Genomic DNA, 72,089 nt, shown 5'->3' with positions numbered 1-72,089 from the left:
GACTGGGCCTCAGGCTTGGGAACCTTGGTGAGTTATGGTATCTGATCAGATATTTAGTCTATTACTTTGGTTTTTTTTTTGAGACGGAGTCTCACTCTGTTGCCCAGGCTGGAGTGCAGTGGCACAATCTTGGCTCATTGCAACCTCCACCTCCCGGGTTCAAACAATTCTTCTGCCTTAGCCTCCCAAATAGCTGGGATTATAGGAGCCAACTACCACGCCTGGCTAATTTTTGATTTTTTTATTAGAAACGAGGGTTTGCCATGTTGGCCAGGCTGGTCTTGAACACCTGACCTCAAGTGCTCTGCCCACCTTGGCCTCTCAAGGTACTGGGATTGCAAGTGTGAGCCACTGCACCTGGCCACATTGTTTTGTTTTTGTTGTATTTGTTTTGTTGGGGTTACCTTCTATTCTTGCAAGTGATGGCAGTTTGCTATTAATGATGCCAACAGAGCATTTGCTTTTGAATACATTTATTTGAGCAAAAAAAGTATGCCTTATGTGTGTCAAATCACATTTATGTGTGTATTTGGATAAAGACATGTAGGAAAGGAGGACACCAAAATGTTGCTGGTGGCTTTCCCGGGGTGATGAGATTTCAGGTGGTTTTTGTCTTCCTTATGCTTTTTTGCATTGTTTGCATTTTTTATAATGAGTATACATTGAGTTACATAATCAGAAAAAAACTATTTTTATTTATTATTATTTTGAGACAGAGTCTCGCTCTTTTGCCCAGGCTAGAGTGCAGTGGTGTGCTCTGGGCTCACTGCAACCTCTGCCTCTCGAGTTCAAGCAATTCTTGTGCCTTAACCTCCTGAGGAGCTGGGATTACAGGTGTGCATCACCATGCCCAGTTAATTTTTGTATTTTCAGTAGAGACAGGGTTTCGCCATGTTGGCCAGGCTGGTCTTGAACTCCTGAGCACGAGTAATCCGCCTGCCTCAGCCTTCAAAAGTGCTAAGATTACAGATGTGAGCCACCATGCCCAGCAGAAAACAAGTATTTTTATTATGGAAAGAGGTATATGTACTTAAAGGAACATATTAAGTAAATAATAATACAAAGAATGTATTTGTCAACATGTTGGCCAAAGTTAGGAAACCCGACTCACAGAACAGCAGCTTAGCGAGAATGTGGGGCTCGCTCTGGGAGGCTGTGTGGGGGTGGAGGGGACAACTGAATGCAAGCACGGAAGGAGTCAGGACGGGCTTCCTGTCCTGGGACATTCTGGCTGCCGCCAACCAGCAGCTGGGCTCTGTCCTTTCAGTGTTGTTCACAGGATTCCATTTCAGAGTCTCTGTCACAAATTTTTAATCAGGGATGTATTGATTATTTGGTGATGTCAGGGCTGAGTTTTTGTGGTGTGTTTTTACCTTGCCAGGTGGGGTGGACGAGAGGGTATTTCATCAGGGGTCTTGCCATGTTGCTGTATTAGTCCATCTTCATGCTGCTATAAAGAAATACCTTAGGCCGGGTGTGGTGGCTCATGCCTGTAACCCCAGCACTTTGGGAAGCTGAGGTAGGTGGATCGCGAGGTCAGGAGTTTGAGACCAGCCTGACCAACATGGAGAAACAAAATACAAAAATTAGCCAGGTGTGGTGGTGGGCACCTGTAATCCCAGCTACTCAGGAGGCCGAGGCAGAAGAATCACTTGAATCAGGGAGACCGAGGTTATGGTGAGCCAAGATTGCACCACTGTACTTCGGCAACAAGAGCAAAACAACATCTCAAAAAAAAGAAAAGAAAAGAAAAGAAAAGAAAAAAAATACCTGAGACTGGGTAATTTATAAAGAAAAGAGTTTTAATAGGCTTGTAGTTCCTCAGGAAACTTTCAATGAGGGGGACACTTTTATTTCAAATCTTTTTTGAAACTTTTATTTCAAAAATAAAAGATGAAGGGGAAGCAGGCATGCCTTCCATGGCCAGAGCAGGAGGAAAAGAGAGAGGAGGAAGTGCTAACACTCTTTAAACAACGGATCTCATGAGGACTCACTCACTCTCGGGACAACAGCAAGGGGGAAATCCACCCCATGATGCCACTATCTCCCACCAGGCCCCTCCTAGAGACTGGGAAGAATTGGGATTACAACCTGACATGAGATTTGGGCAGGGACACAAATCCAAACCATAGGAGTTGCCCAGGCTGGTCTTGAACTCCTGACCTCAAGCGATATCTCTAGGTTGAGAGCACTGGCTTCTCCCCACTGGACTGTCCTTGTCTGCAGGGTGACCACTGTGTGGCTCCTGTCCCAGACATTTGGTGGCTGGTGCCAGGCCCATGGTACTGGCCCCTCCCAGGGAAGGCATAATTTAACGGGAACCCTGGGGCAAAGGATTCCTGATGTGTAGCTCTAGGAACCCTAGGCCCACTGCCTTCACGTGGAGCCTTTTTAAGATCACAGCCCAAGTTACTGTTTAACCTTTAATGGGGCCAGCACACAGTCCAGACACAACAAGAAGCAGACGAGTAATCTCAGATCTTCTTCCTTGGGGACTTACTTGGCGTCACATCTGATTCTGGTTCTGAGCATCTAATGTGGGACAGATGTTGGGTAGGAGACAGTATAGGCTCCTTATTATCATGAGATAATAAGGACCAAGTAGCTGCTACTCACTAGCACTGTGGGAGGACCAGATAGTCACTGTCCCTGTCATAGAGGCAGCGGAAGCTGCGTGTGGCAGAGAAGTGGGGCTGCCACAGGATACAGTGTAGGGCTCTGGAGGTCAGATAGGGCAGGGGCCTGAGCAGGAAACCTTTACATTGAGACACAGGAGTTTGCCAGGTGAAAAGAGGTAGGGAGGGGCAGCCCAGGAAGAGGACTGTATGCAGAAGTACTGAGGCAGGAAAGACCGTGGTGTCCAGTTGAGAGATGTCCTTTAGGTGGCTAAAGAAGAAAGCACAGGCTGGGGACCCCTGCGGAGCAGATGAGCCTGGGAAGATGGACAGGGCCGGATCCTGTGAGACCACCTAGGGCAGAGGTTCCCAATGGAGGGTAGTTTTGTCCTCCAGGGACATTTGGCAAGGTTGTCACAAGTGTGTTAGGGGGTGCTCCAGGGATGCCGCTAAACATCCTACAATGCAGCAGACAGCCCCTGACGATAAAGAATTTCCCAGCCCCAAATGTTAGTAGTGCTGAGGTTGAGAAACCCTCTTCTAGGACCACTTGAAGGACTTTGTTCCTTATTCTAAAGCCAAGGGGAAGCCATAAAGGGGTTTTACACAGGAGGGACTGATCTGATTTCTGTGTTAGAGTGATCCGTCTGGCTGCTCTGAGGAATTTTGAGACCTAACTGTTCTCATTCGGAACCACTCTTGGTAGTGTGGATCCATTCTCCAGCTTGGGAATTTCCAGCCTCTGTGATTTCCTCTCCCCCATCCCCCAAACCGCACCTCTAGGGCTAAGCTTTTGGCTGCTTCGTGGCCATCTGGGTTTCTGGGGAAACCAAAGCAGATATTTTCTAAGAGCTAAGTAGGGCAGGGGTTTTTCCACTCCACACAATAGGCACAGCACTAGGGTCTACAAAAGTGTTTAAGGCCTATGTGCCAGGCAGAAAAATGCCCCTGCAAAAATGTGCATGTCCTAATCCCCCAAACCTGTGAACATGTTACCTTACGTGGCAAAGGGATTTGATAGAAGTGATTAAGTTAAGGATCTTGAGAAGTGGGAAGATTATCCTGGATTATCTGCGTGAGCCCAATGTAATCAAAAGGGTCCTTTTAAGCGGAAGACAAGAGGCTCAGATTCAGAGTTATCGGGATGACGGAAGCAGAGGACACAGAGAGATTTCCAGATGCTGCTGCTGGTTCTAAAGATAGAGGAAGGGACCAGAATTCCAAGATAACAAATTTGTGTGCCACCACATTTTTGGTAATTTGTTACACAGCAACAGGAAACTAATACAGCCTGGAAAAAGTTTTTATTAACTGAAATAAAAGAGGAAAACTACAAACTACACGTTAATAAATGTCATTTATTTAAAAATTTGTTTTATAATATTTAATAAATACAAAAACGTATAAAGATTAATACAACAGGCCAGGCACAGTGGCTCACTTCTGTTGGCCCAGAATTTTGGGAGGCTGAGGCAGGTAGATTGCTTGAGGCCAGAAGTTCCAGATCAGTCTGGACAACATAGGGAGACCTTGTCTGTACAAAAAATTAAAAAATTAGCCAGGTATGGTGGTATGTGCCTCTAGTCCCAGCTACCTGGGAGTCTGATGCAAAAGGATTACATGAGCCCAGGAGTTCAAGCCTGCAGTGAGCTATGATCAGGCTACTGTACTCCAGCCTGGGTGATAAAGTTAGACTCTGCCAAAAACAAAACAAAACAAAACAAAAACCACTAATACAACACACAACCAGATAGTATTACCCACCCAACTCAAGAAATAAAGCATCTCTTTTTTATTTATTTTTTAAAAAAGAATAGAGATGGGGTCTTGCGATGTTGCCCAGGCTGGTCTCAAACTCCTGAGCTCAAGCAATCCTCCCACCTCGGCCTCCCAAACTGCTGGGATTCCAGGTGTCAGCCACTGTGCCTGGCCGAAATAAAGCATTTATAATACAGCCAAAGAACCTTGCAGACCCACATTGATTTCATTCCTCTTTCTTCCTTACAGAGGAACCCAAGCAACTCAGTAACAACAACAACAAAAAAACCAAATAATCTGATAAAAATAGGCAAAAGATCTGAACAGACATTTCTCAAAAAAAGATATAAAAATGGCTAATAGGTATATGAAAAAATGCTCCACATCACTAATCATTAGAGAAATGCAAATCAAAACCACAATGAGATATCCCAGTTAAAACGGTTATTGTTAAAAAAAAAAAAAAGGCAAAAGCTGTCAAGGATGCAGAAAAAAAAGACTGCTCATACACTGTTGGTGGGAATATAAATTAGTATATCTGCTATGGAAAACCGTATGGATGGTTGTTCAAAAAATGAAAAATAGAACTACTATATGATCTAGCAATCGTCCTTCTGGGTATATATTCAAAAGAAAGGGCTCGGCATGGTGGCTCATGCCTGTAATTCTAGCACTTTGGGAGGCCAAGGCAGGAGAATCACTTGAGTCCAAGAGTCCAAGACCAGCCTGGGCAATATGGCAAGACCCTGTCTCTACAAAAATGTTTTAAATAAATTAGCCTGGTGTGGTGGTATGCACCTGTAGTCCCAGCTACTTGGGAGGCTGAGGTGGGAGGATCACTTGAGCCTGGGGGCTTAAGGCTGTAGTGAGCCATGATCATGCCACTGCACTCCTGCCTGGGTGACAAAGCAAGACCCTGTGTCAAAAAAGAGAAAGAAAGAAAGGAAATCAGTATATCAAAGAGATCTCTGCACCCCCACATTTATTGCAGCACTATTTACAACAGCCAAGATATGGAATCAACCTGTGTCTATCAACAGATGAATGAATAAAGAAAAGGTGGTATATACACACAACGGTATATTATTCTACCATGAAACAGAATGAAATACTGTTACTTGCAACAACGTGGATGGAACTGGAAGACATTATGTTAAGTGAAACAGGCCCGGCATAGAAAGACAAATGTCTTATGTTCTAACTCATATATAGAGCTAAAATAATCGACCTCATGGAAGTAGAGAGTAGAATGGAAGTTACTAGAGGTAATGGAGAGGGGAAGATAAAAAGGGGATTAGATAGAAGAAATAAGGTCTGGTGTTTGGTAGCACAATGGGGCAACTATAGTTATCAATAATCTAGTGTATATTTCAAAATAGCTAGAAGAGTAGATTTAGAATGTTCCCAACACAATGATAAATGCTTGTGGAGTTGGATATCCCAGTTACCCAGGTTTGGTCATTACACATTGTTTGCTTCTATCAAAATATCACATGTACCCCCAGTATGGTTTGGCTCTGTGTCCCCACCCAAATCTTACATCAAATTGTCATCCCCATGTGATTACATAGGGAGGGAGGTGATTAGATTATGGCAAGGTGGTTTTCCCCATGCTGTTCTCATGATATCAAGTTAGTTTTCATGAGATCTGATGGTTTTATAAGAGGCTCTTCCTGCCTTTGCTTACTTCTTTCTCTCCTGCCACCTTGTGAAGAAGGTGCCTTCTTCCCCTTCTGTCATGATTGTAAGTTTCCTGAGGCCTCCCTACCATGCAGAACTGTGAGTCAATTAAGCCTCTTTCCTTTATAAATTACCCAGTCTTGGGTATTTCCTTATAGCAGTGTGAGAATAGACTAATACAACACCATAATATGTACAACTATTTTTTTGAGACAATGTCTCACTCTGTCACCCACCCTGGCTGGAGTGAAGTGGCGTGATCATAGCTCACTACAGCCCTGACCCCCCAACTCATGTCAGCCTCCCATGTCAAGTGATCTTCCCATGTCAGCCTCCCAAGCAGCTGGGCCCACAGGTGCATGCCACCACACCTGGCTAATGTTTTATATATTTTTTGTAGAGACGAGGTTTCAGTATGCTGCGCAAGCTGGTCTCAAACTCCTGGCCTCAAGTAATCCTCCTGCCTTGGCCTACCAAAGTGCTGGGATTACAGGTGTGAGCCACCATGCCTAGCCTGTACAACTGTTATGTGTCCATAAAAATCTTAAAAAAGTTTTTTTTTTGAAAGAAAATGGAGGAGCCAGCCTCAAAGATGAGAACTGGTTCCTGAAGGCCCCAGGAATACCTGACTAACCCTGCTTCTGTAGGGGAGTGATAAATGGCTTTCCTACAGCCTTCTGGGTTCCTTGGCTGGGCTATGAATTAAATTAATGTAAGACTGATGAACAGGAGAAAAGCCATATTTAATTACCTATGCATGCATGGGGATCTTACAAAATATGAGACTTGAAGAAGGGGCAGATGACTGAAGCTTATATAGCATCCTGAGATACAGAAAGGAATGGGGGCTTGGGGCTTCTGGGAGGTGGTGGCCACAAATTATGGAAGGGTGAGGGGAGAAAATGTGTGGTGAATAAAGGTCCTCTTGTTATGCAGATAAAAGTCTCCCAGGTAATAAAATTTGTCTGGAGCAGCCCTCAGGAGAATAGGTGGTTTCTGTCTAGGCGTGGTGTCTACCTCCAGGCTCTCTCATGTGATTCCAGTTAATCTTCCCTGGTGGATGAGATTCCTGCAAAGCGGATTCAGAACGATTGAGTTCCATTTGGAGGATGGTCTTTAGGCAGCTAAAGGGAGCTCAGAAAAAGCTTCTGTCTGCATCCGCTGTCCCCACGTGCCCTCAGTTCAATGCAATCAGCACACCAAAGCGTCATATTTTGGGGTGGCATTTCTTGAACTCCTTCAACGTCACCCTCCAAGCCAGACTTTTCAACCGGAAAGGCACCTGGTGTCTACATGCTGGTTGTCATTGTATTCACATTTTATTGTTTCTCTTCTATCTAGTTGTCCGCAATGGTTGGCGAGGAATTTATTTGTTATTACTTCTCTTCCTGTATTTTAATTGGAAACAGTGATGTTTTCTGACAATACAGCACACAGACGGCTAGGTTTTGTGACACTGAGCACAGAACAAAAGGGACATGGGCTTTTGGCTTTGCTCCCTGAAAGTTGGTGCTAGTGCTCACATTTGATCTTTGTAGCTTACGAAACACATCAGGTATCCCAAGAGGAGATGCCAGCTCAGCTGCTGTGGGTACAGAGACAAGCATGGGGCAGTGGCAGGAAAGTCTGGAGCAAGAATAGGATTGTGGCTTCCGCAAGCCCTTCCTTTGGGGTTTGAACCCAAGGAGAGTTATCTAAACCTGAATGCAGGCCTACAGGAGCATAGCCCATAGGAGACCTGCACACAGGGCTCTGCAAATCAAATGGGGATCAAGGTTGCCCGTGTCTCCAAAGCACAGATGCACTAAACAGGCTGCCATCATAACGTAGTAGTAGAGGCAGATGGTGGGCCTTCAGTGAAGCCACAGGGAAACACAGCAGGAGCCCATCAGTGCAGCCCCTGCCATCAGCCTGGGGGAACTTCTTGGAAAATATTTATTTTATTTTTTACCAGGAAGATTAATATAAAACACAAAGAAAATTATTCATGTAAATGTACAGGAAATCAATTATTTCAAATATAATACTACTACAAGCCATAGATTCTGCATGTTTGGAATCTAAGTCCTGGAATTGTCTGTTGCTGTTCACCAGTCCCGTTTTTGCTCTCCAGGTACAATTAAGACTGGTGCAATTTAATTATTCAGGGAGGGTGGGTGTCTAAGAGGTTCTGTCCATTTGGAAAAGGCAGCAGAGACTATCCTATCACCCACCACCCTAACCTGCGGATTATGTTATGAAGGTAGGATCTTGTGCCTGCCCTCATAACACTTTTAGTTCTTTGATTCATGGTCTACTTCTTGTGTTTCACTGTGCCTGACAAGGCCCTTTCTTCTCTGCCAGTTCTAATTTCGGCATATGGCTGTTGCTTTCTTATACATGCTAACTTTTCCATACCAAAGTTTATATCTCGAGGGAGCTACTTCTGTTTATTAACAATGGGATTTATTCATTCAGCGAAAATAGATTATGAACAAACAGCAAAATGAATATGTATTTCACCAATCTCTTCCAGCTGCCACTTAGCTCACCAGAGGGGCTGACAGAAGCCTCTGCCTTATTCAGTCTTGAATCTTGGGTGACTGTGTGTGGCCATTTTTATGTGAGTCACTTCTGCTGACTCTGTCCTCAGCCTGCCCAGTCAGGCTTCTGCCCCTTCCGCTGCACTGATAATGCTCTTTCCACAACTGCCCATGAAGCCCTGTCATGCGAAAAAGAATTGACATGGTCCACCTGTTATTTACCTAATGCTTCTGCTTATACTTGCTTGTGAAATTAACACTCCCTTTTTAGTTATATTTGTAAAATACAAATAAGAGAAATCCATGAACAAGGGAAAATAAAAATTGAATCCCTTGTCCATGAATTTCTCTCACATCTTTCCCAGCTCATCTCACAACCTTTCCTATCATTTTCCTTCATTCCTTAAGGGGCTTCTCTTCCTCCCCTATTCATAAGTTTGCAAAGGTCCATCTTCAGCAAACAAGCACTTTTATCCTCATGTTTTAACTCCCAAAATGTCTCTGATGCAGACCTCTTCCTGAGTTCATGTACCATTTACCTAAGCCCTAGGGGATGTCTTAAAAATTCTTCCAACTAAATTTTCTTAAAAGTTCTCTAAACTAAATTTCCCCCCAATTGAGTACACCATTATGCCCCCAAGTTCTGCTTCTCTTCCTAGATTGTATTTCCTGATACATCTTCTGCAGGGAACAGTGCTCAGGAACAGAGATCCATTCTGGGGTTCCCACGGGGGATGTTGACTCTGAGAGCTGCAATTATACTTTCCTTGGCTTGATCAGAAAATATGGCCTGAGGATTTAGCAGATACTGACCTCAAAAGGAAGCTTGATGGCGCTCTCTCCTATGTCTGTGTCCCCTTAGAGGTCTTTATCTCCACTGTTAAAAAATGGAGAGGAATCACTTTGCTGCTTCTTTGCACAAAATGTCAGCCTGGAGATCCATATATGTAAAGACAAAGCTGGAAGGGGCTCTGGTGGATGAAGAATGAGCTCAGTAGGATTCTCACAAATGCCCTAATGTGTCTGCAGAAAACAAACAAAGCCAGCTCTTTTAGCTCTAAACGTTGGAGCTTTAATCTTTCAAGAACACACACATTTCCTTCCTGTATTTCTAGTAAATACTGTTTCTGACTTTTCTGGAAATTCCACCAGTCTCCCTGACTCTCTTTTCCATAAGAATTGAGTCACAAAAATAGAACCATGAGAAAAGTTAGTTTGACCCCTTTGCCCTCTGAAATGTGCTGGTGGAAAGAGCCTGGGGGAATTGGGGGTGGGGGTTCTGTCTCTTTAATCAAACTGGTTCTTCCATCTCAAGGAAAAACAAACTGAAGCAAAGAATAAAAATTGCTTTAAAGTAGTCCTACACAGGAAAGGGATTTTTTAAGGAAAGAATTTACACGTGGGCTCTTCTAGTGTTTGGAGGATGAATTTTTAACCTGAGATCTGTGAATGGGCTTTACTGGGATATATGATTCTCCAGAAACTGTGAGCTACATGTTTTTATATCTGTGTATTTTTCTCATGGGACGATCTATAGTTTTTTATCAGATTATCAAAGAAGTCCCTGTCCCCCCAAAATGTAAGAACTGCTCATTTAGAGGACAATCTAGTTGTATTAGTTATTTATTGCTGTGTAACCAATTACCTCAAAATTTAGCAATGTAACACAACTAACACTTGCTATCTCACAGTTTGTATGGGTCAGGCATTTAAGAGTGGCTTAGTTGGAAGACTGCTCAGGGTGTCTTCTGCTGTTGCAGTAAAAAGTTAGCTAGGGTTGCCGTCATCTGAAGAGTAGGGCTAAAGAATCTGTTTTCAAGATGGTTCACTCACATGGTGTTGACATAAGGTTTCGGTTTCCTGTTGGCCACTGGCAGGTAGCTTCAGTTCCTTGCCACATGACTGGCAGTTCCTCTCCATTGAGCTGTTCTCAAAACACATTCAAAACTTTGTTTCATGCTCAAAATCATTAAAAATATTGAATAAACTTACCTTCAGGCTGTGTGTATAAGGTGTCTATGTAACATAAATGAATTTTGCGTTTATACTGGAGTCCTAGCCCCAAGATCTCTCATTATATATATGCAAATATTTCAGAATCAGAAAAGATCCCCAATCTGAAACATTTCTGGTCCCAAGCATTTTGGATGATATTTAATCTATATAAGACTTCAATCATCTGGCCCTTCTTTGAGTCTTATATTTTGAAGGATTCTTGTGGCTATAGCTCAATCATCTGGCCCTCCTTTGAGTCTTATATTTTGAAGGATTCTTGTGGCTATGGCTTTTCTCCTGTTAATCTGTGTTATGTCAATTTAATTTGTAGCCCAGGCAAGGAACCTAGAAGGGCAGAGAGAAGCCATTTTTCTCTCACTTTCAATGTGGAGGACTTGGTCACACAGCTGAGCTCAGGACAGTCAAATAGCACAGCTCTCTTGACTGGATTGAGAAGAACACAGCCGGACTTCTGGCTGGTTTCCAGGAGCATGGGCTTCTTCGATGTCACAATAAGGCAAATGTTAGACTTTGTCAAAAGTTAGAAGGCAGGTCTGATTCATTTTGCCTACCTTGGAGGCCATCTGGTCTCTATGGGATTTGGGTCTGACTGTGGAAAATTCTTAATACTTGTAGTTGCATCTGAGATTGAAGGACTTTTTTTTGGTCACAGCAGCTACGAAACAGCCACCTCCCACCCCACCCCCACCCTGGAGTTTGGGAAGGGCCTTCTATGATAACAGCCCAGACACCTTGTGTTGGCTGTCACAGCACCCTCAGATCCTATCTCTGCCTCATGGACAGATCTCCCGCTAGTACCTAATGTTGAAGCAACCTATTGGCTCCTGGCACTCTCTCTCATTGATTTTTTCCTTGAGACAGGGTCTCACTCTGTCACCGAGGCTGGAGTGCAGTGGCGCAATCATGGCTCACTGCAACCTCCACCTCCAGGCTCAAGGAATCCTCCCACCTCAGCCTCAGCCTCCTGAGTAGCTGGGACTACAGGTGTGGGCCACCACGTCTTGCTAAGCTTTGTATTTTTTGTAGAGATAGCATCTCACTGTGTTGCCTAGGCTGGTCTCAAACTCCTGGGATCAGGTTATCTGCCCTCCTTGGCCTCCCAAAGTGCTGGGATTACAAGTGTGAACTGCTGTGCCCAGCAGGCTCCCAGCACTCTCAATGCCTCTAGAAAAGTCTTTTAGGAAAAAAATAGAAAAGGAAACAATTTTATTGTTTTTGTTCAAGATAGCACATACTTATAGAAATTTAATATAGAAAAGCATAACAAAGAAAGTTAAAGGCTGGGTGCGATGGCTCACACCTGTAATCCCAACACTTTGGGAGGCCAAGGTGGGTGGATCGCCTGAGGTCAGGAGTTCAAGACCAGCCTGGCCAACATGGTGAAACTCAGCCTCTAAAAAAATTAAAAAACAAATAAAAATAAAGTTTAAAAACAGGAAGTTAAGAAAAGTATACACACACTATAAATCCCATTTCCCTGAGATAACCATTCCCCAACATTTGTAAAAAATATGATTCAGGAATGTACAGGTAGGTAAGTAGACAGATAAAATCACAGAAAGAATTTTATAAAAACAAGGTCATTCTTTGCATACTATTTTAGATGTAAAAAGTTTAATATCATTTAACATAAATTTAGCAGTATAAAAACTGAAGCAAAACTTTTTTTTTTTTTTGAGATGAGGTTGCTCTGTCACCCAGGCTGGAGTACCGTGGTGTGATCACAGCTCACTGTAGCCGCCACCTCCGGGCCTCTGGAGTACCTGGGACTCTAGGTGCTCGCCATCATGCCTGGCTAATTTTGTTTCAATATTTGTAGAAATGAGCCCTGGCTACGTTGCCCAGTCTGGTCTAGAATGCCAGGGCTCACACAGTCCTCCTGCCTGAAATTACAGGCATGAGCCACCTGTGGCCAGCCAGCCAAACTTAAAAATTACTAAACTGGCTGCTTCTTCATCACAAGATGTAATAACTAGGAAAAAGAATGCAAAACCTTAGTAGATTAAATTTGCTTGTTTTATAAAAAGTCAAGTTTCAATTTTAAGTGTCATCTATTGACTTCCTGCTACAAAAGATAAGGAATTACCCACAATTACACTTTAGCCCAATGCCTGACACTATCGCTTGATTTTTACTACAGCTGACCCTTGAACAACACAAGTAGAACTTTATGGGCCCATTTATACATGGGTATTCTTGCAGCACGTCTGCCACTCCTGAGATACAAGTCCAACGCTTTCTCTTTCTTTTCCTCCTCAGACTGCTCACGGGGAAGATAATGAAGACCTTTATGATTTACTTCCACTTAATGAATAGTAAGTATATTTTCTCTTCCTGATGATTTTCTTTTCTTTTTTCTTTTTTTTTTTTTTTTTTTTTGAGATGGAGTTTGCTCTTGTTGTCCAGGCTGGAGTGCAGTGGTGTGATCTCTGCTCACCACAACCTCCACCTCCCAGGTTCAAGCAATTCTCCTGCCTCAGCCTCCCTAGTGGCTGGGATTACGGGCATGTGCCACCACACCCAGCTAATTTTTTATATTTTTGGTAGAGACAGGGTTTTGCCATGTTGGCCAGGCTGGTCTCAAACTCCTGACCTCAAGTGATCCACTCACCTCAGTGTCCCAAAATGCTGGGATTACAGACGTGAGGCACTGTGCCCAGGTAATAATTTTCTTAATAATATTTTCTTTTTCTAGCTTACTTTACTGTAAGAACACAGAATATAATACATATACAAAATATGTGTTAATCAACTCTTTATGTTATCAGTAAGGCTTCTGGTCAACAGTAGGCTATTAGTAGTTAACTTTTGGGGGAATCAAAAGCTATATGTAGATTTTCAATTGTGCAGGGAGGTCAGCAGCCCTAATCCCCCCATTGTGCAAAGGTCAAGCGTATATTCCATTGTCAATGTTTCCCTCATTTCATTTTTTTCCTAATTTTTATTTAAAAATTTTTTTACAATATGGTATTCGTTACATATTTTATTTTTATTTTTTAAATATGTTTAAATTATTTTAAAAATTTCTTGTAGGGACATAGTAGTTGTATACATTTATGGGGTACATGAAGTGTTTTGATACAGGCATGCAATGTGAAATAAGCACATCAAGGATTATGGGGTATGTATCCCCTCAAGCATTTATCCTTTGAGTTACAAATAATCCAATTACATTATTTAAGTTATTTAAAAATAAACAATTACATTATTATTATATAGTTACCCTATTGTGCTATCAAGTTATAGGTCTTATTCATTCTTTCTAATGTTTTTCTTTATCCATTAACCATGCCCAGCTGCCCCTCAACCCCTCACAACCCTTCCCAGCCTCTGGGAACCATCCTTCTACTCTCTATGTCCATGAGTTCAATTGTTTTGGTTTTTAGATCCCACAAATAAGTGAGAACATATGATGTTTGTCTTTCTGTGCCTGGCTTATTTCACTTCACATAATGATCTCCAGTTCCATCCATGTTGTTGCAAATGACTGAATCTGATTCTTTTAATGACTGAATACTACTCCATTGTGTATATGTACTGTACTTTCTTTATCCAGTCATCTGTTGATGGACACTTAGGTTGCTTAGCTATTGCAAACAGTGCTGCAACAAACATGGGAGTGCAGATATCCTATGATTTCCCCTCTTTGGTGTATATACCTAGCAGTGGGATTGATGGATCACAGAGTAGCTCAAATTTTTAGTTTTTTGAGAAACCTCCAAGCTGTTCTCCATTGTGGTTGTACTAATTTACATTCCCACCAACAGTGTACGGGGGTTCCCTTTTCTCTACATCCTGGTCAGCATTTGCTATTACCTGTCTTTTGGCTATAAGCCATTTTAACTGGGGTGATGATATCTCACTGTAATTTTGATTTGCATTTATCTAATGATCAGTGATGTTGAGCACCTTTTCCTATGCCTGTTTGCCATTTGTGTGTCTTCTTTTGAGAAACATTTGTTCAAATCTTTTGCCCATTTTGGATCAGATTATTATTTTTTTTCTTATGCAGTTGTTTGAGCTCCTATATTTTCTGGTAATTAATCCCTTGTCTGATGGGTAGTTTGCCAATATTTTCTCCCGTCCTGTGGGTGGTCTCTTCACTTTGTTGATTGTTTTCTTTGCTGCGCAGAAACTTCCTAACTTGATGTGATCCCATTTGTCCGGTTTTGCTTAGGTTGCCTGTGCTTGTGAGGTACTGCTCAGGAAATCTTTGCCTAGACCAATGTCCTGGAGATGTTCCCCAATGTTTTCTTGTAGTAGTTTCATAGTTTGAGGTCTTGGGTTTAAGTTTTTAATCCATTTTGATTTGATTTTTGTATACGATGAGAGACATGGGTCTAGTTTCTTTCTTCTGCATATGAATATACAGTTTTCCCAGCACCATTTATTGAAGAGACTGTCTTTTCCCCAGTGTATGTTCTTAGCGCCTTTGTCAAAAATGAGTTCACTGTAGATGTGTGGATTTGTTTCTCTCATCTCATTTTGTTCCCTACCCTCACTCCTCACTGTTGTTTAGTTTTGGCTACACACACACACACACACACACACACACACACACACACACACACATATATATTTTTTGAGATGAGTTTTTGCTCTGTTGGCCAGGCTGGAGTGCAGTGGCACAATCTTGGCTCACTGCAACCTCCGCCTCCTGAGTTCAAGGGATTCTCCTGTCTCAGTCTCCTGAGTAGTTGGGATTACAGGTGTCTGCCACCATACCTGGCTAATTTTTTGTATTTTTAGTAAAGATGTGTTTTCACCATGTTGAACTCCTGACCTCAGGTGATCCACCCGCCTCGGCCTCCCAAAGTGCTAGGATTACAGGTATGAGCCACAGTGCCTGGCTTGGCCCTATATTTAATGGATCAGGGCTCAGCACCCCTATGTTACCCAATGGTATGGATTAAATTGTGTATCCCATCCCCACAATTGAGAAAAAGGTATGTTGAAGTCTTTATCCTCAGTACCTCAGAATAGAAATTTATTTTGGAAACAGGGTTTTTACGGAGGTGATCAGATTAAAATGAGGTTAGTCAGGTGGGCCCTAATAGAATATGACTAGAAATTCAGACACAGGCATGCATGGAGGAAAGACTCTGAGAAGAGACATGGGGAGGACACTGTGTGAAGAGTGCAGTTATGCTGCTGTAAGCTGAGGCACATCTTGGGCTGCTGAACCTGGAAGAGACAAGAAAGGATCCTCCTTCGTGATCCTCAGAGAGAGCACATCCCTGCTAACATCTTGATTTCATACTTCTAGCTTTTATAACTGCAAGACAATGACTCTCTGTTGTTCTAAGTCATCCAGTTTGTGGTCCTTTGTTATAGCAGTCCTAGGAAACAAATATGCCCGGGTCCTGTATTGTAGAATCCATTTTGACTCATCCCTGGGTTGGATAGATTTAACGTATAAGTTGTTTTTCAAGAAAAGTTCCTGGGTTCTTTATTCCCTGAGGTTTAGCATGTCTGTTTATTGCCTTTATACTTGAAAGATAATTTGGTGTGTAGAAAATCCTTGTGTCAATCATAAATGACAAAGGAGATGTTGCCACTGACCCCACAGAAATAAAAATAACCATCAGAGACTAGTACAAAGACCGCTATGCACACAAACTAGAAAATCTGGAAGAGATGGATACATTCCTGGGCACATACACTTTCCCAAGACTGAACCAGGAAGAAACTGATTCTCTGAACAGACCAATAATGAGCTCCAAAATGGAATCAGTAATAAATAGCCTACCAACCAAAAAAAGCCCAGGATCAGACAGATTCACAGCCAAATTCTACCAGATGTACAAAGAACTGGTACCATTCCTACTAAAACTATTCCAAAAAACTGAGAAGGGACTCCTCCTCCACTCATTCTATGAGGCCAGCATTATCCTGATACCAACACCTGGCAGAGATACAACAACAAAAGAAAACTTCAGGCCAATATCCTTGATGAATATTGATGCAAAGATCCTCAATAAAATACTTGCAAACCGAATCCAGCAGCACATCAAAAAGCTAATCCGCCATGATCAAGCAGAAATAAAGCCGACTTGATCATGAATACCCCTACTTGCATGTCCCTGGGATACAAGGTTAGTTCAACATATGCAAGTCAATAAATGTGACTCATCACATAAACAGGACTAAAGACAAAAATCACACAATAATCTCAATAGATGCAGAAAAGTCTTTCAATAAAATTCAACATTGCTTCATGTTAAAAACTCCCAATAAACTAGGTAATGAAGGAACGTACCTCAAAATAATAAGAGTCATCTATGACAGACCCACAGCCAACATCATACTGAATGGGCAAAAACTGGAAATTCCCCTGAAAACCAGCACAAGACAAGGATACCCTCTCTCCCCATTCCTATTCAGCATAGTATTGGAAGTCCTGGTCAGGGCAATGAGGCAAGAAAAATAAATAAAGGGCATCTAAATGGGAAGAGAGGAAGTCAAACTATCCTGTTTGCAGATGACATGATTCTGTATCTAGAAACCCCGTAGTTTCAGCCCCAAAACTTCAGCTGATAACTTCAGCAAAGTTTTAGGACACCAGATTGATGTACAAAAATTACTAGCATTGCTGTACAGCAACAACAGCCAAACTGAGAGCCAAATCAGGAATGAAATCCTATTCACAATGGCCACAAAAATAGTAAAATACCTAAAAATACAGCTAACCAGGGATCTTTCTGTTGAAAAATCTCAACAATGAGAGCTACAAAACACTGCTCAAAGAAATCAGAGATGACACAAACAAATGGAAAAACAACATTCCAGTGCTCATAGATAGGAAGAATCAACATATGCAAGTCAATAAATGTGTTTATTAAAAAGGCCATACTGCCCAAAACAATTTACAGATTCATGCTATTTCTTTCTAACTACCAATGATGTTTTTCACAAAACTAGGAAAAAAAAATGTTTTAAAATTCATATGGAACCAAAAAAGAGCCCAAATAGCTAAGGCAATCCTAAACAAAAAGAACAAAGCTGGAGGTATCACATTACCCAACTTCAAACTATGCTACAGGGCTACAGTAACAAGAAAAACATGGTACTGCATGTTCTCACTTATAAGTGGGAGCTAAATGATGAGAACAACATAGACGAGAACAGACACTGGGGTCTACTTGAGGGTGGAGGGTGGAAGAGGGAGAGGATCAGAAAAAATAACTATTGGGTACTAGGCTTAGTACCTGGGTGACAAAATAATCTGTACAACAAACTCCCATGATATGTGTTTGCCTATATGACAAACCTGCATATGTACCCCTGAACCTAAAATAAAAATTTTTTTAAAAAGAGAAAATTCTTGTGTCATGTTTTCTTTCCTTCCAAACTTTAAAAATGTTGGTCCTCTGTCTTTTGGCATTGTGAAAAAGCCTGAGGAAATTTGGTCTGGTTTTTCCTTCTGTAAATGCTTTTCTACATGGTTAACCACATGAGATTGTTTTTGTCTTTGGTGTTTCATTACTTCAGTAGGATATATCTTGATGTTGAGCAGTCTATGTCAGTTTTTCTTGGAATATCTATGCCCTTTTGATCAGCAGATTGAAATCATCCTATTATTTCAATAGATGAAAGTCTATTGAAATAGAAGAAAGTCCTATTATTTTTTGAAGTAATTTATACTTAATTGCTTTTATTCTCTTTTTTTCAGAAGTGTTTATTATTCTCCTGAAATGTTGGAGATATCTTTTATTGGTCTCCTATAAGAATAGTAATTTTCTCTAGAATCATTAACAAGTCTTGAGATTTTGTTGCTGTTGTTTTGGGGGTTTTTTGTTTGTTTGTTTTGTTTTTTTTTGAGACAGGGTCTTGCTTTGCCACCCAGGCTGGAATGCAATTGGGTTGACTCCCAAGTAGCTGGGACTACAGGCGTGTGCCACCATACCCAGCTATTCATTTTGTTTTGTGTGATTTCCTGGTTTCTAGTTTAATACTAGAGTCCGTTTTTAAATTTTTTTCCTGTTGCTTCTAATGTAGCTTCCATCTCTATCATGTATTCTTCAATTTTTTTTTTTTTTTTTTTTTTGAGATGGAGTCTCCCTTTGTCACCGGGCTGGAGTGCAGTGGCCCAATCTCGGCTCACTGCAACCTTGGCCTCCTGAGTTCAAGGGATTCTCCTGCCTCAGCCTCCCAAGTAGCTGGGACTACAGGTGTAGGCCACCATGCCTGGCTAATTTTTGTATTTTTAGTAGAGACAGGGTTTCACCATGTTGCCAGGATGGTCTTGATCTCTTGACATTGTGATCTGCCTGCCTCTGCCGCCCAAAGTGCTGGGATTGCATGCGTGAGCCACCTCGCCTGGCCCTATTCTTCAATTTTTATCCTGAATTTACTAGCTTGCTTTTTATCTTCTGTCATTTTAGAATCTCTTTGAATTTTTCTTTTTTTTTTTGAGACGAAGTTTTGCTCTTGTTGCACAGGCTGGAATGCAATGGCATGATCTTGGCTCACCACAACTTCTGCCTCCTGGGTTCAAGCGATTCTCCTGCCTCAGGCTCCTGAGTAGCTAGGATTACAGGCATGTGCCGCCACACCTGGCTAATTTTGTATTTTTGGTAGAGACAGGGTTTCACCATGTTTTCCAGGCTGGTCTTGAACTCCTGACCTCAGGTGATCCACCCACCTCAGCCTCCCAAGTGCTGGGATTACAAGTGTGAGCCACTGTACCTGTCCCCTCTTTGAATTCTTGTCTTTTCCTTTTAGCCTTTTTCTACAAATAGTGTTGTCTGAAATTTCTTTGAGAATATGGAGAATTTATCTGAACACATTTTCTGTTTCCTTGGGTAGTTACTCTTGCGGTATTTTTATTTTATTTTATTTTATTTATTTATTTTTTTTAGACGGAGTCTCGCTCTGTTACCCAGGCTAGAGTGCAGGGGTGCCACCTCAGCTCACTGCAATCTCCGTCTCCCATGTTCAAGCGATTTTCGTGCCATAACCTCCTGAGTAGCTGGGATTACAGGCTCCCATCACTATACCTGGCTAATTTTTTGAATTTTTAGTAGAGATGGGGTTTTACCATGTTGGCCAGGCTGGTCTTGAACTGGAGACCTCAGGTGATCTGCCCACCTTGGCCTCCGAAAGTGCTGGGATTACAGGCATGAGCCACCATGCCCTGCTGTGGTGTTTTTTGTTTTTTTTTAAAATCAGCCTTTTGTGTATATTTCCTTCCTCTGCAATATATATGTGTAAGTCCATTATAGTTCCCTGTTGATTATTGTTTATCTTTGAATGGCGTCCACTACTGGCTAAATAACAGTATGAAGAGTGGAGAAGGAGCTAGGAATGTTGGAGAGAATCTAGGATCTTTTAGCTTCAATGGGTTTTGTTATTTCAAACACTCTTTCAGTTATTTCCTTTTTCTTGGGCATCATCTCCCCACAGCTTTTGGTGTTTGGGAAGTCCATGTGGCCTAGACTTACAGATCCCTGAGTGCAACCTGGCGGTTCCACCTCCACATCCTCCTTCCTCACTCATCCTTCCCACATGTCTGCCTTTCTGGAGGTAGTTAGCAAGGTAGTTCCTGCAGGCCCACCTCCCCTGCCATTCTGCAGTGCCTATCAGCTCTCTACAGGACTTCCCCAGTCTCTGGGGATCAGCCCGTGCTACCACACTGCTGTGATATTAACAGATTCCAAGCGTTATCAGCCAAGCTTCTACCACAGACTTTTGCAGTGATCTGTGTCCTATCCTGGGTCCAAGGAGGCACCTGGCATCTCTTTCCTGTTACAGTTACTGTCCTACAGCAACAGCAGTTTTGCTTCATGGGTTCTGGTTTGATGCTGTAGTTATTTCTTTGTCTCATTGAAATTGGAGGCCTCTTCCCCTATTTTTCATTTGTTTTGCTGTGATCAGTAGGCTTCGTAATAGGACAGTGGAGTAAATATTTTAACAGAAGTCTTCTGTTTTGAAAGGCTAATTGATATTAATCTGTTCATAGCCTGGGAATATTTACCTTTGTTATATTTTTATGTAAATATACTATAAATTATAAATAGCAACATAATCTGTTTGTATGCTTGTTTATATTCTATTTCTTCTACCTTAGTTTTAAAAGTATACTTTTTCATGAACTGCACTCCTTAGTTTCTGTTTGTTTCTTTTCAAAATAAGGATGTCTTCATAACTTTTTATTTATTTATTTATTTTTTGACACAGGGTCTCACTCTGTCATCCAGGCTGGATGTACAGTGGCACAATCTTGGCTTACTGCAACCTCTGCCTCCTGGTTTCAAGCAATCCTCCCACCTCAGTCTCCTAGGTAGCTGGGATTACAGGTGCATCCCACCATACCTGGCTAATTTTTATTTTTTTTTGGTAGAGACAGGTTTCACCGTGTTGGCCAGGCTGGTCTTGAACTCCTGACCTGAGGTGATCCACCTGCCTTGGCCCCCTAGAGTGGTGAGATTACAGGCATGAGGCACCACCCCTGGCCATAACTTTTTTTTATTATAAAAGTAACACACGCTCATTATAAAACACTGAACAACTCTAAAAAGAAAAATCACAGTGAAAGCCATCAGAATGCCACCATCTGTACATAATTGCCATTAAGTTTGTGTGATCATCTTTTGAGACATTTTCTATGTGTATATCAAGGTAACAATAATTTGAGAAAATGAAATCACATATGCTTCTTTGTAAAGGTTTTCTTTTTATTATATAAGTACTACATTAACATATAGCATTGGGAAAAATTCAAAGGAGGCAGACAAGCTCTCCCTTACGTTCCCTTCATCCTCTTTCCCTTCTCTGGGAAAAGCACTTGTCTCAGATTTCCAGGCTTTTTTTTTTTTTTTTTTTTTTTTATTTTCATACATATTTGTAAACATATAGAAACATATACGTTTTAAAAAAAATTTTTGAGACACAGGCTTGCTTTGTCACTCAGGCTGGAGTGCAATCATGGTGCAATCATGGCTCACTGCTGCTTCAACCTCCCAGGCTTAAGTGATCCTCCCACTTCAGCCTCCTAAGTAACTGGGATCACAGGCACACACCACCATCCTCAGCTAACTTTTAAATTTTTTGTAGAAACAGGGGTGTCACTATGTTACCCAGGCTGGTCTTGAACTCCTGGGTTCAAGTGATCCTCCTGCCTAGGCCTCCAAAAGAGCTGGGATTATAGGCATGAGCCACTGTGCCTAGCCACATATACAATGTTTTTACAAACATTAGGTCACTGAATATGATTGAATTACTTATTCAGTATATTTTTGGTTACTATTGAGAAAGGGATCTTATTTTTAATTAAAATTTCTAATCAGTTTAAAGGAATTGTGCTGTGTTTTGAGTATACACTATCTTATATTCATCTACTTTGCTCAACTGTTTTATTAATTCATATGAATTATAATCCCTGCCTTAGATTTTTAAAGTTTCCAGTTATGCTTGTAATACTAATATTGCCTGCATATTTTGTCCTAATATTTACTTTTCTAGCACCATATTTAAGTAACAGGAGTGCTATAGACATGTGATTCTCAACTTTAAGATGTGAGTGCATCAAACTCACCTGGAGGGCTGGTTTGGGATAAACTTGACCAAAGATGGGCAAGACCTGTACACTGAAAACTACAAAACATTGCTGAGACAAATTAAAGAACTAAGTAAGTGGAAAGACACTATGAACTCATGGATCAAATGACTCAGTATTGTCATGATGTCAATTATCTCCATATTCATCTGTTGCTTCAGGGCAATCCCAATAAAAATCTCCGAAGGGTCTTTGTAGAAATTGAAAAGCTGATGCTAAAATTTGTCTGTAAATTCAAAGAAACTGGAATAACTGAAACAACTTTGGGAAAAAAAGTTGGAGGACTAACACTACCTGATTTCAGACTAAAAATCAAGCTACAGAAATCAAGACAATGTTGTATTGCTGTAAAAATTGATAAATAGATATCACAATGGAACAGAACAGAGTCCAAAAATAGACTCGCAGATATATGGTCAATGGATTTTCAACAAAGTTGTCAAGGCAGTTCAATGCCCAGCATGGCAAAAACCCTGTCTCAACTAAAAATACAAAAATTAGCCGGGCATGGTGATGTGCACCTATAATCCCAGCTACTCAGAAGGCTGAGGCAGGAGAATTGTTTGAATCTCGGAGGTGGAAATTGCAGTCAGCTGAGATCATGCCCTTGCACTCCAGCCTGGGCAACAAGAGCAAAACTCCGTCTGAAAAAAAAAAATTCTTATTTTGGGGTTGATAAAAAGAGAACATTTTAGGAAGAATTCAACATAAGATATTTAAAAAGGAATGAGGAGACAACCCAGAGTAGAGAAGAAAATTATGGCAATAAAAGCAAAAGGAGATAATTTAGAAAATAAAACAAAATTTTAGTGGGCTCAGTAAATAAAACCAAAAGCTGAGTATCTGAAAAGTAAAACCATAATTCAATAAAATTTAAATTAAGGAGGTACCAACCAATATATAAAAAATTTAATTAATAAACTAATTAATTTTTGAGACAGGGTCTCATTCTGTTACCCAGGCTAGAGTGCAGTGGTGTGATTACAGCTCATTACAGCCTCACCTTCTCTGGGCACCGGTGATCTTGCCTCAGCCCCCGGAGTAGCTGGGATTACAGGCACCTGCCCTTGTGCCCTGCTAATTTTTTTTTTTTTTTTTTTGTAGAGACAGGGTTTTGCCATGTTGCTCAAGTTGCTCTCAAACTCTTAGGCTCAAGGAATCCACCCTCTTTGGCTTCCTAAAGTGGTGGGATTACAGATGTGAGCCTCCATGCCCAGCCCTAAAAATTTTAAATCCAGAAAATTAAACACAAAAGTATATACTAATAACATTTGAACACATGAATGAAATAACTTTTTTTTAGCATTATAAAAGTCCTGACTTAGCCTAACATATTAAATTAATGACTTAGGGAATGGGGGAGAAATCTGGAAAGTTAGTCAGCTCAAGTGTCCAGAGGAAAGAAGCAGGACCCAAGTGGCCCGGATGAACTTCAGACCACCTGAATAGAATGAAAACCTCTAATAGAAGTAAACGTGCATTAAGGAAAACAGCGAAGCTTATAGGTTTTTCTTATTTGAGTTTGTGGGCTGAGATGGGACGTCCCAGGATGCCTAAGAATCTTCTTGCAGCCAGCCTAAGAGCTGAGGCATTTACAAGCATTTGTCCCTTCCCTGTGAGAGTAATGGATTGAGGAGATAAGGGTGACCCTCTGAGGTCACTAATGATTCAGGAAATCCTCTTTTCTTTCCTTTTGTTTGATTTTGATCAAAATGTTTGCTAATTTTCTGAGTTTTGTCCTTGTTTCAAAAAAATTGAGTATACCTCTTAGAGTTAATTTATTAAAAATTTTTTTTTTTTTTTTTTAGACAGTCTTGCTCTGTTGCCCAGGCTGGGGTGCAGTGGCACAATCTTGGCTCACTGCAACCTCGGTCTCCTGGTTCAAGCAATTCTCCCACCTCAGCCTCCCGAGTAGCTGGGATTACAGGCGTCTGCCACCATGCTCAGCTAAGTTTTTGTCTTTTAGTAGAGATGGGGTTTCACTGTGTTGCCCAGGCTGGTCTCGAACTCCTGACCTCGTGATCTGCTCGCCTCAGCCTCCCAAAGTGCTGGGACTACAGGCATGAGCCACCGCGCCTGGCCAAATTTTTATTTTTCAATAGCAGCAAGGCAGGTGAACAAGTAACAACAAGCAGTAAACAAGCAGAGAAGTTCAAGAGGTGATAAAGAGAAAGGTGTGATCTCACTGAAAATCCCAACATTAGGCAGGATACCGGTAGGCAGCACACGGCAGAAAACCCTAAATAACCATAGCTTTAGTATCTAAGGATTTAGTGTCTCATGTAAAAGACAGGCTCCTGACTTCTTCTGTTAGGCCCAGAACCCACTGTTGGAGCTCAATCAACCCATCTACACTTCTGGAACAGGAAGGAAAAAGGGAAAGGATGAAAAAGCTCACCTTCCAGTCCAGTTGAATCAATTCCCTGTAGAAGTTTTCCTGGAAGTTCCATGTTGCTGGTTTTATCTCATTGGCCATAGGTCGCATGACCAGTTCTAGTTGCAAGGAAAGCTGGGAAATGTCACCTTTTTGCTGAGTGTATTATTAGCCTAAACAAAATCAGGGTTCTGTTACAAAGGAAGAAGGGGAAACTAGATGGTGGGCAACCAGCAGTCTCTGCCCCATTCCCAAGGTAGAATCCATGCCTCGTCTACCAGGATATTCCTAATTCTAGGGATACACTGGGCCTTTTGTAAATATTTATCAAGGTAGACAGTAGCAATTTAGAAAGTTCAATCTGAATTCATTTTAAGCAGAGCAGGCACAGCTCCTGAATCCTAGATTAGCCTGAGTAGACATACATAACCAACGACTATTAGCTGAGCTCAAACTTCGTTATCAGCCGTGCGCAGTGGATCACGTCTATAATCCCAGCACTTCAGGAAGCCGAGGTGGGCAGATCACAAGGTCAGGAGTTTGAGACCAGCCTGGCCAATATGGAGAAAACCCATCTCTACTAAAAACACAAAAATTAGCCAGGCGTGGTGGTAGGCACCTATAGTCCCAGCCACTCAGGAGGCTGAGGCAGGAGATTCGCTTGAACCCAGGAGGTAGAGGTTGCAATGAGCCGAGATTGCATCACTGCACTCCAGCCTGGGTGGCAGAGCAAGATTCTGTTCTCAAAAAAAACCCAGAAAACAAAAAACGTTATATCAAACAGTAGCCTGGGGCAAGTAACAGAACTTTTCCAACCACCCTATGAGGAAGGCATCGCCATGTTCCCCTTACATACTCTGGATAGGTAAGGCTTGGAGTGTGGATAGACTTTCCCAGACTCATACAGTGAGCAAGTGGTGGAGCTGGGACTAGACTCTAGATTTTTCTGCTTCCATAGTGTTAATATCTCTACTATATTTGTCTACTTGCCTTTCCCTACTTTATTTTATTTCATGCCTGGTTGTCTTAGCTCATGCTACTATAACAAAATACCACAGACTGAGTAGCTTCAACAACAGACATTTATTTCTTACGGTTCGGGAGGCTGGAAAGTCCAAGATCAAAGTGCTAGCAGATTCAGGGTTTGGTGGGAACCCACCTCCTGGCTTGTAGACAGACCCTTGCTACGGGTTCACTTGATGTGCTCATGGAGAGATCTCTCTCCCTCTCTCTTTCCCCAATCCCATTGTGAGAGTCCCACCCTCAACACCTAATTACCTTCCCAAGGCCCTGCCTCCAAATACCATCATATTGGAGTTGGGGCCTAGGGCTTCAACTAACGAATTTGGAGTGGGGGAGACATGACCATTTAGCCCATAACACTGGTGTATTGATTTGTGTGGAGCAGATGCTGCTTCTTAATATCTCATCTAATATATATTCTCTTCATTTACCTTACCAAAATAATTCTGATTTTATTCAGGATGGCAACACACCCAGGCAAAAAATGCTCACCTCACCTGGAATGTTAAGTGGCTGTGAAACCTAGCTGAGAGGCTGTTGGGTTGGGTTTCCAGAAAAGCTGTTGTTTTCCTAATTAAGAGACTTGCTCAGCTGGTACATGACTTCTTCTTTCAGCCTTTCTCTTCTTCCTGCGAGGAAATGCAGAGTCAATGGTTGGAGGCCAGCAGCCGTCTGGTGATTATATTTGGGTTTCCATTATTATGCAGTTGAATTCAAGCCTAACTCAGGATAGGATATTAAAATTTCTTATTATAGTTGTTTTTCTAAAATGAAATTTCTTGTGTTTATACCAATTTTTGTTTTATGTGTCTTGTGGCATATATAGTCAATTCTTTAAAATATATATGGGGGGTCATATATATTCAATGTTCTTACAATTTTATTATTATTTTGAGACAGAGTCTCACTTTGTTGCCCAGGCTGGAGTGAAGTGGTGCAGTCTCGGCTCACTGCAACCTTCATGTCTCAGGTTCAAGCAATTCTCCTGTCTCAGCCTCCTGAGTCACTGGGACTACAGGCGCACACCACCACAGCTGGCGAATTTTTGTATTTTTGTAGAGATGGGGTTTTATCATGTCAGTCAGGCTGATCTCAAACTCCTGACCTCTGGTGATTCACCTGACTCAGCCTCCCAAAGTGCTGGGATTACAGGCATGAGCCACTACACCTGGCCCAATTTTTATTATTAAACATGTCTTTTCCATTATAGCATGATCTGTTTCATTCTTTTAAGTACCCTTTGTCTTTATTTGGTAGGCAGTAAAAGCAAAACTCTATTATTTTTCTCATAGAAGAGGGTTAAAAGTTCTGATTGTTATTAGCTAGAGCTGAATGTAGAAAAGAAAATATTTATTGTTTGTTTTAAGTTAATTACTGCTGCAAGAATATGACTTGCCACACATACTTAACAGGATACAAACAAGCAAAAGACAATGGAAAAAAAGACAAGGAAATATAAAAATCAAAACAAAATATGAAACCAGGAAATGACTAAACAATCATACATAAATGTAATCAAAATTCTTCTGCTATAGACAAATGGCCTCAATTCAGATTGAAAAAGAAAATCCATTAGTAAACCAATTTTTTAAAAAGATAAAACCCAGGAAATTAGGTGAATATTTTGATCAAAGTCAATGGAAGGAAAGGGAAGAAGAATTTCCTGAATGATTAGTATCCTCTGAATCATTGACCTCTGAGGGTTGTCCCCTTTATCTCCTCAATCCAGTTCTCCCACAGGGAGGGAACCAATGCCCCAAAATGCTCTGAGGCTTGCTGCAAGGAGATTCTGAGGGATCCCAGGATGCTGTAATGGGTATGAATCTCAGTCCACAAATTCACATGAGGAAAATATATGAGCTTCCGTTTTCCTTAATGCATCTTAACTTCTATTTCAGGCTCCCATTCCAGCAAGGTGCCCTGAACTTCACGCTGGCCACTGGGGTCCTACTTCCTCTTCTCTAGGTTGTCTGAGTTCTAGAGGGCTTACCTGGGGTGAGGGTGCGGCAGGGCAGATGCTCCTTTGTTGCTATGGAGATGTAAGGATCCTCAGGACTGGGCATCCTGTTGCTCTTGAGTGCCTGTGAATCAATCTGTGAGGCCATATGAAGCTCTGTCTGCCTCAAATAGGCTGCATACCCATCTCCCTTCTCTGGGGTCTTGCCACGTCTCTGCGTGGAATTCTATCTGGTAAGTGAGGCACAGTGCTCATGTCCCAGGCAGACTCAGATCCTACACCTTCATTTGGGATTTCGCTGTCTCCCTAGGGCTCAGCCTAGAATAGCGGACCTATAATCCTCTCTGTGATCTACTAACATCTAAGCCAAAGGTAGCACATCAGCAGCATGCACGCCAAATCCAGTTCGTGTATTTTGTTTGGCTTAGACAGTATTTAAAGATTATTTTGAAAAGATTATGAGCTTCTTTAAAAAATAATAAGTGCTTTAGCTTTTTATTTTATTTCTGTCACCCAACCTAGAGTGCTCACTGTAATCTCTGCCCCCAGGGCTCAAGCAAGCCTCCCACCTCAGCCTCACAAGTAGCTGGGATTACAGGTACATGCCACCATGCTCGCCTAATTTTTGTACTTTTTATAGAGACTGAGCTTTGCCATGTAGCCCAGGCTGGTCTCAAACTCCTGGACTTAAGGGATTACAGATTACAAATGTACAGATTACAGGCGTGAGCCACCACACCCGGCCTCTTTATTTATTTTTTTGAGACACGGTCTTGCTCTGTTGTCCCACCTGGAGTGTACCGGTACAATCATGGCTCACTGTGGCCTCCACCTCCTAGGCTGAAATGGTCCTCCCACCTCAGCCTCCCACACATGCCACTCACCCAGCTAATTTTTTTTATTTTTATTTTGTAGACACAGAGTCTCATTATGTTGCCAAGGCCGGCTTTAACTTTTTAGATCCAAATATAAATGTACAGGAAATACAGAAGACAGGGGAGTATGTTAAATGACACCAGCAAAATCCGGACTGTGGGAAACCATTTAGGACAAAAGGCCTAGCTTTTTTAACGAATACACTGCAAGGAAAAAAGATGGGGGCACAAACTACAGATTAAAGAAGACTTAAAAATATATCAATCAGCCAGGCACGGTGGCTCACGCCTGTAATCCCAGCACTTTGGGAGGCCGAGGTGGGTGGATCACAAGGTCAGGAGTTTAAGACCAGCCTGGCCAACATGGTGAAATCCTGTTTCTACTAAAAATACAAAAATTAGCTGGGTGTGGTGGTGCATACCTGTAGTCTTAGCTACTCGGGAGGCTGAGGCAGAAGAACTGCTTGAACCTGGGGGGCAGAGGTTGCAGTGAGCCGAGATTGTGCCACTGCACTCTAGCCTGGGGTGACAGAGCAAGACTCCGTGAAAAAAAAAAAAAAAAAAATATATATATATATATATATATATATATATAATATGTGGGTGGGGTTTAGATATCATTTTATATATACATAAATACATCTTGAGAGTGGGCTGGGTTTGGATCCCGTTTCAAACACACTATAAAAAGTAAAATATTAAATAAATATTTCATGAGAAAATTATAAATTTTAACACTACAGGCTGTTTGATGGTAAGAAATTATTGGGATTGTATTTAGTTTTTATGTGTCATGGTTAGAAAGAAGAGTTTTTGTTTTTGTTTTTGTTTTTTTTGAGATGGAGTTTCGCTCTTGTTACCCAGGCTGGAGTGCAATGGCGCGATCTCGGCTCACCGCAACCTCCGCCTCCTGGGTTCAGGCAATTCTCCTGCCTCAGCCTCCTGAGTAGCTGGGGTTACAGGCACGCGCCACCATGCCCAGCTGATTTTTTGTATTTTTAGTAGAGACGGGGTTTCACCGTGTTGACCAGGATGGTCTTGATCTCTTGACCTCGTGATCCACCCGCCTCGGCCTCCCAAAGTGCTGGGATTACAGGCGTGAGCCACCGCGCCCGGCCTAAGAAGAGTTTTATCTTTACAAGAAAATGATGAATTGGATTTTCTTCAAATAATTCTGAATGAAGGGAAGTAGGTGCGGTTAGAGATGAAACAAAATTGGCCATAGTTGACAAGCGCTGAAACTTGGTGGCGGGTACGTGGGGATTCATTATACTCTTTTGCTTATTTTTAAATATGTTTGAAGTTTTCAATAACTTTGTTTTTTGTAAGCCTTTAGCAGCTAAAAATAACTTATTTTTTAAGGGGAACTGCCTCAAAAAAATTCGGATTTTAGATTCTCTTGAAAAAAATGGAAAGATGTGGTAACACGAGGCCAGGCTTCCACACTGCAACAACCAGCCGGAGTTGCAAAGTGTCATGAGGAAGGCCTGATCCTACCACAGTCCAGGACATGGGGGCACTTCAACCTGGCCCGTGCTTGTGCTTACACTACCTGCCTCAGTCCGTAAGTGTCAGGGTCACAGGCCTGATGGGGACTGCCTCAGTTTCCTCCTAGCACTCTCATAAACCCAGCCCAGCCCAGCCCCTGTGGTTCAAGGGGGGCCAGCACAAGGAGGGTTGCTTGCTCTCCCTCAGTTTTTCATGTTTTTTTCCCAGATCTTTTTTTTGTATGCCATGGATCCATTTTGGTCCCCAAGAATCTAGGGTTTTAAAACTCAAAAGCCAGAAAGAAACCCTTCTCCCTCCTGCTTCCTGCTTTCTGCCATCATGTCCCTTCCCAGGGGGAGCGAGAACAGAGCACACTGACACTTTGAATGGGGAAACAGAGCGAGATGGGAAGGAAAAACTGGAAGAATGTGGTTAAATGTCGCTGTAGGTCTTTACCTATCAGACTGGCAAATATTAAAAACTTGGATAATATCAAGTACTGCCAAAGGTGAAGGAAAACAGAAGCCCTCTGGGAATGTCAACCAATATAACCTTTCCGGGAAGAAGTTTAGAAATAGTGAGAGAAACTAAATACAGACAGATCTTCCCACCCAGCAATTCCATCCACTCCTGTACACTGAACCCAGAGAAACTCTTGCCCAGGCCCCCAATGAAAGATGTCCACTGCAGAATTGTTTATAATAAGGACGATTTGAAAATACCTAGAAATTTAGGTATTTTTCTAATAGGAAAATAGATAAAATGTGTTATATGCAAATGATGATAATAATTCAGCAGATAAAAGGAAAGTTGTGGCCCACATCCACTTATATCAACTTGGATCAATCTCAAAAATATAACTTTGACCAGAAAAGGGTGAGAAGCAGAATGAGATATATACCAAAGACCAATTACACATATTTTTAAAATATGCACAAAGTAACACCGATCTTAGGCCTGTGTGCAAATCAAACTACAGATAGGTAGGGAAGACACACAAACGTTACAGGAATGGTTCCTGTGGTAAGAGGAGAAAAATGAGATTGGGGATGGGCTGAAGGGGACCAAAAAATAAGCTTAAGTAAAATACACGTGAGCCCTGGATATGCCGACAAAGATGACATGCCTCGAACCAAGAAGTTTGGTTAGTTCATTTTGGGCACGTGAAGGCTCCACAAACAGAAAAAACTAAACCAAAACAAAACACCAGTTAATATTTAACACAAGTGGAAACAGAACTCGAGTAAGTGACTGTGGATACCCAGAGGTCTGATAGGCACCCAGACATGGCAGAGGTTGGGCGCTCTGGGGTTTGGATAGTGAGGGCAGAGGGTGGCCTCACGCAGCTCTAGGGCAAGTCAGGTGTCTTGAAACCTTTAGTGCTCGGTGATTACCTCTAAAAGGCTGGTCTCATTCTGGGATGACCCCATGTCATGGCCTTGAGTCGCTTTACTCACAGAAATTCAGTCTCCCTGAGGCACTGCTGACTGCTTTCAGGGAACCTGATGGTCACAAGGTTTTTCCACAAAGATTGTCATCATGGGGTGCTTTCCATCTGTTATTAACCTCAGGCTTCTCCAGCAAAGTCAGCGTATCCTGGGAACATAGACTCCTCCCCGCAACTTTTGTTGCCTGCCTTCAGTACCAAAAGCTGTTTCTCAAATAGCCTGTTATAGAACTGAGAGTATGTGGCAGGGACGGTGGGGAGTGGTTCTGGCTAACAGCTCTGATAATGCTTGAAGCCCCACTCTTGGGGAAGGAAGGGGAGAAAGATAGATGATGAGTTATTTGCTGTCTCCTGAATCCATCCTTCTTCTTATCCTTCTTCTTCTCCCTCCTTTCCTTCTCAAACATATATTCAGTGCTGGGTACACACCAGGCACTGTGCTAGGCACCATATGATTTGAGTCTGGCATTGTCACCTATCCTCAAGGAGGTTAAAGTCTACTGGGGAGGAAGCAATGATATCAATCGTGATGGAGATTTGTGAGGGGTGGGAGGTGCTTTGAGACACAGGCAGGTGGATGCGTCCGATGGGAAGGTATCAGAGACAGCTTGGAGGTGGAGCACCTTGAGCTGAGTCTGGAGGAACATAATGGAGTCATGGGAAGAACCGGGGGATGTATTCCTGCTGGAGAGGACAGCGTGGGCACTGGGAGGCTGGCTGTCATTCATCATGTCTGGATTTGGTGCTCAGGACTTAACTCACGTCCTGTCTTCTCCCTGAAGCCTGCAGCAGGTGCCCCAAGCCCATCAAGTTGCAGCTACCCCTGCACCCAGCTCCACCTATTTCCAGTCGCACATTTCCCTTCTGTTCTCTCTCTCTTATTAATTTTTTTAGTGTGAAGCCTTCCTTTCCCAATCTTAACCTGGAGAGGGCTCCAAGAGGCCAATGCTTCCCCCACCCAGTGCTCAGAGCTCTTATTCCACCACGGGGATGCCTTGCCCGATTCTGAGTGGGTGCAGCGTTCACTGGGGCAGCAGGCTGAGGCAGTTGGTAGCAGCACTGAATCCCACTGCAGCCCATTGGGTTTTCTGTCTGAGGGGCTTCTCAAGGGCGTGCCCGAGTCTGGCTGACGCCTGGGCCAGTCTGCAGGTGAACATTCTTCCCGGAGGGGAACTGAAAGCCTGTGGCAGCCAGGTTCTCAATGGTCCTGACCTCCTGGTTTTCCTGCCCTTGAATAGTCTCTGGCCACATTGTATCAGGGTCGGTCTGCATGACCCACAGAGTCCAGCAGAAGTGACGGCATCCGCCTGCGAGGCTAGCGTCGTCAAGGCACTGTGCTTAGTCTGCCTTAGTTTCTGCCTTGGGCTGTTCACTGCGAAAGCCAGCTGCCGTGTTGTAAAGGCATTCATGCAGCCCTCTCGGAGGTCCCAGAGGTGAGGGACTGAGGCCGCCTGCCAACAGCCATGTGAGGACCCATCTTGGATGTGAATCCTCTGGCCTCACATCAAGCCCTCATGTGACAGCAGCTCTGTGCAGTGTCTTGACCACAACCTCATGAGAGACCCTGAATCAGAACCACCCACCTTAGCCGCTTCCAAATTCCTAAGTCACCATTAGAGATGACACATGTTTTGCTGTTGAAGCTGCTATGTTTTAGGGCAATTTGTTACACAGCAATAGATAACTCATGCAAAGCGCTTGGCAACTCTAAGTGTTTTTTCCCCGCTGTGTGTTTGGGGAGGCTTCTGGACTGGGGTTTTGCCTCCTCTACCAGACAGGAAATACTAGGATTCCCAAAAGGTTATAGCCACTCACTCACGGCTCTTTCCCTCGCTCCTTCTCCCTACCCAGCAAGTTGAAGGTACTTGCCTCCAAGCAACCAAAATCCAACAACAGATCCAAAAAGAAATCTGAATTAGGGGAGGGTGGGAAAAGAAAAATAAGAGAAAACGGAAGAAAAAATTCATCCCTGTGAGGTCTGAGAATAAAAGAAGGAAAAGGAAAAGAAAAAAAAGAAATCTGAACTGAACTCTTACCTGGCTAAAACAGAGTTTATCTCCTCATCTCTCCCAGCAGTGGTCTCCAGTCAGGGAGGTGACTGGCCTTGGGCACTGGGACATTCCCAAAACATTATGTAAAAGCCCCCTCAGACCTTCCCAGCCTCCGAAGCTCTTGGTGCCTCCCTTTTGCTAAGTTGGTATTTAAACCTTTCCCTCCGGCTGTTCAGCAAGGTACTTATTACCGAGTGCTCCCACACATGAATAGACCTTGTCTTTTTTCCTGTTCGTTTGTCTGCTGTGAGTCATTTCACAAACCCCCTGCTTCAACCTAAGTTGGTAGAGGAAAAGATTTTTTTCCCAGCCCCCTGCAGTCAAAGAAATCCCCAGGGGCTGTCAAGTGGGAAGTTCAGGAGCCCACTGCACTGAGTTTTCTCTCCGGTCAAAGTGAACTTTCCTGGGAACAACCACCTCCACAGGGGAGATGCTGCAGGGATCCCAGACACCCACCCACCACCCCCCAGATACACATGGCCAGAGGCCCTTGGAAACACAACTGCTGGGGCTTAGGTCACGGCTGGGGCACCCTTTGACGTAGGGAAGGCTGATCCTCGCCTGGTTTGCAGCAGCTTCCTTTTGGGTTTTGGCTTCTTTAACGAACACGTAGCACTTGCTATGAGCCAGGCTCTCTTGTAAGTATTTTAGAAATCTGAAGTCATTTAATCCTCACAACAACCCACCCCGGTAGGTGTTTTTACAGATAAGGATCCTGGGTCACAGGTGAAGCAATTTGCCCAAGGCCACACAGTGAGTTAGTGGCAGCTCCAGCCTAGCTCCATGCTCGGCCCTGAGATGAGAATGGACCCAGGGTCCATTTAGTGAGCATTCTGTGCAGCCAGGACGCTGTTTCTGGACCAGCACTCCTGGGGCTGGACAGGGTTATGGGAGAACTTTGTCTTCCAAGGCCAATCTCCACACTCACTGCTGAGGGACTGCCCAAGCCCTGCCCCAGGGCAGGAGGGGCTCTTGCGCTCAGGCTGGCACCTGCCTCCCCACCCCTGCCGGAGGTGCCCCTACGTTCCCCACTTTCCTGGACCACTGCTTTCAACCAAGGGCAGTTTTGTCCCCCAGAGACATCTGGCAATGTCTGAAGGCATTTTGGATAGTCATGACTAGAAGGCTGCTACTGGCACCTAGTGAACAGAGGCCGGAGATGCTGCGAAACACCCTACGATGCACAGAACAAAGCTTCACCGTGAACAATGGCCTGTCAGTAGTGCGCAGCCAGAAGCTCTGACCTAGGCCCAACTCTGCCGTCCTTAAAGCTGAGGACCCTCCTGTGCGATCTGTTTCCTGTTACAGCGGGGGCCCAGCATCCTGGCAGGGCCGCACATGTCCTCACTTTGGCATCTCCCAAAGGCTACAACAGAACATGAAGGACTCAGTTTGTACTCCAGCCACAGGTTCTCGGAAATAAAATAAGCGTGCTGAGGTCCTGGTAAATGTGGCAGCCATTATTTTGCATCAGGTTCTGTGCTGAGTACTTTACATATTTTATCTTATGTCATTCTCATAAGCCAGTCTGTGATGCTATTATCCTATTATAGACTGGGAACCCGAGGCTTTAAAAAGTTAAGTAATTTGCTCAAGGTCACACAGCTAATAAACCTGATGACAGTCTGCTTTCTAGCCCAATCAGGCCCTGATATACATACTTAGGCAAAGTAAACATGGTAAATTCCCAGGGAGAGCCCACCTGACACCCCTGCTTGCCTTCCCCTGGGGTTGGAGGGATTGCACCCCTCACCCCACTGCACAGTTGCAGCTGAGGCTCTCAGGATCAGCAAAGAACAGCTTGACCTCTCCGGTTCTCTTCCCCTCTCTGGTTCTTACAAAAGAAAGGGGAAAAGTACAGAGAACAAAAGGAGGGTTAATTTTTGTGCAGGGACAGTTTAGACAGAGAGGACGGGGCAGGGAAGAGATGGACAAAGGAGGGAGGCCTGGGAGCTTCTTATTATTTATTATAGCAGGGAAAAGAATGGGAGGTTTGTTTCTAAGGCATAAATACGCTCCTTTGATCCCTGTGTCTATCAGAGATAAATGAGTCACTCTTAGGCCTCAGAAATTAATGACTGTCCTAATGATTACCCTAAGTGACCTTGCAGCATTCCTAATTCTCACCACTCCCTGCAAAGTAGCTGTGTCAGGGTTTGACAGGATTTGGGGATGAGGCGGGACTGAGCAGGATGAAGGTGTAATTTCATTCCTCAGCCCAGTCTCACTTTGCAGAGATTAAATGGGCCTCTACTCCTAAGCCTAGAGAACAGTCAGAACTAGACCCCAACTTCTGGGCTCTGCCCTTCCTGGCTATGCTTCAAGCACTGGGCAGGGGGGCACTGGCTGAGGAAGCTGCAGGGGCCCTGTGGAATCCTGACCTGGGAGAGGGCGGTCCCCAAGGGGTGTGCAGGCCTGCAGGGGCGCCTGAAAGCAAGAGGGCATTCGGAGCAAGTTAACATCTGACCTCTCAGCAGGCGCTGCCCATTCAGATGGGGGAAGAGCTTTGAAGTTTCCTTTGTGTGATGTTTTCATGGCGCTGATCCTACTGTACTGGAATTAGCCCGAGGCCCTGCCCCTTCCCTAGAGATTTGTTCCCCAAATACAAAAGTCTTAGAAAAATACAGCAGGCTCCACCCACTGTCCCCACACCATGGAATGCCTTTTCCTTAGGCTCAAATACCAGGGAGGAAAAGGCCTCAGAACCCCCACCAGGAGACATTCTGTGTGTGTTTACAGTTTCTAAGAGGCAAGCAAGGACCCCTGGAACCAGATCTGAGGGCAGGTGCTTCCCAGATAAGCATGTTGCAGGGTGGGGAGGACAGAGTAAGGGAGGGAGAAGCAAGATTGTCCCTAGAGGCTTCCCAAGCCACGAGCCCGGTCCAGAACAGCAAGACTATGGGTTCTGGCCCAGAGAGAAGAGAAAGCAGGGGAACCCAGGCCTCCGGTCATGCCCAACGAGCAAACCATTGTGCTTAGTGTGGCCAAATATCCATCCCAGGGATCTCTCTCTCTGAGCTGCACCAAAAGCTTCCACTATACTATTGCTCAAGTCTACCATAAAGACAATGTTTAAAAACGGAGGGAGAGGAAGAAAGAAGAGAGGAAAACAGAGAGAGAAACGGGAGGAGACAGAGAAGCAAGGAATCCCCAATCAGCCTGTTAGACTCTGCTAGATTCAGTTTTCAGAGTAAAGACTCTGAGCAATAGTGCCATCTTGTGGTTATGAATATGAATTACGATTAGTGCACTCAAGCTCCCCCTACACCCCCTGTCCCAGCCCGGGCCCCCCTCTCTCTCTCTCACCTACTCATGGTGTTTGCAACTGCGGGGACACAAACCATGGATTTTGTTTCCACCCTAGAAAATCCCCTCTCTCCCCACACCTATCCCCCAAACTACTCCAGACTCTGCACCCCCTTCCACACACCTCTGGGGTGAGTCCATATTTGCCCAGTAGAAATACCTGCTATCTGATGTTTAACTCAACCCTAAGACTCATTCAACAAATATTTATTGTGCTCTTATTTTGTACCAGGCACTGTCCTAAGATCAGGGACCTGACTACAAATTAAAATATCTCCATTCATGCACTTTACATTTTAACTAGGGAGGCAAATATTAAACACATACATATAAAATGTAATGGGATATTGTAACAAGTACAGTAAAGGAAAGTAAAGCAGAGGATTCCAGGCTATTACAGATAGGGTAATTGATAAGCTACAATTTTTTTTTTTTTCCCAGAGACAAGGTTGCCCAAGCTGGTCTTGAACCCCTGGCCTCCTGCCTCAGACTTCCAAAGTACTGGGATTACAGGTGTGAACCACTGTGCCTGGTGCAGTCACAACTTTTAGCAGCAGAGATATCCGCTGATACCTGTGCAGAGGCATGGATGAGTTGAGGGAGTAGGGCAGGTGAGGGAAAAAGGAGCTGCAGGTACAAACACCAAAGCCATCTGTACAGATCTTCTCTGGGATGTGAGTCTAGAGTAGCAGCCAAAGAATATGATACTCAGGAGGTCATCTAGTGTTCTAGGTGCTAAGCCAACTTTTTTTTTTTCCTTTTTGAGACAAGGTCTTGCTCTGTCACCCAGGCTGGAGTGCAGTGGCATCAACATGGCTCACTGCAGCCTTGACCTCATGGACTCAATTGATACTCCCACCTCAGCCTCCCTAGTATCTGGGACTATAGGCACATAACCCCGTGCCTGACTAATTTTTGTATATTTTGTAGAAATGAGATGTTGCCTTGTTGTCCAGCCTGGTCTTGAACTCCTGGACTTAAGTGATCCACCCACCTTGGCCTCCCAATGTGCTGGGATTGCAGGAGTGAGCCACCACACCCGGCCCAGAGCCAACATTTCTCTTTTCTCTATGTTTAGTATCCAAAGCTATCTTTATCAAAATCTACCTGCTAAGGCCCCCTAGCAGAGCATGTGGGGAGGCTCTAGGCCATTCTGGATTCAGGACCTTCTGGCTCCCTTCTGAATACAAAAGCTGACTTTTGACCTGAGAAATCTGACACACTTCACTCTCTGAGTCCAGGGTTTTCTTTCCCAAATAGCTGGGCTTCTTCCTGTGGCCAGTCGTGATCCCACAAGCTTGCCTTTGCTTATATCAAAGACCCCAGATCTCCAGTTGAATGTCTCCACCAATAAATACATCAGAGTTGAAATTAAAAAGAGCAATTCTTTCAGAGAATAAGTCCAAGCTTTGGAGATCTGGTGTGTAGCCAGTTCTCATTCCAGGCCAGCCTGCTCTGTCCCTTGTTCATTTAATTTTCTAGGTTAACAAACAGAGCTAAACTTCCAAGTGTTCTTGCAGAATATCACCTGAAACATTATTTAGGGGAGGGAGGCAGGGTGCTGAGCTTTTTGTTTATTTCTGAAAGCTTGTATTCTATAGGTCAGGGAGTCAGTTGCTTACAAGTAAAATTGTCCCCAACTAGATTGCTCTATCAGCGTGCATTTGGGGTTGGCTTTTCTAGCATACGAGTCAACATATGAATCAGGCCAGGCGTGGTGGCTCACACTGGTAATCCTAGCGCCTTGGGAGGCTAAAGGGAGAGGATTGCTTGAGACCGGGAGTTTGAGATCAGCCTGGTCAACATAGCGAGACTCCATTTCTAAAAACAATTAAAAAATTATCCAGGTGTGGTGGCATGGTCTGTAGTCCTAGCTACTTGGGAGGCTGAGGCAGGAGGATTGCTTAAGTTCAGTAGTTTGAAGTTGCAGTGAGCCATGATTGCACTCCAGCCTGGGTGACAGAATGAGACCCTGTCTCTAAAAAAAATTTAAAAATTAAAATAAAAAAAAACAAGTATGAATCAAATATATCCTGAGTGGAAACTGGGTGGACAAGCAGGCTGGTTCTATCAGGTTACTTGACTCAGAAAGTCAAAAATAGGCCGAGCGCAATGGTTCACGCCTGTAATCTTAGCACTTTGGGAAGCCAAGGTGTGTGGATCACTTGATGTCAGAAGTTCAAGGCCAGCCTGGCCAACATGGTGAAACCCTGTCTCTACTAGAAATACAAAAATTAGCTGGGCATGGTAATTACGTGCCTGTAATCCCAGCTACTCAGGAGGCTGAGGCAGGAGAATCGCTTGAACCCAGCAACAGACATTTCAGTGAGTTGAGATTGGGCCATTGCACTCCAGTCTGGGTGACAGAACAAGACTCTGTCTCAAACAAACAAACAAAAAGGTTGAAAATATCTGAGGCCTTTTCTTCAGTTATACTTTATATTTTATACTTCTCGGGTATAAAATGAACATTGAAAATGTCCATTTTATACCTGAGAAGCCAAGTCAGGCAAGGCACCCTGGTAAATGGACCCAGATCTTTTCCCAAAGAGTACTGTGTAAGCTTGATAACGAGACTCAAATGACTTCCACCAAAATAAAAAACAAAACAAAAGCCCCATTTGAATGTTAGAAAACATCTTCACACACACACACATTAAAAAAAAAAAAAGAAAGAAAGAAAAGGGGGAAAAGAAAGAAAACATGTTCACAATGAATCTAGTCTTTTTGTTTTTGCGGTTTCAGCAGCTGCTTTATTTGGGTGTGTTCTTGACAGTCAATGGTTTCAGCGGGTTCTATCCAAGAGGAAGTTGGTCCTTTGAAGAGCAAGTGTGTGCACTGGACAATTTGAGCTGACGGCAGCTGCCAACTCGGCTTTTCATGCTGAGCTGTCTCTTGTTTAGGTCAGCTTGTCCTGGCAGATGCTATCCATGACAGTGCTTCCATGCCTGGCCTTGGGGAGCGGCCCTCCTGGGAGATTCCTCTTCTGGCGGAGCCTGTACCTGGGCCTGTGTGCAGGTAAGGAAGGTACGTCATTGCTGCCTTGAAACGAATCCAGTGGATGTACCTGGATCAGAAGACACAGTGAACTCACCTAAAGTCAAATCATTGTTAACCAGGGCAAAGATTTACTTGTCCTCTCCCTGCCATGAGAAGCAGATCTACCAGCCACTGTCACCTCCCCAGTTAGGGCCCTCATGGTGTTGCACTGTGCATGGTTTTGTTTTTTGGAAGATGGGATCTAGAGAGTGAGAGGGGGTAGGGGAACAGCACTGGCAGCACTGGCAAGGGCTGAGAGCAAGGACATTTGGTAGCTGCCCATGGGAGTATAAACATTTCAGGAGGCCAGTCCGGCAGTGTGTATCGAGCCCAGAACAGTCCTGGCTTATTGTTATTTGTTAATTACTAGGGATTTTTAAGATTTTCCTTTTTCGCTCTCAAAGAATCCTGCTTTGGAGAATTAATGACACAGTCACCCAACATCTGGTGTGCCTTTAGGGAATGTATCCTAAGAATATGTACAGTGAGGTAGATTTAGGGATGTTTACCACAGGGCTACCACGCTTAAAGAAAAGTTAGAGATAAGTTATGTGTTTAATAACAGAGAATTAACTAAATTAGTTAAATAAATTTTAGTACCTTCCACGCAGTAGAATGCTATATAGCCATTAAAATAAAATGTGGAAAAATATTTAGTATCATGGGAATATATACATATTATTACGGAAAATTACCCAACACTGTATATTATCTATAGTGTTAAATATAACACTATTATATGTAGTGTTTAGTAATATATAATATATATAGTCTTTAGTCATTTAATATTATTAAGTACTATATATATTTAGTAATCACTATATATAGTAATTTAATATTAATGATTTTATATATATAAAATATCATACAAACCTAGTTTACAAAGAAAAAATATATACACTGAACAAAAGACTTAATGAATATACACTAAGCCATCAACAGTGGTTATCTGCAGGAAGTGGAAATAGAAGTATCATATATTGCTGGGCACGGTGGCTCACACCTGTAATCCCAGCACTTTGGGGCCGAGGCAGGCAGATCATGAGGTCAGGAGTTCAAGACCAGCCTGACCAACGTGGTAAAACCCTGTCTCTACTAAAAATACAAAAATTAGCTGGGTATGGTGGCACATGCCTATAGTCCCAGCTACTCAGGAGGCTGAAGCAGGAGAATCACTTGAACCTGGGAGGCGGAGGTTGCAGTGATCTGAGTTCTCGCCACTGCACTCCAGCCTGGGCGACAGAGTGAGACTCCATCTCAAAAAAAAAAAAAAAAGGAAATGTCACATACTTTTATGCTTTTTCTGTATTCCTAAATTTTCTACAAGGAATGTGTATGTCGTAGGCAGAATAATAACATCAAAGATGTCTACATCCTAATCCCCAGAACCTGTGAATATGCTAGGTTACATGGCAAAAGGGAACTAAGTCCACTGATAGAATTAAGGTTGCTAATCAGCTGCCTTTGAGAAGCGGAGTGTATCCTGGATCATCCAGGTGAGTTCAATGCAATCACAAAGGTCCTTAAAATGGGGAAGAGGGTGGCAGAAGAGTGAATGTCAGAGTGATGTGATATGATGTGAGGAAGGCTTGACCAGCCAAGGCTGGCTTTGAAGAAGGGGCCATGAGCCAAGGAATGTGGCAGCCTCTAGGAGGTGCAAATGGTAAGTGGATTCCCTTAGTGCCTCCAAAAGGAATACAGTCCTGTTGTACCTTGATTTTAGCCCAGAGAGACCCATTTTGGACTTCTGACCTCCAGAACTATGAGATAATAAATTTGTGTTGTTTTAATATCATACACTAAGTGTATGATAACTTGCTGTAGCAGCAATAGGAACCATTACAAGACATTTCTTTTTTAGTCAGAAAAAAAAAAAAGATGATACAAAAGTCATTTTAAAAGAGAGGATTGGGCTGGGCGCAGTGGCTCATGCCTATAATCCCAGCACTTCGGGAGGTCGAGGCAGGTGGATCACTTGAGGTCAAGAGTTTGAGACCAGCCTGGGTAACAGATCAAGGCTCTGTCTCTAAGGGAAAATGAAAAAATTAGCCAGGCGTGGTAGAGTGCACCTGTAGGCTCAGCTCCCTGGGAAGCTGAGGCAGGAGGACTGCCTGAGCCAAGGAGTTTGAGGCTACAGTGAGCTGTAATGGCACCACTGCACACCAGCCTGGGTGATAGAACAATTCCTTGTCTCACAATAATAATAATCATCCTAATAAAATAGAGGATTCGAAATTAGTCTTTGTAATCTAACTCAACAGCCATCCAGGGAGGAGGCCTGGCTCAGTCTTCTTCCTATAATCTGCATGAGGAGCTTCTAGAACTAGCTGGCTGTTGTTTTGTTATTGGCAGATAATAATAATATTTTCAATAAGTAAATAATCAAGAACTCCAAGCAGATTTAACCCAAAGTAAACTACCTGAAGGCATTTAATAATCAAACTCCCAAAGGTCAAGAATAAAGAAAAGACTCTAAAAGCAGCAAGAGAAAAGAAACAAATAACATGCAATAGAGCCCAAATATATGTGGCAGCAGACTTTTCAGTGGAAACCTTACAGGCCAAAAAAGAGTGGCATGACATATTTAAAATACTGAAGGAAACAAACGTTTACCCTAGAATAGTAATCTGGCAAAAATATCCTTCAAACATGAAGAAGAAATAAAGACTTTTTCAGGCAAACAAAAGCTGAAGGATTTAATCAATTCCAGGCCTATGTTACAAGACATGCCAAGGGGGGACTTCAGTCAGAAAGAGAGGGACATTAATGAGCAATAAGAAATCATCTGAAGGTACAAAACTCACTGGCAATAGTAAGTACATGGAAAAACACAGAATATGATAACACTGCGACTGTAAACTACTCTTATCCTAAGTAGAAAGAATAAATGATGAAGCAGTAAAAAATAATAACTACAGCAACCTTTCAAGACATAGTAAAATAAGATACAAATAGGCCAGGTGCAGTGGCACACACCTGTAATCTTAGCACTTTGAGGTCAGGAGTTCAAGACCAGCACAGCCAACATGGTGAAACCCCATCTCTAGTAAAAATACAAAAATTAGGGGAGTGTGGTAATGTAAGCCTATAATCCCAGCTACTCAGGAAGTGTGGCAGAAGAATCGCTTTAATCTGAGAGGCAGAGGTTGCAGTGAGCCAAGATCATGCCACTGTACTCCAACCTAGGTGATAGAGTGAGACTCTGTCTCAGAAAAAAAAAAAAAAAAAAGATATGTAAATAGAAGTTAAGCCATAGAGTTTTTATTAGTTTTCTTTTTGCTTGTTTGTTTATGCAAAGAGTGTTAAGTTGTTATCAGGTTAAAATTATTTTATTTTTTATTTTAAAAAATTTTAAATTTATTTTTATTAATTTTTATTATTTTTATTTTCATTTTTTTTTAAGAGATGAGGTTTCACTGTTGGCCAGTATGGTCTTGATCTCCTGACCTTGTGATCTGCCTGCCTCAGCCTCCCAAAGTGCTGGGATTACAGGCATGAGCCACTGTGCCCAGCTTTTATTTATTTTTTTTTAATGGAGCTTTGCTCTTGTTGCCCAGGTTGGCTGGTCTTGAACTCCTGACCTCATGATTTGCCCACCTTGGCCTCCCAAAGTTCTGGGATTACAGGTGTGAGCCACTGCACCTGGCCAAAATAATGTGTTATAAGATCTCATTTGTAAGCCTCATGGTAACCTCATAAATTAATACATAAAAAATAAAAAGCAAGAAACTAAATCATACCACCAGAGGAAACCACCTTCACTAAAGGAAAATAGAAAGGAGAGGAAAAAGACCAGAAAATAAATAACAAAATGGCAGGAGTAAGTCCTTATCAATAATAACATTGAATATAAATGGAGTAAATTCTCCAACCAAAAGATGTAGAATCACTGGCTGAATGAATGAAAAAAACAAGAGCCACTGATCTGGTGCCTACATGAAACACACTTCACTTATAAAAACACACATACACTGAAAATAATGGGATGGAAAAGATATTTCATGCTAATAGAAACCAAAAAAGAGCAGAAGTAGCTATACTTATATCAGACAAAATAGATTTCAAAACAAAAACCTATAAGAAGAGACAAAGAAGATCACTATATAATAAAGGGGTTCAGCAAGAGGAGTTAACAATGTTAAATATATATGTACCCAACACTGGAATACCCAGATATATAAAGCAAATATTATTAGAGATAAGGAGAGAGATAGGCCCCCATACAATAACAGCTGGAGACTTCAACTCCACTCCTTCAGCATTGGACAGATCTTCCAGACAGAAAATCAACAAAGAAATATCAGACTTAATCTGCACTGTAGGCCAAATGGATCGAATAGGTATTTACAGAACATTTTATCCAATGGCTGCAGAATACACATTCCTTTCCTCTGCACGTGGCTCATTCTCAAGGACAGACCATATGCTAGGTCACAAATCAGGTCTTAAAACATTCAAAAAAATCAAAATAATATCCAGCATCTTCTCTGATCACAATGAAATAAAACTAGAAATTAATAACGAGGAATTTTTGAAACTACACAAATACATGAAAATTAATATGTTCCTGAATGACCAATAGGTCAATGAAGAAATTGAGAAGGAATTTGAAAAATTTCTTGACACAAGTGATAATGGAAACACAACATGCCAAAACCTATGGAATACAGCAAAAGCAGTATTGAGAGGGACAGTTGTAACTATAAGTGCCTACAACAAAAAAGAGAAAACACTTCAAATAAGCAATCTGATGATGCATCTTAAAGAACTAGAAAAGCAAAAGCAACCCAAACTCAAAATTAGTAGAAGAAAATAAATAATAAAGATCAGAGAAAAAATAAAGGACATTGAAATGAAAAAAATTAAAAAAGAACATCAAGAAAAAAAAATTAGTGTTTTGAAAAGTTAAACAAAATTGACAAACCTTTAGCCAGACTAAGGAAAAAAGAGAGAAGATCCAAATAAATAAAATCAGAAATGAAAAAGGAGACATTATAACTGATACTGAAGAAATGCAAAGAATCATTAGTAGCTACTATGAGCAATTAGATGCCAATAAATTGGAAAATCTAGAAGAAATGGACAAATTCCTAGACACATACAACCTACCAAGATTGAACCGTGAAGAAATCTAAAACTTGGACACACCAATAACAAGTAACAAGATCAAAGCTATAATAAAAAGTCTCCCACTAAAGAAAAGTCCAGGATCTAATGGCTTCACCACCAAATTCTACCAAACATTTAAAGAAGAACTAATACTAATCCTAGTCAAACTATTCCAAAAAGTAGAGGAAGAGGGAATATTTCCAAACTCATTCTACAAGGTCAGTATTACACTGATAACAAAACCAAAGACACATCAAAAAAGGAAACTACAGGCCAATATCTCTGATTGAAGCAAAAATCCTCAACAAAATACTGGCAAACAGAATTCAATAATACATTAGAAAGACCATTTGTCATGACCAAGTGGGATTTATCTCTGGGATGCAAGGATGGTTCAACATATATAACTTAATCAATGTGATACATTGTATCAACAGAAATAAGGATAAAACCATATGATCATTTCAATTGATGCTGAAAAAGCATTTGATAAAATTCAACGTATCTTCACGATAAAAGCCTTCAAAAAACTGGGTATAGAAGGAACATACCTCAACATGTTAAAAGCCATATACAACAGACCCACAGCTAGTTGTACCGAACGGGGAAAAGCTGAAAGCCTTTCCTCTAAAATCTGGAACATGATAAGGATGCCCAGTGTCACCTCTGTTACTCAGTATAGTACTGGAAGTCCTAGCTAGAATAATCAGACAAGAGAAAGATATAAATGGCGTCCATTGGAAAGGAAGAAGTCAAATTATCTTTGTTTGCAGATGATATGATGTTATATTTGGAAAACCTAATGACTTCACAAGAAAACTGTTAGAACTGATAAATTTGGCAAATTTGCAGGATACAAAGGCAATATACAAAAATCAGTAGCATTTCTATATGCCAACGGTGAACAATGTGAAAAAAAATTTAGAAAGTAATCCCATTTATAATAGCCACACATAAATACCTAACAATTAGCTTAACCAAAGAAGTGAAATATTTGTATAATGAAAACTACAAAACACTGATGAAAGATTGAAGATGAAAGATTGAAGAAGACACCAAAAATGAAAAAATATTTTGTGTTTATGAATTAAAAGAATTAATATTGTTAAAATGCCCATACTACCCAAAGCAATCTACAGATTCAGTTCAATTCTTACCAAAATACCAGGGATATTCACAGAAATAGAAAAGATAACCCCGAAATTTATATGAAACCACAGAAGGCCCTAAATTGCCAAAGCTTTCCTAAGCAAAAAGAACAAAATTACATATTACCTGGCTTCAAAATATATTACAGAACTATAGCAACCAAAATAGCATGGTACTGGGGTAAAAACAGACACATAGACCAATGGAACAGAATAGAGAACCCAGAAACAAATCCACACAGCTACAGTGAACTCATTTTCAACAAAGGTGCCAAGAACATACACCGAGGAAAAGACAGTCTTCAATAAATGGTCTGGGAAAACTGGATATTCATGTGCAGAAGAATGAAACTAGGGTGCTACCTCTCATCATGTACAAAAATCAAATCAAAATGGATTAAAGACATAAGTCTAAGACCTCAAACTTGAAACCACTACAAGAAAACATTGGGGAAAATCTCCAGGACTTTGGTCTGGACAAAAATTTCGTAATACCCCACGAGCACAGGCAACCTAAGCAAAAATGAACAAATGGAATCATCTCGAGTTAAAAGACTGCTGTATCTCGTTCTGGCATCAACAAGTAGAAGAACTGTATGATTATAGTCAATAAGGATACGGTCAACAAAGTGAAAAGACAACCCACAGAATGGGAGAATATATTTGCAAACTACGTTTTGACAAGGGATTAATCACCAGAATATATAAGGAGCTGAAACAATTCTATAGGAACAAATCAAATAATCCAGTCAAAAGATGAGCAAAAGTTTTGAATAGACATTTCTCAAAAGAAGACATACAAATGGCAAACAGACATATGAAAAGGTACTCAGTATCATCAGTCATCAGAGAAATAATCAAAGCTACAATGAGATATCATCTCACCCCTGTTAAAATGGCTTATAGCCAAAAGACAGGCAATAACAAATGCTGACCAGGATGTGGAGAAGAGGGAACCCCTGTACACTGTTGGTGGGAATGTAAATTAGTACAACCACGATGGAGAACAGTTTGGAGTTTTCTCAAAAAACTAAAAATTGAGCTACTCTGTGATCCATCAATCCCACTGCTAGGTATACACCCCAAAGAGGGGAAATCATAGGATATCTGCACTCCCATGTTTGTGCAGCACTGTTTGCAATAGCTAAGCAACCTAAGTGTCCATCAACAGATGACTGGATAAAGAAATACGGGATAAATACTACTCCAGATGACTGGATAAATACTACTCCATTGTGTACATATACACAATGTACATGTGTACACATACACAATGGAGTGGTATTCAGCCATAAAAAGAATGAGATTCAGTCATTTGCAACAACATGGATGGAACTGGAGATCATTATGTGAAGTGAAATAAGCCAGGCACAGAAAGACAAACATCACATGTTCTTACTTATTTGTGGGATCTAAAAATCAAAACAATTGAACTCATGGACATAGAGAGTAGAAGGATGGTTCCCAGAGGCTGGGAAGGGTAGTAGGGGGTTGGGGGAATGGTTCATGGGTACAAAATTAGAAGGAGTAAGACTCACTATTTGACAGCACAACTGTATGACTATAGTCAATAATAACTTAATTGTGCATTTAGAAATAAAAGAGGCCAGGTGCAGTGGCTCACATCTGTAATCCCAGCACTTTGGGAGGCCGAGGTGGGCGGATCACGAGGTCAGGAGTTCAAGACCAGCCTGGCCAACATACTGAAACCCTGTCTTAAGGTACAAAAAATTAGCTGGGTATGGTGACATGTGCCTGTAATTCCAGCTACTCAGGAGGCTGAGGCTGGAAAATTGCTTGAACCTGGGAGACAGAAGTTGCAGTGAGCCGAAATCATGCCACTGCACTCCAGCCTAGGTGACAGGGCAAGACTCCGTCTCAAAAAAAAAAAAAAAAAAAGGAAAAACAAAGACAAATAACTTAAAAGAGTATATTGGATTGTTTGTAACTCAAAGGATAAATGCTCAAAGGAATGGATTAAAAAATATCTAAGTAAATAATCAGGCCGGGCGCGGTGGCTCATGCCTGTAATCCCAGCGCTTCCGAAGGCCGAGGCAGGTGGATCACCTGAGGTCAGGAGTTCGAGACCAGCCTGGCCAAGATGGTGAAACCCCAACTCTATTAAAAATACAAAAATTAGATGGGCACAGTGGCACGTGCTTGTAATCCCAGCTATTCGGGAGGCTGAGGCAGGAGGATCGCTTGAACCCTGGTGGTAGAGGTTGCAGTGAGCTGAGATTGCACCATTGCACTCCAGCCTGGGCAACAGAGTGAGACTCTGTCCCCCTCCACCAAAAAAAAAACAACAAAACACCAGAGTGGCCCACAGCTGAGAACTGTCCTAAAGCCATGCACAGTTATTGGGGTGAGAGCAACCAGTGCTATATGACCAGAAGAGGGAGAACAAGGAGAGTGGCTGCTTTTTAGAGTTCTGTGACTAGGAAAGGTCAAGAACCCTTTTCAAGTGAGTGGAAATTACCAGGTCGTCCTGCTGGTTTGTGCTGGCAAATTTCGTTCTGGCATCAACAAGTAGAAGAAGGGTGATGGGCACACCCATGGGGAACATTCCAATCCCACCAAGAGGCATGGAGCCAAGCACGTTTGGAGCCTTTATCTTTTTTGATTGCTCATGAAAACAACATGTTCAGGGTGGAAAGTTGCAGGAGATTCTCTTAAAATCCTTTTTTATCTGCTTTGAAGGAAATCTTGGGGAAACCTCAGGCCCTTAGCATTGGCTCCAGTGAACAAGTTGTCTGCAAATGGAAACAGCAGTTTCTTTGCTAGTGGGTCTAAAACCTCCTATTTGGTTTAACCTGTGGTAAGACTCCCCTTCCACAGCATCCATCTCTGGAAGCAGGTGCTGAGATGGAGTTTGGTGTTCATGCTCTTAATTAGGGGTAAACACCTATGAAGGTCAGGCAGCTGGAGCAGGACTGGGCAGAGAGAGGGGTCGTGTTGTGATTCAAGCCGGATAAAGCCCATCCATAGGCATGTATGGCCCGTTGGTGTTGTTTATGGGTGGGCAGAAGTGTCCAGGCGTTTAGATGCTCTTCCCATGATCAGTCACTGGATGTGGCATGGTCTTGGTGAGATAGCTCTCGGTCAACCGTGAGGGAGCTGGAAGTTGTCCGCTGGCTGTGGCAAGTCCTTCTTTGAAGGGCGGCTGAGTTGGTACATTTCTGTGTCTACCACACCATCCTCCTAGTGGACCTTGTTCCACTTGTTGGCTTGGACCCACACACCTGCTAATGTGGTATGTGCAAGGGGGACTTGGCTCATTTTACACAGCCCCTGAGAGCAGAGATAGGACCATCAGGGAAACGTGCTAAGGAGGCCAACCCCAGCTCAGAAGAAAAGGCTTAATGATAAATGTCTCTTTACAATGAGACAGCTTTGTAAAAAGGGATGCTGCCGTCCTGCACCACTGGAATACTCAAACAGAGCTTGGGGACCTGTGTGACAAGATGGAGAAGGGATTTCTGCATTGAGCTAGAGAGTTGATTGGTACCTTCTTATGTCTCTGAGAGTGTGTGGCTAACGGGGCCATCTCAGGCTGTACTTCCAGGTGACTGCTCTTGGCCTCTGGGGCTCTGTCTGCTAGTGTCACCTCTAGAGGTGACATCCCTTTCATGTGCATTCATTGGCTACTTCCAGCATCTTGCCACAGACCAGGTCCCACTTAGCCCAGACAAGGTCCAAATGTAGCTCAGAGGATTCTACAGGCTGTCCCCATCAGATATCCCACGCATCACACCAGTTGCCTGGCTGACAATCTTAGTTCCCCTTCCCATCTGGCCACTGTTGGATTTCCCCGCTCCGGCATGGGCCCACATACCCCATGGGACACTGCCCCCCCTGGCTGGCCCTCAGCCCCTTGCCTGCAGCCTTGGGCATGCCACACTTCTCTCCCAGGAAAGTCCTGGAGACTTCACCAGCTGGTGATGGTACCTCCTGCCCATCCCTGTCCTGGAGGCAAGAACAGACAGTAATGAGTTCTGAACATTCATAATCCCCTTGGTACATGGAGTTCCTTTCATTTGCTCAAGCTGTAGTTGATGTAAATTCCAGAGGTGGCCACCTTTTCCTCATATTTCAGAATGTGATGAACGGTCATGTTTATTTTATTCATGCTGCTCATTATTTCATATATAAGCTTAAAAACCTTAGTGTATCATACACACAAAATGAATGTATGTGTTACCACATCTGAGCACCCACTTCCTGGTGTAAGAAATGGAAACTTATCAGTGTCTTTGAAATTCCCTGCAGTCTTTTCTCTCCCAGAAGTAGAAGGGGGACCAGTCCTGAATTTCAGGCTCATCATTCCTCTGCCTTCCTTTACAGCCTATATCCGATAGCATATGCTATTTGCTTTTGCTAATTTAAAAAAATTATATAAATGGTTTCTGCTATATTACTCTTTTGTGATGATCTTTTCCCCCCACTCAATATTATGTTTTTGAGATCTAGCCAAAAAGATCTAGCTCTAGGGAATGTGGCTTGTGATTTCACGTTGAGAGTATGTGGCTAATGGGGCCATCTCAGGCTGTACTTCCAGGCGGCTGCTCTTGGCCTCTAGGGCTCTATCTGCTGGTGACTTACTGTTACTGGACTGGGCAGGCAATGCTTTGCAAACTTTAGTGAGCACCAGCATTCCTGGGACGGGGCTGGGGACTTGTTAATTAGGCAGATCTTGGGACCCCATTCCCCAGAAGCTCAGAAACAGAAGATGTGTGATGGGGCCCAGGAACATGCATTTTAACAGAGGTACTCTTCTCCATCCAGCGATTCTGATGCAAACCGTCATCCGGCCACTCTTTTGGCAGACACCAGCCTCTGCCTGGGCCAGAACCAGAGGCACCTGACTTGAAATGCTGTCAATCTCCAAGCATGTCTCTTGGCCAGACATTAAATGAAAGCCTATCCCCTGAGCTTTCAACGCTAGGTCTGAGTAAAAATAAATATTCACTGAGGCTTGAAGTCCTGGCAAGGACTGTACCCCCAGAGAGAAAGGTCAAGCAGCCTCCAGACCTGGTGCTCTAAAACTTGCCCCCTCTGTCCACGGTTGAGTGGAGCTTGCTACCTTCCACACACAGAGCTAGGAGAAGAAGCTGTTGCTTGCTGCAGGTGCATGAAATGGCTAAGCCCCCAAGCTGATGCCAGCAGCCCATTGGGTGGGCTCATGAAGGCGGGAGGGTGGGGAGCAGTAGCAGCAGCAACTGCTGGAGGCACAGAGCCTGGCCCACAGGCACCTGGGAGCCCTCAGGTGTGGGGAGGCCCACTTTGGCTGCAGGCCCTCCTCAGGCATTTTGCCGGCTGGCCAACTTGGCTTGGCTGGGGAGAAGAATTAACACTAGATATCTTTGGCAGGATCTATTTTTGTAGGCATCTGTCTGCACCTTCCCTTCGGGACAAAGATCTTGGCCAGTAGTCACACTGGGGTTACCAGTCACAGTTGTTGGTGAAGAAGCCATCTGGGCCACTGGGGCATGTTGGCAGCAATACCCAGGGAAGCAGCTAAACCATTCTTTTTCAGCCTAATGAAATGCAAAACAAACATTTTGAGCCAAGGGCAATGGAGAGGCACTGGGTGGTACGGGGAGCCAGGGACACATATTTGTCCGTGGTTGATGGGACTGCGGGAGATATGGGCATGTCATTCAGTTTCAGTGAGTGAGCCTGGCTCTATGTGGTGCTGGCACCTTGGTGATGAACAAGAGACAGCCCTGGCCTCACTGAGCTTCGCCTAGATCAGTGATCCTCCCAGTTGTGTACAAACTGAAGTATCTGCTAGGTCAGCGGAGACACAAAGAGGAGGGATCAGCTTGACTTTAGTAGTCAAGAAATGCTCCACAGAGGATGAGACACTTACGCCGGGGCTTAAAGGGTGGGTGGGAGGGAATGAGAAAGTTAGGAGAGGGCCCTGCAGGCAGAGAAAACATCAAAGGCAGGGCCTGGAGACGGGGTTCAGTGGGTCTCAAACATTGCTTTTGAAAATTCTCCTGTAATGCACGTTAAGGTGCCTGGTCTCAGGTATGGCACTGAGGGGGCCCTTTGGAGAACTGTAGGGAGGTCTGTGCAGCTGGGATCCAGTAGGGGTGGCCTGAAGGACAGACCTGGGAAAGGGAGGTGGGCTGTGAGCCAGGCTTTGCATGCCAGGCTAGGGAGTGAGAAAGAAAAGAAACTATTTAATCTGAGGAATGTTGGCCCCTTTAAAATATCAGGCCCAGAGAGACATTTAAAATGTGACCACAGTCACGTCTCACTCCCCCCATGAGATCAATAATTCCCTCTTGAAGCCATTTGCCATGTGGGCTCTAGACTAACTGACATTCAGTAGCCATAAAATGCCACACTCTGGACACCATAACTCGTACCCTATAGTTCAACAATGTTCTGTAGCCAAGCACTAATCAGTGTTATTTCTGAAAACCAATGAGAACTGTCAAACAACTTTACATCATCCCATTCCTTGTTCCCATTTGCCTTTGAAAACTTGCTTGTAACAAAGGCCAAACTGAACACTCCCCAAAGCAACGTGGAAGTGTGTCCTGGGCAGATGCCCTTGCTTTGGCTCAAATAAACTCTTTTTTTTGTCTGAGATGTTTTAGAGACAGAGTTTCGCTCTTGTTACCCAGGCTGGAGTGCAATGGCGCGATCTCGGCTCACCGCAACCTCCGCCTCCCGGGTTCAGGCAATTCTCCTGCCTCAGCCTCCTGAGTAGCTGGGATTACAGGCACGTGCCACCATGCCCAGCTGATTTTTTGTAGTTTTAGTAGAGACGGGGTTTCACCATGTTGACCAGGATGGTCTCGATCTCTTGACCTCGTGATCCACCCGCCTCGGCCTCCCAAAGTGCTGGGATTACAGGCTTGAGCCACCGCGCCTGGCCCTCAAATAAACTCTTTAAGGCCAGGCATAGTGGCTCATCCTTGTAATCCCAGCACTTTGGGTAGGCCAAGGGGGGAGGACTGCTTGAGGTCATGAGTTCAAGGTCAGGTCTGGGCAATATTGCAAGAACCTGCCTCTGCAACAACAACAAAAAAATAAATACACAAAAATTTAAAAATTAAGTAAACTCTGAAATGATGTTCTTTGTTTAGGTCAATAGGACCTTGGCGGTGGCAGCCGGGAAAGGGTTTCATAGGGTGTGCCCTGTTCTTGCATCTTGGAAAGATCACATAGAAACCCTGTGGAGGGGGACAGGGCTAGAATCAGGGTGCTTGTTAGGAGCCTGTCAGTTTCTAACGGTATGTGGTCCCGAGAGCATGGAGAGACAAGAATTTTTTAAAAGTTCTTCAGAGATAGAAGATAGTAACATTATCTATATAGCCAGGGAGTGAAGAGCCCCAGGCTGTACTCTGATTTGAAACTGAATCACAATGTGATACACATCAAAAGAAGGTGAGCCGCCTCCTTTAACTTATGACAGCCCTGAAATGAAAGATAAAAAAGGGGCAGGGGATCCTTTCAGAGTTACTGACAAGAATCTATTCAGAGCCTGGCCAAAATCTGGCCCATAGATGACTGAGAAGCCATTTTCCCCAATGATAAGATAAAACTGGGGCCCTTATAATCAAGCAGATTACCTGGTCTTTTCCCTGGAAATACAGGTTTAGGGGATGTAGGTTGGGGCCCGGGAACATGTTATTTTCTGGGAAGTCTGGAAAACTCCCATCTCTGGGAAAACATCTTTAGGCCCTTGAAGATTAAAAATTAAGTACAGTATAGAAATTATTTTCAAATACATTGGATAGTATCAATTCTTTTTTTCTAGGAATACTCTACGCATAGTTGGCATTTTAAGTACTTACGATGTTTAAGAGATTTGATCTATGAGAGGAACAGCTGAGACTTATAATTTGAATTTTCTTTTTGAGACAGGGTCTTGCTCTGTCACCCAGGTTGGAGTGCAGCCTCCCAGGTTCAAGTGATCCTCCTACCTCAGTATCCCAAGTAGCTGGGACTACAGTCACGCAGCAGTAAACCTGGTTAACTTTTTTGTACTTTTTGTAGGGATAGAGTTTCTCCATGTTGCCCAGGCTGGTTTCAAACTCCTGTACTCAAGTGATCTGCCCACCACAGCCTCACAAAGTGCTGGGATTATAGGCGTGAGCCACTGTACCCAGCCTTAATTTGAATTTAAAAGTGTAATTGAAGAAGTTAGACTTGTGATTTTAAGTTGATGGCGGATCACTAGGTCAAGAGTTTGACACCATCCTGGCCAACATGGTGAAACTCCATCTCTACGAAAATACAAAAAAAAATTAGCTGGGCATGGCGGCGCATGCCTGCAATCCCAGCTACTCAAGAGTCTGAGGCAGGGCAATTACTTGAATTAGGGAGGAAGAGGTTGCAGTAAGCCGAGATTGAGCCACTGCACTCCAGCCTGGCAACAGAGTTACACTCCGTCTCAAAAAAAAAAAAAAAAGAAAGTTTCACAAATTAATGTGTTGGAAGAGTTAGGAGAACTTAAGTGTTTCTATATTTATCAGTTTATTATATTTACATTTTTAAAAAGTTATTGTTAAAATTTTAAGTCAGACAATTGAAGTATTTAAAAAGAAACTGCATATATTAAATTTATAAAAGTAGTTTGAAATGTTTGAATATATAAACTTATAAATAGAACAAAATATTAACTGACAACATTCTAAAGATGTTTGCTATAATTTGCTAAGTGAATAACACTTAGCAAATATAAATAGGGAGGAAAATCTTTCAAAGAACTTAAAAGCTAAAGGAAGGCTTTTTACAGATGAATGAATAAACCATATGTGTTATATCCATACAATGGAATATTATGCAGCCTTATAAAGGAAGGAAATTCTGTCACATCCTTCAGCATGGATGAACCTGTAGGATACTATGCTAAGTGAAATAAACCAGTCATGAAAGAACAAATATAATATGATTTTACTTATGTAAGGTTAGAGTAGTCAAATTCATAAAGACCGAAGGTAGAATGGTGGTACTGGGGCTGCGGCAGGGGAAGGAGAATGGGGAGTTAGTGTTTAATGTGCACAGAGTTTCAGTTTTGCAGATGAAAAGAATTCTGTGGATGGATGTTAGTGGTGGTAGCACAACAACATGAATGTACTTAATGTCACTGAACAATGTGCCACTTAAAAATTGTTAAGATGGTAAAGAAAAAGAATATATATATATGTATATATATATATATGTGTGTGTATATATATATATATGTGTGTGTATATATAGTGAGAGAGAGAGAGAAAGAGACACAGAGAGAGAGAGACAGAGAAATGACACCTGAAGTGCTCAATCCTTAGACCTTTAAAAGCTCTACTTACTGAAAATGTTGCCCAATAAAGTATAATCATAATTACTGGTGATATAGGCAACAAATGCATGCCTAGCTGATGATTCTTTATATTAAATTATTCCTGTTGAAAAAAAGCTAAAGGAAATTTTTAAATTGATTATGCAAAAATATATGTATATATTTTTTAAAACTAAAGTTATCTTTAAATAATATTTTCCATGCAGAAAAACCACCTGCAAGGATTCCTCAAACTCACAATAAACATAGACTACTCTCATAGATAAGTGAGGGTTCTAGGGCTCTAACCAAGACAATGGAAGGACAGATGGAGGGGAGAGGGGCTTATGCGGCAGGTGTCACCCAGGTAGAATGGAACCACTGATGGAGCTGTGGAAGAAGGAGCAGATGACGTCTGGGGAAGGGGACACTGCATTTCAGGTAGAAGCTGAGCATTTGGCGGGGTGCAGTGGCTCACGCTTGTAATGCCAGCACTTTGGGAGGCTGAGGTGGGTGGATCACGGGGTCAAGAGATCAAGACCATCCTGGCCAACATGGTGAAACCCTGTCTCTACTAAAAATATGAAAATTAGCTGGGCGTGGTGGCACGTGCCTGTGGTCCCAGCTACTTTGGAGGCTGAGGTGGAAGAATTGTTTGAACCCAGGAGGCGCAGGTTGCAGTGAGCTGAGATTGCGCCATTGCACTCCAGCCTGGCGACAGAGCAAGACTCCGTCTCAAAAAAAAAAAAAGAAGAAAAGAAAAGAAACTGAGCCTTCAGTAGCCAGCCTGATCCCAAGGCATGGCACTCAGAGACACCCAGGTAGATGTAAGGGTTTGAGGGCACTGGGGATGGGTGGTGGTGGAAGTCCTGTATACAGCAGAGAGGACCCAAGAGAAGTGTGAAGGGACCTTGACCAAAGACATAACTCTGAGGAATACCAACACTTTCAGAGTGGCAGGGCCTGAGATGGCAAGATTCACTTAGATGGTATAATTTCAGGAGCCAGAATTTCTCTGCATCCCCGCTATGTCTCTTCAAGGGCTTAGCCATGCCTGGAGTTCTGCAACCCAGGAAAAGTGGCTGCAAGGCGTTGATGTTCCACTCAGCAGCCCAGGGATTATGACGGGAGAGATGACATAAGGACTGAATCACACAGAAGTCCAAATGACTAATGCCAGTCAGTTTCTGGAAGCAGGTTCAATAGGACTGGAGCTGACTGATGAGGAGGCACCAGGCAGAGGGGAAGTGCTCAGGAAAGGGGAGGCCAGAGGCAGGAGTGACTCCAACTCTAGCAGTTCTTCATGTCCGTCTTGTTTTCACTCCAGGGGAATTTCCAGCCTTGGCTTTGCCCAGGTTTGGGTGGCAATGATAGGGACAGGAGGTGGAAATTCTGGGCAGAACAGGGCAGGTCCCCAGTGAGGGCCCTACGCTGCAGTCTGGAGCTATAGCCCAAAGTGAGAACATACATTCCTGTTTTCCTGCTTGAATGTTGCCTTTTCCAAAACCACCCACGGCCCACCCCACCCACCCCCATCCTGTGGCCATAAAAACCCCAGGCTTTGCTGGCAGAGAGAGAAGAGAAGCAGCAGCTGGATGTCAGAGACTACAGTTGAACGTTGGGGAGAAGCTGCTTGACTTCAGAGGGACACCCCTTCTGGAGCTTTAGAGGCTGTGGGCACCCCCCTAGACACTGCTGCAGGGCTAGTACAGTTTCTTGCTGGCACCCAAAAGCGCTCTCCCTGGCTCCTGCACCCGCTCACCTGCATGCTCCCTCCCTTGAGGGGATGAATGCAGTGGATTCAAGTCAGCGGAGTTTGCCCCTGCTGGCACTGAAGTAGCTAGTTCCAGCACCCACACCCCAGTTCCCACCCATGAAGGTGTTAGGGAGATTTCCGGCTTCAGCGAGATCCCCTTGAGCACTAGTGAGGAGGAATCTCGCGGCTTGTTTCCCTCTTTGCTTTCAGCCTCTGGTGAGGGCTGGTGGGGTGGAGGTGGGGGGTGAGGGGAAAGAAGCCACTCCATCAGCTTTGTCTTGGCCTTTGGTGTTTTTTGATCTTTAATTCCCCCAGTATTTGTTGGGCATCCCTGCTGCATTGGCTAATGAAGAACAGGGGCATCATTAGTTAATTACCTCCTCAGGCCTCACAGCTGCCCAAAAGTAGGAGGTGGTGGATGCTTTGTCCTGCCTCAGACCACTGCTGCTGGAAGGGGGAAGGCAGCTGTGGTCAGAATGGGGACCCTGCTCTCCACGAGGTTTTCTTCCTCCTGGTCTCCTTCTCTTGCCTAATGGCTGGAATTGAAGCTCCCTGAGGGGCGGGCCCAGGCCCACCTCTATGACCAGGTTTCAGGTCTAGCCCCAAGCCTGGTCTGGCTCTTAGGCCCTGAGCCAAGGAGGTGAGTATTCAGGGGCTGCCCAGGCTCCCTGCAGAGAGTGCCTGACCTGCCGCCCCGTTGCTTTCGGGGAACCCTGGGTTGAGGGTACCTTCCAGAATGGGTGGTGTATGGCTGTGCCCAGGTGGGAAGTGGGCTGTCCTCAGGCCCCCAGACTGCAAGTCAGCTTATTATTCAGAGCCCCTTTGGATGTCCTTAGGCAAGGGAGTGAAGTAGAGCGTTAGCTCCTGGGCCATTTGCTAGATAAATTAAAGGGGCAGGGGTTGAGAAAAGGCCTCTGTGGAAAACAGGCACCTTCTGTTCCTAGGAGGAAGCGCTTTTCCTGCCAGACATCAGGCGGACCTTGGGATATCGGGCCCTGGGATAGTGGTGAGTGAGGTTCTTAACAACTCTCCCAAGGTGAGCTCTAGCTGCCCACTGTGCCTTTAATCACATTTAATTCCCAAGAGAGCCCAGCCAGGGGGAAGAACAGCTCCCTCTTTTCCAAATGTGGCCTCCCATATTTTCTACCAACCAATCAATGCTTTGGAGCCCTTGCATGGGGCCAACCACAGGAGACAGAGCCCATAAAGCTTTGCTCCTGACCTCAGGAAATCCGTCATCTTGGGGGATGCTGGGCCAACACCTCAGGCCCAGAAACCACAGCCACCCAGGCAGAGGAGCTCCTGAAGAGACGGATGACGTTGTAGGGACAAAGACAACTCAGGTACTCGTGTTTGCAAAATGGGTAAAAAATCTACCCCATCATCAACATTTTGGGACTTTGGCCTTTGAGGAAATGAGTGAAGGGGGGGTCATCAAATTGTGACACCTCTAAGACCAGGACTACCAGTTCTTCGATTCTGGTGTTGTCGTCTACTTCTTTTTACTTTTTGGAGATGGAGTCTTGCTCTGTTGCCCAGGCTGGAGTGCAGAGGTGCAATCTCAGCTCACTGCAACCTTTGCCTCCTGGGTTCATTCAGGCAATTCTCCTGCCTCAGCCTCCCAAGTAGCTGGGACTACAGGTGCCCACCACCATACCCTGCTAATTTTTTGTATTTTAGTAGAGACGGGGTTTCACCATGTTGCCTAGGGTGGTCTCGAACTCCTGAGCTTGGGCAATGTGCCCGCCTTGGCCTCCTAAAGTGTTAGGATTATAGGCGTGAGCCACTGCACCCTGTCATCTGGTGTCATCTTCTATCTTTACTCCAAAACTCCAGAAAATCAAGAGGAAATAGAAGTCAGAGTGCTGCAGGCACTGAAGCTGATTGCTCTGTCCCTAGAGGGCTTCCTGCCAGCCTCCCACAGTGTTGCTTCCAACCAAACAATGAGACCAGGGTTACGGCTGGGAGGCACCATTTTTGGCCTTTTTAGGAACTCAAAACTGACAATACTATTCAATGGAGAGATGTAACCTGGAGGCTGGGCCTATGGAGAAGCCCTTTGCTCTGGCATTTGATTCTGTTTAAGTGTTTCCTGTCCCTGCATGAGGTTATGTCTTAGAGCTGAGTGATATGGAACAGACAAGAACCATGATCATCCAAAGGGCCAGAATGAATGATCCCCCAAGGTGAACAACGCTGCCAAGTCTACATTGGCATTTCTGAGGGCCTGAGGTGAGAAGAAAACAAAGCAGATTTTCCCAATTTTGGCTGAACATGGGAATTACCTGAAGATCTTTAAAATTGTGAGGCATGAGTCCTACCCCCAGAGAGTCTGACTTAATTGGTTTTGAGTGGGGCCTGGCCATCTGGATGTTGACAAGCTTCCCAGGCAGTGCTAATGTGCAGCCAGTGCTGAGAACCACCACAGCAACACCTGCGCGGCCACCTGGAGTCTCCATGTGGGGCTGAACCCTGTGTGTGCAGGATTCTGGAGCACACTGTACTTGACATCTCTTGTATTGGCCACGGGAGAAGAAACGAAGGAGAAGGCTGCTCCTGGTGTGTTTCTGGGTGGTGTATTTCTATCAGGCTTGGATTTAAATGCTTTGGAGGTCAAGAACGAATGCATTTTCTACTATTGTTTCCTCCTGTATCCACCTGTATCTGGTGTATGTATGTGAGGGAGAGAGAGAGAGAGAATGTCTTGCTCTGTCACCCAGGCTGGAGCATGGTGGTGCAATCACAGCTCACCGCAGCGTTGCCCTTTCAGGCTCATGTGATTCTCCCACCTCAACCTCCTGAGTAGCTGGGACCACAGGTGCATATCACCACACTGGCTAATTTTTAAATTTTTTATGGAGATGGAGTCTATGTTGCTGGAGCTCAACTCAAACTCCTGGGCTCAAGTGATCCTTCTTCCTTGGTCTCCCAAAATGTTAGGATAACAGGCGTCATGGACTAGGGCAGGCAGGGGATGCTCCACAAGTAAGGAAATACTTGATTTTTGGAAGAATTTAGGTAAGAGGATAAGAGGGTTTCCCTGAAGTTTAGTGAAATGTGGATGACACTAGCAAAGGTCAGCTATTCGGATCCATGTGATATTTGAAGGCCGGCATACCCATACTCCTTTCAAGTCTACTCACTGGGTTTCTGTCAATGGGAAGGTGATGACGTATTCCAAACTTCTACACCAAATGGCTCTCCAAGTGAGATCCTCAGACCAGCATTGCCCATCCCTGGGAACTTGTTAGACATACATATTCTCAGGCCCCACCTAAACCTAAGGAATCAGTCTGAGCCCAGCAGTTTCTATTTTTGACAAGTTCTTCATGTGTTTCTGATGCTGAACTATGAGAACCACTGTCTTACTCTGCATCCATGTCTGATAAGCAGACTCCAGTTATCGTCAGGAGCAAGAGACGTTTGTTCTCAGTTATATTTAACTTACGTTGGATTGAAACCTCTCCCTGTAACTCCCCGACTGGTCCTATGGCCTTATTGCTGGCCTTATAATTATTGACTTTATGTTCATCAGTGTCAAATAGTTGACAGGCTCTTATGTGTTCAGCCAACATTTACGGAGCAGCTCTCATTTGCTAGGCACTATACTAAGCCCTGGGAATGTAGCAATGAACAAAATCAAAGCATGTTCTTCCATGTGGCGTATGTTCTACTGGGGGAGGTGGTGCATGGATAGAACTACTACATTTTTATGTTTAGGTGATAAGAAAAACATAAGAGAAGTTTGGGAGGCTGTGTTTGACAGTGGTTAGAGGAGGCTTCTCTGAGGTGATGTTTGAGTGGAAAGCTGGTTGAAATGAGAAAGCCAAATGAAGGGAGAGGGTCCTGGGATGTGGGAACAGTAGTGTCACGTCCTAAGGTAGGAATGAGCTTCACGTGTTCTTAAGAAAGGAAGCTAGTATAGCCAGAAAGGAACGCGTAAGGAGGAGAGATGCAGGAAGTAAGGTCCAGGAGGCAGGGGTCAGATCAAGAGAAGCCTTACAGGTCCTGCAGAAGCGTGTAGGAGAAGAACATTTTCTTTTCTACCCTTCTAGGTTCTCCAGCTGGGGCCCTGTAAATGAAACTGGCCAGAGAGTGATAAACAAAAGAAAATTAGAAGTTTCCTAATGTGTACATCACACATGCACATATAAGAGCACTCAGCAATAAGTAAGCAAAGGGGTAGTTAGAACCCGGGTTTAAATACCTGTCAACTCAAGAATCATGAGGTTCATACATTCGGAAAAGAGAGCTTTATTTCTCATAAAGGGTTGCAGCCTGCAGGCTGGCCATCCTCAGGCTGGGACACACTTCCAAGGAGGAAAGGTGAAACGGGAATTTATGCTGAAGGAGTTAGCTAAGTATATATGTTCAACAGGTTATCGGAGAAGGTATGAATATTCAGAAGGGGGATGCATGCATGCATAGTAAGCAAACATGCATGCTACATGCATTCCATGTTCACTCTGGGGTGGAGAGTTAACACTTAAATGCATTAGAATCAGGCTCTCTGTCGAAGGGTAAAATGGAGGTCACAGAAGCATCCTGTGCACAGCCTCTATAAACCAGCCACATCTAGTTCATGGCTGGTGGTCCCCTATCAGGAGGAAATACTAGCTAGTATTTGCGTCAAACTGCAAAAAGGGAGAGGAGTCCTGCTAAAATCAGTGGTGGAGCAAGTCTTTTGAAAAGGCTGGTTTTGGTCAAGCTTGGTGGGTCATGCCTGTAATCCCAGCACTTTGGGAGGCTGAGGCAGGAGGATCACTTGAGGCCAGGAGTTCAAGACCCATCTGGGCAACACAGTGACCTTGTCTCTACTTAAAAATAAAAGAGCTGGTTTCTGTTTATCCCTTAGGAAAGAAAGCCTAATGGCAATTAGGGAGGGAGGAGTATAATGGGGTCTGTTTGACCTCCCATCTGGTCATGGTGGGGAACTCAGTTTTTAAGGTTCCTCTGGGGTGTGCTTGGCAAAGAGGTGGTTCATTCATTCAGTTGGGAGGCTTCAGATTTTAGTTTTATTTCTCATACCAACCACAACAAAAAAGCGTTTTAGGCTCTTGGGCAGGCAAGGCAAGTTATGGGAAGATGACCCTGAAAAGTATGGTAAACAAGGGTTGTTTATCAAGGTTTGTTATACAGATTTAAGTTGATGCCTTCTCCACTGAGAGGAGTTAAGAATCCTTCTTCTCTCAGTGTGTACACCAGATTACTAAGATAGGATGTAAAGTTACTGCCATTCTTTGGTTCTGCAGTTATTATGAATGTACAGGGACACAGAAGGGAACCTGTTTATATAATGGTACTCAGTATAATATAGAGTGTGTAATCCAGGATATGGACAGCCTGTTGTCCGCTACGATCCATCAGAGCCCCCTACACATATGACTTTTAAAATTAAACTTCTAACAGGGCAATGGGACAGCCCTACCAAGCTAATAGCTAAAACAGAGGAGAACCAAGCCCAAAACAGGTTACATTAAGGTTTGACACCTGTGCCGCCATCAATGCCTATCATTCCAGTAGCGGGGGGCTGTGGTTTCCTTGGATAGGAACAAAGTTATACAAAAGAGCATAAGTACATCTGCCAGAGAACCTACTGGTGCAGTAATTGCATTTTTGGGTCATGCTTCATCTGGGCCACTTGGAAAAACAATACAAATAATCCCATTTGTCTTGTAAAAGGGAGAAGCACCATTCCAGGAAGTAATGTCCCTTGTGTCTCAGGACATTGTAACCGAATAGAATTAATAATCACAGGCCAGGCACGGTGGCTCATGCCTGTAATCCCAGCACTTTGGGAGGCTGAGGCGGGTGGATCACGAGGTCAAGAGATTGAAACCATCCTGGCCAACATGGTGAAACTCTGTCTCTAATAAAAATACAAAAAAATTAGCTGGGTGTGGTGGTGCGCACCTGTAGTCCCAGCTACTCGGGAGGCTGAGGCAGGAGAATTGCTTGAACCCAGGAGGCGGAGGTTGCAGTGAGCTAAGATTGCACCACTGCACTCCAGCCTGCTGGTGCCTGGTGACGGAGTAAGAGTCTGTCTCAAAAAGAAAAAAATAAGAAAAAAGAAAAAAATTAAAAAAAAAGAAAAGAATAATCACAAACCCCCAAGACCCTAAATGGGAAAAGGGGGAGAGTATAATGCTAGGAATTGATGGGAAATGGCTTGACCCAGGAGTCAGGATCCAGATTCAGGGGAAAAATCCAAAAACGCTCAGCCCGGCCAGTGTACCAGCACTTTTATGGTATATTAAATAAGCCAGTGCTGGAACTTCCGAAAGAGACAAAGGACTTGTTCCTCCAATTTGCTGAAAATGTGGCCCGTTCCCTCAATGTTACTTGCTATGTATGTGGTGGGACGACTATGGGTGACAGGTGGCCATGGGAAGCCCGTGAGTTATTACCCTCTGACCCTGTCCCTGACCTGACCTCATTTCAAAGGATTCAAACTAACAGTTTCTGGGTTTTAAAGGTTTCCATTATTGGACAATATTGTTTGGCCAGAGAAGGAACAGATTTCACTGTTCCAGTTAGGAAGTGTAGCTGCCTAGGGCAGTGACTGTATAATGGAACAGTGGACACTGGAACCTAGTGAAGCTCAAACTATACTGAAAAGAACACCCTCCTAAAATTTCCAAAATTACAGGATGCTTAGAATCACCCTCGGTCCTGGAGGGACTGGACAGCCCCTCCTGGATTGTACTGGATATGCAGACACAGGGCATACGTACAGCTACATGAAAGACGGACAGGTAGCTGTGTCATAGGCATCATTAAGGCTTCTTTTTTCCTATTATCTGTTAAGACAGGTGAGCTGTTAGGACATCCAGTCTACTCCTTCTGGGAGAAAAGAAATCTGAAAATAGGTAAATGGGAAAATAATAAGTGGCCACTGGAAAGAATTATTGAGTACTATAGGCCAGCCACAGGGACAGAGAATGGTTCGTGGGGACACTGGACTTCTGTCTATATGCTAAATCAGATCGTCCAGCTGCAGGCTGCCTTGGAAATACTCATTAATGAAATGGACAAAGCTCTGTCCATTTTATCCGGACAAGAAACTCAAATGAGAAATGCTGTTTATCAGAACCTGTTGGCCTTAGATTATTTGCTGGCAGCTGAAGGAGGAGTCTATAAAAAATTCAAACTAACCAACTGCTGCCTACACATAGATGACCAGGGTCATGCAGTTAAGAATATAACCAAACTAGCACACGTGCCTGTGCAGATATAGCATAAATTCAACCCTGAGTTCTTGTTTAAAGATTGGTCCTCAGCCTTGGGAGGATTAAAAACCCCCATCGTAAGTGTGATAACAAGAGTGGGTGTTTGTTTACTACTCACCTGTTTTCTCCCCTTGTTCCTCTAAATGGCTAAGAAATCCTTTACTGCTGTAATAGACCAGACGAACCATATCACAAATGTTTTATATCTGTCATTATCAATCAGTTTCTTTAGAGGATCTGGAAAATGAGACTGAGACGTCTCACTAATATTATAGAGTGGTGAGGGTCTCAAAGGCGGGGGTGAGAAAGGAGACCCAGGCATCTAAGATCACCTCCCCCTTGACTTCCACACTGCATTTCAACAGAAGAAAAGCCTGGCTGACTGGCGCCTCCTAAATCACCTTCCTGTAAATAGCAGGCATGGTGTGTGTGGGGGGAATCTCTCCGTAAGACATTGTTTTTACTTAAGATCAAAACCCCACCCCACTCCTCCATCGACCAAGACCCTTTCATATGTGATTTCTAAAGCTGTAGACCCAACAAACACCCTTTCATATGTGATTTCTTAAACTGTAAACCCAAGACCCTTTCACTTGCAATTTCTAGGGCTGTGAACCTAAGATTCTTTCATGTATAATATCTTCTAGAGTGTAAGCCTATATAAAGGCAGAGCTTCTCTTTGTTAGGTGAGCTTGGTCCATTTAGACAAATCGTCACCTGGCTCCTGGCCGTAATAATAATAATGAACACCTCTTCCTTCCCAGTTCCGTGTTCGAGAGGTCTGTTTCTTGCAGCTGCTCCTGCTTGACTAGGACATTACTCTACACTGCTGTAGGCTTTATAATACTGCACACTTAGGCTACACTACATTTAAAATTTTGCTGTCTTCAATAATTAACTTTAGCTTACTATAACTTTTTTACTTTATAAATTTTTTAGTTTTCTTTTGGTTTTTGTATACTTAGTTTAAAACAGGTACATACAGCTATACAAAAATAGTTTATGTTTTTAAGAAACAGGTCTTGCTTTGTCACCCAGGCTGCAGTGCAGTGGTACAATCTCATCTCACTGCAGCCTTGACATCCTGGGCTCAGGTGATCCTCATGCCTCAGCCTCCTAAGTAGCTGGGATAACAGGTGTGTGGTACTATGCCTACCTTTTTTTTTTTGAAAGAGATGGGGTCTCCTATGTTGCCCGGGCTGGGCTCAAGCAGTATTCTTGCTTTGACCTCACAAAGTGTTGGGATTACAGGCAGGATCCCCCATACCCAACAAATGTTTTCTTTGTATTCTTCTATAAGCTTTTTTCTATTTTACTTTTATACTTTTTTTGTTGTTGTTGGAAATGTAGATACAGACATATTCGTCTAGGCCTACATGAGGCTAGTTCATGAAGACTTCACTAGGTGATAGGAATCTTTTAGCTCCATTAGAATTTTGTGGGACCATCATTGTGTATGCAGTTCATCGTTGACTAAGATGTCATTATGTCATGCGTGAGTATATTTCATTTTGAAGGATGGGCCAGCTACTAAAGGGTATTGATGTGAGCAAGGTGGGATCTGTCTTTGAACAAAAATCACTCTATATAATGAAGAATTCCGCAAGGTATAAGCAGGGAGATGAGTTAGGGAGATGCCAAGTGTGACATGGCAGTACGGAGGTAAGGGTGAAAACCAGTTGGATTCTAGATATTTTGAAGGAGTCAACAGGATATGCTGATGAATTAGTCTGGGGTGGAGAAGAGTCAAGCAACTAACTGGAGCCTTATTTTTTGTAGTCTAAAGTCCTCCCCAAAGCCCCACATCAACAGAGGGGATAGGAACAATGTGGAGGGATTCACAGGATCTCTCTCACCCTCTGAGTGCCTACATTGGCCATCATAGGCTGGCTTGTGTACTTCTTCACAACATGGTTTTGTCCATAACCCGACCATGTTCTCAAGGGCCGTATCTTAAGCTTTTCTGAATCCTCCACCCCTACCCACTCCCAATAGAATAAAAACAGTTGTGAGAACATAGAAAAGCATGCCATGGACTAAACTGGGCTAAAGTCCTTTCAGGTAGTGATAACAGCCTTAGAGATGAGGAAACAGATTCAGGGAGTAGTTACTTCCCTGATAGTAGCTAACACTTGAGAGAGCTTCCTGTCTGACATTGTGCTGGGGATTTGGGTGGCAAATGGCTGATCTGGGTGTCACACCAACAACTTCTCAATTTATATTGGTGCTGAGCAAATGCTGCCTCACTGCGATCTGTCTGTTGAAGAAGCTCAGAAAATGCGGCCCCAAAATATGCTTTGGTGTGCTGATTACTTTGAACTAAGAGCATTTGAGAGACAGTGAATGAAGACAGAGGCTAGCTTTGAGCTCACCTTATCTGCCTAAAGACAATCCTTGGCCGGTCCTGGTGGCTCACACCTGTAATCCCAGCACTTTGGGAGGCCGAGGCAGATGGATCACAAGGTCAGGAGTTTGAGACCAGCCTGACCAACATGGTGAAACCCCATCTCTACTAAAAATACAAAAAAATTAGCCAGCCATGGTGGCACACACCTGTAATCCCAGCTACTCAGGAGGCTGAGGCAGGAGAATAGCTTGAACCCAGGAGGTGGAGGTTGCAGTGAGCCAAGATCACACAACCGTATTCCAGTCTGGGTGATAGAGACTCCGTCTCAAAAAAAAAAAAAAAAAAAAAAAAAGGCAATCCTCCAAAAGGAACTCAAGTGTCATGACTTCCCCAGGAATCTCATCAACCAAGGAAGGTAGCTCAAAACAGGAGAAGAGACTGAGGTTTGACCCCACGCCCAGAGAGACTTCGTCACAGGCTGTCACCTGTTCTTCTGAGGTCCCACCCATCTTTCCCAGCATCAACTGAAGAATCATGAGGTTCATACCTTTGGAAAGGAGGGTACCATGACTGCAAGCAGGAAGTGGAGCTACCAGCTGAAATCGAAAAGCAAGTGCTCTGAGGGAGAGAAGGATGAGATGAAAATTTATGTTCAAGGGCTGAATACACATATTCAACAGTTTATAGGAGGAGCTATGAATATTCATGAAGAGGAGTGAGTGCATAGTAGGCTCACATGTATGTAACATGCATTCCATGTTCACTTTGGGGTAAAGACTTAACATTCATTTAGAATCTGTGACAAAAAGTGAAGCAAAGGACATGAAGGCCCTCAGTGCACGCCCTCTGTAGACTGATCAGAACCACTTCGTGACTGGTGGTCTCTGTTAGGAAGGAATGCTGGTCAGTTGCTGTCAAAACAGCAAAAGGAAGGGACAGCGTCATGTGATTGGTTGAAACTGGTGAAGCGAGCCTGTCGAAAGCTGGTTTCTGTTGAACCTTTAGGGAAGAAGGCCTAATGGGGGTTGAGTGAAAGAGGGGGTAGATGACAAGGCCTCTCTGACCTCCCAGTCTATCACGGCCTGGAACTCAGGTTTGTTTTTTGGTTCCCTTGGTGAGAGGGGGTCTATTCAGTCCAGTGGGGGGCTTACAATTTTGCTTCCCACAGAAACTCATTTACGGTTCCCTAAGTTGCTTACATCCCTCTCCAGCCTCCCCTGTGAAGAGAGTGAATGTGCTTCTAGATCTCACTGAGTTTGGGGGTATTCACATTTCTTTCATGTGATGACCCCGTGCACATAGTAAGTGTGTATTTTTTTCCTGTTAATCTGTCTACTGCCAGTTTATTTCATAGACTCAGTCATCAAAGCCTTAGAGGACAGGAAAATTCTCCCTCCCTGTACCATTCTCAGCAGGTGCCAGAGCTATCTTTTCAGTGGCTTCCGTGAAGACCACTTCCCTCTGTGTGACTTCAGGTGGTTGGAGACCAAAATATGCTGCCACAACAATATGACTGAAAAGTTGCAATTTTAAGAGAAAGTTACATTAATAAAGTCTTCAACTGTAAGAGCATCTCCCTTTCTGTACCAGGAGGAGAAGGATGGCTAAATCACTAGAGACTTAATGGAGAAGCCATGATTTAAACCTGCACAACAACCTCACCTTTGTCTAAGGGGCTTTTCCTGGTCTTCTAATCTCAACGGGGTCTTTCCCCATACTCTTCTTTCTTTGTTTCGGAGAACTGACGGTGTTGAAACCTGAAGTTTAAACTTTTTTCTTTGAAATGTCATTTCTCTGGGTTATTTCCCATGTATACAGGAGGCATACACATTATCAAACTTCTGTTTGTGCTTTTGCTTGTTAACCTGTCTTTGTTACAGGGAGTCCTGGTTAAGAATTATGAAGGGTAGAAAGGATTACTTTTCTTTCCCTACAAGGTTCTACCCCATTCCCCCGACTCTTTTGAGGGAGTCAGTCCTAAATATCAGCTGAAGGGAATACCATATCCTATGAATCATTTGTTACGTCTTTTTGATCGTATTTTTAAAGCCTCTTTCTTCATATCTTCCCCTCAACAACTTGAACGTGCTTGTTTTCTGGCCCAGGCATAGGAAACGTATGCAAAGGACAAAATAGAAGCTTTGCTGTTGAGAGCACTCATATAAACAGATGTTCTTCCCTGCGCCTCCACCCAGTTCTTTTCTTCCTACAGGACTCAGACTCTCTTGGATAGAAATCTTCATCCCCATGAAACACTGCCATGTTGTTCTCAAAGACAATGTGGGTGAGTTCTCCATCCTGATGATGTGAAATTGGTTTCCTTGGAACATCTGGTACAACCAGACCATCTGGGCTGGCCCCCACTGTCACGCTGTTATTTCTGCCTGTGGCTTTAGGGCCGCAGGAATCAATGACTGTGAGGCAAACCTTGACAAGATCATGTTTCAGGGCGTCTCCCTGTGGTAGAAAGAACATGACCCCATGTTCTTTCCATGCCTGTTGGAACACGAAAGTACACGTTCCTGCCACCCAAGCTCTGGCTGTGCATGTGGCCTTGCCAGCTAAGAACTATGCTTGAGGCAGGAGATAAAGTGTTGTATCTTCTGGGATCCTTGAGCAGATTCCAGGGAAAAGATCATGAAGCCCTGTGTTACAAAGTCTCCCATTCCATTTCAAAGAACCTCCTCCAAACCTGCTGTTAAAAGCATCACTGGTCCAAAGACCCAAATGGAGAAGAGACTTGGGACCTCAGAAGCGTCGGTACCCCACGTGGTTCAGCCAGTCTCTCTAATGCTGTTCAGCAAGCCTGCAGCAGACAGCGTCCTGGCCACCAAGTTGCCAGAAACAAGTGAGAAGGATCTGAAAATAGCCTCTTCCTCAACCTCTATAGAAACATCGGTCTTTGACACAATGTGGCCAGAAAACCCAGAAAAAAAGTACTTTTGCCTGGGCCTCAGGCAGCAGAGAGGTCCCTTCCAGCATTGCAAGTTCCGTAACGAGCTCCATGGTGACCACCAACCTGGAAGTTTGGTCCTCACTTTAGAATGGGGAAGACTGGAGAACACTTGAGAAGATGGACCAGCCTTTGTGGACTCACCAGGATCAGCTAAACACTCAGATTTGGGCTTATGAGAAAGAATGACATCTTGGGAAGGGGAGCTGCTTTCTCTCAGCCCCTCTCGGGAGCGGAAAGCTTCCTGGAGGGTACAAGCAGCTGTGTGTACAGACTAGCCTCTTGCCTGACGACACGCCGTGCTTCCCATGGGGACAGCCTGGGCAGGCTTGGCCACTGAGGCCTGATTGTCCCTAGAAGGCAGGCCAGATCCTATTTCTGTTACCACACAGCTTTCTCCTGTCTCCAGTTCTGCTCTTCCTGTGTCACAAGCTGAATGCTCTCTGATTGACTTGCTTTGGGGAATTCCTACAGACATCCCAAATTCTGCCATCAAGGGGCTTGCTTGCTTAAGAGCCAAGCTCATCTCCAGTGAGGCGAGAGTCACCGTGGCAGATGCATCTCTGGGTGGCAAAGCGTTAATACCTACTGCTTTCTCCCATGGCCTTCCAGTAGCTACTTCTGAGGTGAAGTCATATGTTCTCCCTGGGATGGCCTTATCAGCCCTCCCTGAGCCAGGACAGACGGCTACCCTGCCCCATGGTGTGATCTCAGAGGGCATCTTCTCAAAGCACCATGGCGATTTTACAGGAAGAGACTCAACGCATACTTCTTGGAGTCCAAATGGTCTGGCCACAGAACCGCTGGAGAACCTGGCCAGAGTGATGCTGACAGTGGCCCCTCACCAAGCTCCTGTAGTCACAACTGCCCCCTAGTATGTTCCCCAACCTACACTGGTGTTCCCACCGTCTGCCTACCACAGAGAACCCAGAGCACTAGAGGGGACCATGGGAATGTCTACACTAGCTGCATGGTGGCTGTCAGGTTCACAGTTGCCTCCAGATGTCCTATCTGAGACTAGAGGGAGATAGATAACCCCCTCGGCTTTTTAAGTCCAGTCATGCCCCAGGGCTTGTTCAGGCAAAGAGAGAGAGTGGCTGCTGGCAGCTTCTCTGCTGAAGTCCCTGGGAGCTGTGATTCAAGCTTTCTGCAGACTGATGTGGAGTGCCTTCTGCAGAGCTCAGTGGCTTTTCTGTCTCCCTCCCCAAGCCAGAGTGAAACAGCAGACATCTAGAAGTCTAGTGAGTACTTCCTGGTCTGGGCCCAAGGAAGCTGTTCCTAGTGGGGCAATAGCTGGTCCTTACTACTTGAAGCCCCGTGGGAAACTGTTCCCAGCTGCTTCATACAGCAGAGGCAGCACAGAAGGAGCAGCCTCCTTGGTGGAGGAAGATTGGGTGATGTGCTGCATCCCTTTAGCTCTGGGCTAGCTCCTGGGTTCTGGCTTTCTCACGCTCTGGGATCCTTCCCTGGGTGTGAAGCTCCTTCAGGGTCAAAGACATGTGCTACTGCATATGGCTGCTGCATTGGTCTTGGAGCTGTTAACTGGCTGGGCAGTGAACTTCTCTGGGGAGTCCCTTGAAGAGCATACCGACATGGCCACTCACCCTCAAAGGGGTTGCTTTAAAGGAAGCTAAGCTCTGAAAATCTACCCATTCCCTGGTACAGGAGTGGAAAGACTTCACCTGGATCTGCCAGGTTCCCTTCCTAGCTTTCCAGAGAACCCCCTGGGAAAAGGATCCAGGCTGTGGGCTCCTGCTGTTCCATCCATCTGTCCCCCCTGAGAAGAGGGTGAATCCTCTCTGGTGGGTGCTGCTTTTTTCGTTATCTATGAAAAAGCTTTAGTGTTTTATTTGTTCACCTCTTTCTCTGTATTTCAAACCACACTTCTCTATAGGGTTTTTTTTTGTTTGTTTGTTTTTGTATTTTTAGTAGAGATGAGGTTTCACCATGTAGGCCAGGCTGGTCTTGAATTCCTGACCTCAGGTGATCCACCTGCCTCAGCCTTCCAAACTGCTGGGATTACAGGCATGAGCCACTACACCCAGTCTCATTATAGTTGTATTGGGTACATGACTCTAAGTTGAAAACTTTTTCTCTCAACATCTTCCAGAAATTATTCCACTCTCTCTTGTTTCCATTGTGGCTATGGAATCTAAGCGACATTTCTTCACGGTGATCAATCCTGTCTCTCTGATTTTAAGATCTTTTTGTCTTTAAAGTTTTGCAATGTCCTTATGTCTGTGTCAATTCCTTTTTTATTTTAAATTTTGCTTGAGCATACTAAGTTCTGGATGTTTATTGTTGGACAGCAAACTGCCCCAAAACTTAGTGGCTTAAAGAAACAACCATTTTGTCACCTCTTAGTGGCTCAGAAATTTAAGCAAGTATCAGCTGGGCAATTCTTCCACCCCACATGAGATTGACTGCAGTATCCTGGTGGTGTTTACCTGAAATCTGGGCTTGTCTGGAGGGTTCCAGATAGCTTTGCTCACATGTGTTTACAACATGAACATCAGTGGGGACAGCTGGGAGGCTGCGTGCAGATGTGTCCCTCCT

This window comes from Sapajus apella, unplaced genomic scaffold (assembly GCF_009761245.1).
Source record: "Sapajus apella isolate SASKATOON/1434 unplaced genomic scaffold, GSC_monkey_1.0 scaffold26, whole genome shotgun sequence".
Lineage (NCBI taxonomy): Eukaryota > Metazoa > Chordata > Mammalia > Primates > Cebidae > Sapajus > Sapajus apella.
This window is presented reverse-complemented; position numbering follows the sequence as displayed.